Source organism: Ovis canadensis, chromosome 15, assembly GCF_042477335.2.
Source record: "Ovis canadensis isolate MfBH-ARS-UI-01 breed Bighorn chromosome 15, ARS-UI_OviCan_v2, whole genome shotgun sequence".
In the NCBI taxonomy this organism is placed as follows: domain Eukaryota; kingdom Metazoa; phylum Chordata; class Mammalia; order Artiodactyla; family Bovidae; genus Ovis; species Ovis canadensis.
Genome location: NC_091259.1, coordinates 88,768,476 through 88,840,564, shown reverse-complemented (window position 1 = coordinate 88,840,564; position 72,089 = coordinate 88,768,476). Strand labels below are relative to the sequence as shown.

Here is a 72,089-nt window from a genome sequence, read left to right as displayed (position 1 = left end):
TACTTTGCGCATGAAAGTGAAAGTGAAGTCGCTCAGTCGTGTCCAACTCTTTGTGACCCCATGGGCTGTAGCCTTCCAGGTTCCTCCGTCCATGGGATTTTCCAGGCAAGAGGACTGGAGTGGGTTCCATTCCTTCTCCAGGGAATCTTCCCCACCCAGGGATTGAGCCCGGGGCCCCCTCATTGTAGACAGACGCTTTACCGTCTGAGCCACCATATATATATATTGTATCGCTGGCTCAGTTGGTATAGAATCGGCCTGCAATGCAAGAGACCCAGTTTTAATCTCTGGGTTGGGAAGACGCCCTGGAGAAGGAAATGGCAACCCACTCCAGTATTCTAGCCTGGTATATCCCATGGACAGAGGAGCCTGGTGGGCTACAGTCCATGGGGTCACAAGAGTCAGACATGATTTAGTGACTAAACCACCACCACAGATATCATACATAGGTAGGCAGATATAAACTAGATCTAGATAGATAGATATTTATATGCAGAGACAGAGAAAATGGACACAGAGTCCGGAATAGCCCAGGGGAAATCTCAGAAAAATGTCCTTGTCTCCCAATTATCTGCTTTGAAGTGTTGTTCCACTCGTTAAGTGAAATAGTCATCATTTTTTATTTAAAATAAAATACGCGTTTAAACCATATGGACATGAGCAAAACACCTTCCATATAGCAGAGAAATGGAGCGGACTTTTCCTCAAAAGTTATGAGACCTCACTAACCAATAAGACAAATCTGAATTAGGGAAAGGACTGAATTGCCGAATTTCCATTTCATTAGCTACACATCAGCTCATAACTTGAACTAACTGCTAACGAGGAAGACTGCACAATCCAGCCGCTGATTACAGACCGCCTCCTGCCGCTGTTCCGTGGGCCTCAGGCCCCTTCCTCTCTACTAGACTTGAGGACCTGACTATGCCTTCATTTCCTTGAATTCTCTAAAATAGATTTACTCCAGAGGTGGGTACAGAATAAGATGACAATAAATGCTTGGTTTTTAAGAAATAAATTGAAATCCTTTTCAAATCACATCAATGCCATGTAAAGGAGACAAGCTAAGCTAAAGCACCAAAACAAGCAACAAAAAAAAAACAGTCAACTGTCTGTCTGAAATATTATCTTCTGGACTAGGCTAATCAGTCACATCTCTCTACAATGCCCATACTATCTTCTTAGCAGTAGAGGAAACATCGTCCTGAAGCAGTTGTCAAAATGAAGGAGCATCCGTCCTTTTACAGGTTTCTATTCAACTGAAAAATTGAGCATTCTTTAAAAAAAAAAACTCAGTTTTTATTGGCATTTAGCTGCTTTGCAATGTTGTGCCAGTTTCTGCTGTACAGCAAAGTGAGTCCGCCACACGGACACACGTGTGCCCTCCCTTAAGGATTTCCTTCCCACCACCAGCGTCACCACAGAGCATTGAAAACAGAACAAAAAAATCATTTTCAGTGCACGTGGAAGTCATGATTGCACCACACTTTACTCATGTTCGTCGTTTAGTTACTAAGTCACATCCGACCTTTGCAACCCCAGAGACCGTAGCCCACCAGGCTCCTTTGTCCGTGGGATTTCGCAGGCAAGAACAGTGGGCTGCTTTGCCATTTCCTTCTCCAGGGGATCTTCCCAAACCTGCAGTCTACAAAGCGTGATAGCACTGTGTCTAAAAATAGATATGCATTGAAAGAGTTCCCTGAGCTGTAAAGCAGGTTCTCGTTAGTCATGATGTTTATACATAGTGTCAACAGTGTACGGCGTCAGTCCCCGCCTCCCAATTCACCCCAAGCCCTCCTTTCCTCCTTGTTATCCACTCACTTGTTCTCTACATCTGTTCTCTGTTTTGCTTTGCAAATAAGATTGTCCACGCCATTTTTCTAGATTCCACTTATATGCCTTAATATAGGATATTTGCTTTTCTCTTTCTGACTTAATTCACCCTGCATGACAGTCTCTAGGTCCATCCACATCTTTACAAATGACCCAATTTTGTTCCTTTTTCTGGCTGAGTAATATTCCATTGTATGTATGTACCACATGAACATTCTTACGCAACCTTTCCTAAGCCAAAATGGCATACAGCAGAGAAGCAATTACTTCAGGACACATCTGGCTAACAGATGCACAAGTGAACTGGAATAAAGCAGAGATGCTCACAGACATGGTGTGAAGCTATGGCAGCCTGATGCTGAGCACAGTCCCCATGGAAGGAGCGTGGCGGGGGCCGTTCTCTCTGCTGGGTGTGCCCTGCCTCTGTACTGGCCACTGTAAGACACTCATTGGACACTAACTTTGCTTGTCACTCTTTTTTTGTAAACGTAAAGAGTCTCTTCGAATTTATTTTGGTTAGTGAGAACAAGTACTAATGTAGGTCTTCAGTCAAAGTGGCATAAAGCAAATTTTCAGAAAGCAGAGCACATATGTACAGGCACACCTCGGACGTTGTGGGTTCAGCCCCACACCACCACGATAAAGCAGCGATCACATTAAAGCAAGTCGCAGGCCCTCTGTCTTCAATGCACATGAGCGTCCTGCTCACGTCTTATTGTTTAGTCACTAAGTCATGTCTGACTCTTTTGCAGCCCCACAGACTGCAGCCTGTCAGGCTCCTTTGTCCACGGGATTTCCCAGGCAAGGATTCTGGAGTGGGTTGCCATTTCCTTCTCCAGGGCATCTTCCAGACTTAGAGATCGAACCTGCATCTCCCGCCTTGGCAGGTGGATTCTCTACCACTGAGCCACCAGGGAAGCCCATGCTGTAACCTACTAAGTGTTCAACAGCCCTGTGTCTAAAACAGATATACATCCCTTAATTTTAAGGCCCGTTATCACTGGAAAATGCTGGCCAGGATCTAAGCCTTCACTGAGTTACAGTCTTTTTGCTGCTGGAGGGTCTTGTCTTCATGTTGATGGCTCCGGTTGTTCAGGGTGGTAGCTGCTGACAGTTACAATGATTGTGGCCGTCTTTTAAACAAGACAGCAGTGAAGTCTGCCGCAGCAACTGACTCTTCTTTTCACCAGTGGTTTCCCTACAGCAGGCAATGCTGTTTCATAGCATTTCACCCACAGTCTAGCTTCTTTCAAAATCGGAGTCAGCCCCTACAAACTTGCTGCGACTTTATCAATTACATTTACGCAACATTCTAAATCCTTTGCTGTCATTTTAACAATCTCCACAGCCTCCTCACCAGGGGTAGTCTCCATCTCAAGAAACTGCCTTGTTTGCTCCGGCATTAAAGTTTCATCATGAAATTGCAGCCATTCCGTCACATCTTCAGGACCCACTTCTAACTCCAGTTCTTTCGCCATTTCCACCACATCTGCAGTTACTTCCTTCACTGAAATCTCGAATTCCTCAAAGTCATCCATGACTATTAGAATCAGCTTCTTCCCAGCTCCTATCAATGTTAACATGTTGACCTCTTCCCATGAATCACTAATGTTCTTGAAAGCATTTGGAATGATGAATCCTTACTTTGCCCAGATCCATCATAAGAGTCACTATCCATAGCCTTACAAAGTGTATTTCTTAAATAATAATTCTTGAAAGTTAAAATGACTCCCTGATCCATGGGCCGCAGAATGAATGTTGTATTAGCAGACATGAAAACATCATCAATCTCACACATCATCAGCACTCTTGGGTAATCAGGGGCTTTGTCAATGAACGGTGATATTTTGAAAAGAATCTTTTTTTTTTTTTCTGAGCAGTATGTCTCAACAATGGACTTAAACTATTCAGTAAACCATTTTATGGGGCTTCCCTGGTGGTGCAGATGGTAAAGAATCCACCTGCAATGCAGAAGACCCAGGTTTGATCCTTGAGTCAGGAAGATCCCCTGGAAGAGGGCATGGCAACCCACCCCAGTATTCTTGCCTGGAAAATCCCATGGACAGAGGGACTGTCACGAAAAGTTGGAACAAGACTGAGCAACCGAGCAGGCACACACAGGTGGCTTAAACAACAGAAATTTATTTCCTTGTGGTTATGGGAGCTGGAAGTGCCGACATAGTCATGGTCTGGCGACAGCTGTCTCTGGCTTAGACGGATCACCCTCTCGAGTGGGGAGAGAAAGCCCCCTGCTGTCTCCTCTTATAAGGACACTGATCACTCAGATCAGGGCCCCATCCTTCCCACCCACTTAACCTTACTACTTCCTTCCTCCAAATGCATTCTCGGGGTGGGGGGGATTATGGCTTCAGCATATGAATTTAGGGGAATGAGATTCAGCTCATAGCAGCATCCATCTTATCTATCTGGAAAAATGGAAATAGTAATATGATAAAATTTGAATTCTCCAGAGGATTTAGAGAGACTCACCCTTAGCTAGGCCTAAAACTAAGAAACTTAAAGTGAACCTTAAGTACAGAAAATGCTTTCCTCCTACATAAACATCAGCTCCAACTTTATGCTTTTACTGTACAATGTTGACTGTATAAGCTTGTGTTTGTTTTCCTGAGATGAATACTCATAGTTATCATCAAGTTATCAAAGTCTTGGTGCAAGAAACCCCTCTGAAAGTAAGAACCATGGGGATTCAAGATGAATATTTTATGTTGAGAATGAAAAGCTCTCTCTCAAGAAATCATCAGTGAATGTCTAAAGACAGACTCCTTCCGACTCAATAGGATCTCAGTAAATATGTATTCAGCGGAATCCCAAGAGTTGCATCCCACAGTTCCTTCAAGAAACAGGCCAGGATGTCACCGGCGCACAGAGGCTGGTAGCACTTCCCAGAGAAGGGCAGAAAAAGCAAATCGACCTTCATTCAGTTAATAGATACGTTAAGTGTTTTTACATCGTGCAGAGATTGTGTCAGCAGAAGAAAATCAGTCCAGGCGTGAGACAGACACATTGCTCACAAATACAGAGGAAGGTGGTACGGAGCAGGGTGGGGGAACGGATGGACCGTCATGGAGACACAGAGGGAGAAGGAAGCGATCAGTCTCGCTGAGCCCTGGAAGTCGGGGGTTCCAGTTCAGATGGCAGCGGAAGGAGACCGCGGAAGTGGGAAGGCAGGCCGTGGGAAGGCAGGCCGTGGGAAGGCAGGACCCCACAGACGCGGCAGATCGAAGGGGTCTCCTGAGTGGGCGGACTGGAGGCGGACGGCGCAGGATCCCGGCAGGGGAGGGTGAGAGAGAACGCGGCACATGAGGCTTCCTGGGGCAAGTGAGTGCTGGGCTCACGCGAGTGCTCAGAAAAGTTCCCTGAACAGAAAGACCGCCTTGAACAAGACACTGGACGATCGGAAGTGCCGAGTGCTCCTGGAGCCAGCGCATAGACTTTGGGGCTCCTTCCGGCGCCCCCCACTTCCCAGATCTGGAGCCCCTAATGTAACCCCCCCAGCGTGTTCACCAGTTGCCAGATGCCTCACCCGCTCCTGCCTCAGCAACCACGGATCTTTCTCTCCTAGGAGTACCCTGCGATCCGTGTTATTCGTGACGTTCCCCTAGCCAGCACTACCTCGTTAGTCAAAACCCTCCTGCGCTGGCAGGCGGATTCTTTACCACTGCGCCACCTGGCCGTGTACACACTGCTATATTTTACACGGAAAACCAGCGAGGACCAACATACAGCACAGGGCACTCTGCTCCGTGCTGCGCCGCGGTCTCGATGGGAGGGGAGTGTGCGGGAAATGGACACGTGTATATGTATGGCTGAGTCCTCTCACCTTTCACCTAAAACTATCACAACATTGTTAATGGGCTATACCAAAATATAAAATAAGTTCAAAAGAAAAAAAATGAAAAAGCCTTCCTGTTCTCTGTTTGGTTTGCTAAAGTCTTTCTTTTCCCTTTAGAGGCCATGTAAAAGAATCAACAGCTAAAACATTTTCTTTTTTTAATTAATGTTTTGGGCCATGCCATGTGGCTTGTAGAATCTTAGTTCCCTAATCAGGCATCAAAACTTGGCCCTCAGCAGTGAAAACGCAGAGTCCTAACCACTGGACCTCTGGGAAACTCCCGGTAGCTAAGTTTTATTCTTGTACGTAAAGATGTGTTGGCGAAGAATTTCATTCTCTCTTGAAAACTGGTGAATGTTAGCCAAGGTTCTTGTGGCTTGACTCAGAGGAGTGAGGACTTCTGTAAGAGTTTCAGGAACCATGACGTAGCAAATGGGACAAGCATTTGGATGTGGTGCCCCCAGATCGCAGCACTTAACACCAGTTTGGGCAAAGAGAAAGGTGTCAAAGACAAAAAGCGCTGGTTCCTTTTAAGGGCTCTAAGGGGAGAATCTGGCCCAGGTCTCTCCTTGTCTTGTGTATCATCCCCCTCTGAACCTTCATATTATCTTTTCTTTGTGCATGTCTCTCTCCACCCTAATTTCCCCCTTTAATGGGGACACCAGTCACGTTGGCTTGGGGCCCCCTCTAATGTTGTTGTTGTTCAGGGGCTAAGTCGTATCCGACTCTTTGAGACCCCAGGAACTGCAGCACACCAGGCTCCCCTGTCCTTCACTCTCTCCCAGGGTTTGCTCAAATGAGTCCATGATGTTACCTAACCGTCTCATCCTCTGTTGCCCCCCTTCTCCTCCTGCCCTCAATCTTTCCCAGCATCAGGTTTTTTTCCAGTGAATCGGCTCTTCGCATCAGGTGGCCAAAGTATTGGAGCTTCAGCTTCAGTCCTTCCAGTGAACACTCAGGGTGGATTTCCTTTAGGTTTGGTCTCCCTCTGATGACCTCACTTTGACTTGATTTTGTCTGTAAAGACCTTGTCTTCAAAAGTCACACTTTGAGGTACTGGGCGTCTGGACCTCAGCCTATGAAGTTGACAAGAGGCACAGTCCCACCAACACCGTGGGAATCGTAATTGCCCTTGAATCCACCCACACAGGTTCCCTATTGCCTGCGGTGGGCTGGGTTTCCCCAGAGTCAGACCCTGCGATGGGTCTGAGAGCACATGGTCCATGTGGGAGCTGACTGCAGGAGGTGCAGAGAGAGAAGTGGGAGGCGGGACCGAGAAAGGAAGGAGGCAGAGCCGCGCGTGTTCACGAGCGCTTCCTGATATTGTCAGATGAGGCTCAGGCCGGCCAGCTGCACAGACCACGCTGCAGACCGACCCTCTCCCACGCGGAGGAGTCTGGGAACTCACAGACACTGCCCCCCCTGACTGAGGACTGCCCCCCCTGACTTAGGACTGCCCCGAGAGCCTGCGCTCCCTGGCCTGCCCAGCGGCAGGGAGAGTGGTCAGAACAAGTGGCCAGTGTCTACAGTCGGAATCTCACATGGTCTGCACTGGAGCCCGCGGAGGGGCGCTGATAGCATCCCCCAAGATGCTGCAGGCAGCCATGGGGCGCACCCAGGCGGAGTCACGAACCCACACGGAAAGCCTGGACAGTCTGCCTCACTGAAAGCACCCCTCCTTTCAGGGGCGTCACTCTATCCCTGTCACTGCCCAGTGCTCCAGGAGGAAACCCTCCTCCAGGCCACAGGTGCCACGTGAAGGAAAGCCCTCTCCTCTCGACTCTGCATTTGGCCTGTATCCTAATAATGGATAATGCCGGTGTGATGAAATCATGTTGGTTGGGAAGCAGGAACAATCTCGGTTCCTTTTAGACTCTCTCGGCTTCATCACAGGATGGAAAATCCACAGCACTGATTATTTTTATGGCTAAGCCGAAACACTGCCACTTTATTAATGAATGAGGCAGCGTGCAGAAGACCTCGTGCCATCTCCAGGCCACTGCGCTGGGACCAGAGAGACCTCAAACTCTTAATTTTCTTTTTTGCACATCGGAGTCTCAGTCTGAAATCTTCCTTCCTCCACTCTCTCTCCCCTCCCTTCCCTTCCCTTCTTTCTCCCTTCCCCTCCTGGCCCTCCTGCCCTTCCATCTTCTCCTTCTTCTCTCTCTATTGCCACTTTAAATATTTCTTGTCTCTTTCAAAACTTGCTTACATAACTTCCACTCTATTATAACCAGCAATTAACATTTACAGCCATAAAATGAGAATGGGTCACACATAGACTAATTCCAGAGACCCTCTTCCTTCCATCAAATCTGTATTCGTCCTCCATCCCGTCTCCTCTTTCCGTGTGCTGAGTGATACTCTAGTGACACAGTGACGCCATGAATAATCCTTCACATCTACGTAGCTCAGGACAGCGCCAAGGGCACAAAAGCTTTGAAAGGTCATCTAAGCCGCTCTCTCTATATAATTCCCCTTCGATCCAAAACAAGAGTCACAAACTGATGAACCACAAGAGAAATCCAGTCATCAGATATATTTTGTTTGCTTCAGGAAGAGTTTTTTAAAATCAAGAAACTTTCTATTTAAAAAATTCAATTTCAGGACTTCCCTGGCATTCTAGAGATTAAGACTTTGCCTTCCAGGGCAGGGGTGTGGGTTCAATCCCTGCCTGGAGAGCTGAGATGTCATGTGCCTCACAGCTGAAAAACAGCAAAAGCAATATTGTAACAAATTCAGTAAAGACTTTAAAAATGGTCCACATCAAAAAAAATCATAAAAAATAAAATTTTGTTAAAAATAAAAAATTGGAGACTTCCCTGTCCAGTGGTTGGGAGTTTGCCTCCCAGTGCAGGGGACACGGGCTTGATCCCTGTCAGGGAAGATTCTACAGGCCAGCCACAGCGCAATTGAGCCTACGCACTCTGGAGCCCGTGCGCCACAGCTCAGACCCAGTGCAGCCTAAAATAAATAAATAATTAGCGGGTTGTTTTTTTTTTTAACTGTCTTCTGAAAAAATTTTTTAACAATCAATTTCAGCCTCCTCTGGAAAAACCAAAAACAATCTTGTTACAACACAGATTAACTCTTGGCTAGTGCAAAGGTGCTTGCTCTCTAGACGGGAGGCCTTCCCACTCACATTCCTGACCCCGCTTTGCTGGACCATCTTCAGCACTTACTGCACCATAGCTCCTTGGCTCTCGCTGTTTGACTCTTCCACAACAGTCCCCAAGAAGCCCATGGACATACGGAGCTCACGGGAGAGGAGCACTCTGTCTCCAGACTCAATCACGCCCCCTGGGAGCCGGGCGTGCCGAGGCGGGTCCTTAACCCGTGAGAGCCAAGCGTCGGCCGCTGGCCCCTGCTCTTCTCCTGAACTCTAGACAAAGGGAGGCTGCTCTTCTCATGAGTTTTCTTTAAAGCATGCAACCCCGGTTTCTTGTCTAACATGGCTCAGTTGTGTCCGACTCTTTGCAACCCCACGGACTGTAGCCCACCAGGCTCCTCCATCCATGGGATTCTCCAGGCAAGAGTACTAGAATGGGTTGCCATTTCCTTCTCTAGGAGATCTTCCTGACCCAGGGATCGAACCCGGGTCTCCTGACTGCAGGCAGACGCTTCACAGTCTGAGCCACCAGGGGAGCCTTTCATTTTCTTTGCCGTTTCCTGTCTAACATCTTGCTTGTTTATTTCCTGGCCTTGGACCACTCTGCTTTTATTCCTTCAAAGCGAAAACTCCAGGGCCTTCCCTGGTGCTCCAGGGGCTAAGACACCACGCTCTAGCGCAGGGGGCTCAGGTTCAATGCCCAGTCAAGGATCTAGGTCCCCCATACCACAACTAAGAATTTGCATGTCGCAACTAAAGATCCCGAGTGCCTCAGCTAAGACCCAACACAGCCAAATAGGTAAATAAGCAATTATTTTAAAATGAATTATAAAATCCAGAAATGAAAGGTTTCCTCCTAAGAGATAAATTCTAGAGATTTGTCTTCTCTAGAATTTCATTCATGTGCTCATTAAAGGGGGATTCCCAGGTGGCACTAGTGGTAAAGAACCCGCCCGCCAATGCAAGAGACTCGATAAGAGACGGGGATCCAATCCCTGGGTGGGGAAGATCCCCTGGAGGAGGAAATGGCAACCCACTCGTCTTCTTGCCTGGAGAATCCCATGGATAGAGGAGCCTGGCAGGCACAGTCCACGGGGTCGCAATGAGTTGGGCACGACTGAGGTGACTTAGCATGCATGCACACGCTCGTGAAAGGCTTCTTCACTAAACCCTTACCAGCTGTGAGGCGCTGTGCCAGGCCCTGGCATCACATTGACAGGCAGCAAAGCTCAGTGGCCGCCTTCCTGCCGCTCACATTCCAGCGGGGAGAGAGTGTTACTCTGCCTTCTCCCAGAGAAATGCAAACTTGTGCTGCGATGCATGCAGAAGAAATTCCAGATGAATCCAAGCATTTAGACCTGAGGAGAGAATACAGTGCTCACAAATCTAAAGGAAAGCATGGATGAATAACTTTATTTTCTTACAGAGGTCTTTCTAATCACAACAGGAAATCTCAGAGCTGAAAAGGAAAAAAAAATTGGATCACACTAACTACATCAAATTTTAACATTTTGGGAGGCTAAAAATACCATAAACAAACTCAAAAGAGAAACTAGGGAAAATATTTGCAACCCAAATGACAGGCAAAGGACTTATTTCCCCAATATACAAATTACTCTTACAAATCAATCGACAGAGCACATAAAACATTTATGAAATAAATATAAATGGTGCAAGCAGATGAGAAAGCTCTGAGCCTCATTAATAATGAAAGAAATACAAATTAAAATAGTGAGATATTTTCCGAGTAAATATTGGCCATGGTATTTGAAGACTGATCCTCCCTGGTGCTGTCCAAACGTAAGGAAGCTGGCATCCGCATTCACGGCTCATTGAAGCTACCCTTCGGCAGGGAATTCAGTGATGCACTGACTTTATATGGTCTTGTTCTGCGATTTTAATTGCTCCTAGTTTTATTCTCTCATCCAGCAAGCCCCCATCACATGGTGCCTTCCAGAACGAGCTCACACCTGCACCTCCCTGGATTCTAAGATAGGCCCTCTTTGTTCGACTCGATTTATAACTTCCGGTATTCAGAACTGCTCGCCTGGTCTGGAGGATTTCCACACAGGTTGTCTTGGTTGCCTTAGATCTCCTAGGAAGTGCAAGAGCAGTCTGGCTAACTTTGAGCTGTCCCTGCCAAGGCTCCTGGTAAAGGGAAAACCGCCCTGGAGCATCTTTCTACCCCAGCCTCCTCCCACACAGTTCATGATAATTCTACCTGGAAAAGGAGTATAATCACCCGGAGTTCCTAGTGAATGTCAATAACATCAGAACCAAGACAGCTGTGTTGATGCCCAGGGTAGTTCCATGCAAGGTAGAGAGATAGACACTGAGGACTTCCCTGGTGGTCCATGGTTAAGAATTCACCTTGCGACACAGGGGATACGGCTTCCATCCCTGGTCTTGGAGGATTCCACCTGCCCCCGAGCAACAGATCCCTGCTCCACACCTACTGGAGCCTGTGTGCCCAGAGCTCATGCTCCACAACGAGGGAAAGCCCAAGCACACCCATGAAGACCCAGCGCAACCAAAATAAACAAACAAACCTCAAAGGAAGAAATAGAAGCTAGACAGTATGTCACTACCATTATATCTAGAAGTGCCTTTCTCCCTTGAAAAGACCCCGATGCTGGGAAAGATTGAAGGGAGGAGGAGAAGCGGACGACAGAGGATGAGATGGTTGGATGGCATCACCGGCTCAGTGAACATGAGTTTGGGTAGGCTCCAGAGTTGGTGTTGGGCAGGGAGGCCTGGCATGCTGCGGTTCATGGGGTCACAAAGAGTTGGACACGACTGAGCGACTGAACTGAACTGAACTGAACTGCCTTTTCTCAACAAAGACTGCTTGTGTCCACATGGTTATAATGAGGTGATACCCACTAGATCTGTGTTCCCCAGTGTGCTCAGCTCACTCTCCTTGTCCGATGCTTGCACTTAAGTATCTGCGCAGCACCACAAGCCATAAGCAGGAATTTGACTTTATGCCTTTTGTGTTAAGAAAATAATATTCAGGCTGGAGACAGTTTTCACTCTCCTGCAGGGTGAATTTGCCCATTTTGAAGAATGTCCCCTTCCTCAAGTAAACTATGAAAGTGAATAACGCAACATCATCTTCTCAACAGAACTTTCAAGCCTAGTTGCTATTTTGCTGCAGTCCCTGGAATTATTTAAACTTTCCAGGTTGAATTTGCCCTGTTGACTAAAAGGAGTTACTGGTGCCCTGAAGATGAGTAACCAGCCCCTTCCCATCAAGCCTGTGACTCTTTATACCGCAGCTTCTCTCACGGCGCTACAATTTCAGCAAATGCTAGTTGAGTGCCTCTTTGGTGGTTCAGTCAGTAAAGAAACTTGCCTGCAACGCAGGAGACCTGGGTTTGATCTCTGGGTTGGGAAGATCCCCTGGAGAAGGGAATGGTTACCCACTCCAGTATTCTTGCCTGGAGAATTCCAAGGACAGAGGAACCTGGAGGGCTTCAGTCCGTGGGGTCACCAAGAGTCAGACCCAACTGAGCGATTTTCACTTTCCCATCAATCCTGTGATTTTTTTATACCGTATCTTCTCTCGTGGTGTTAGGCTTCAGTGAATGTTAATTACATGCCTCTTTTCAGTAAATGGTATTGGGAAACCGGATATCCACAGGCAAAAGTTAGATCTCCCCTTACCCCACCTACAAAAATGAACTCAAGATCAATCAAAGAGGTAAGCATAAGAGCTGAAGTTACAAGCCACGTAGAAACCCTGGGGGGAAAGCTTCGTGACACTGGATTTCCTGAAGACCTCTGGGCTTCCCTGGTGGCTCCGATGGTCAAGAATCTGCCTACATTGAGGGAGACCTGGGTTCAGTCCCTGGGTTTGGAAGATCCCCTGGGGAAGGGAATGGCAACCCACTCTAGCATTCTTGCCTGGAAAATTTCATGGACAGAGGAGCCTGGTGAGCTACAGTCCAGGGGGTCGCAAAGAGTCAGACACAAGTGAGCAACTTTCACTTTTACTTTGTTCAATAAAGGACTTATATCCAGGATATATAAAGAACTCATACAGCTTAACAACAGTAAATTTTTAGATGAGAAAAGGACTCGAACAGACATTTCTCCAAAGAAGATATATTATACGAATGGCCAATAAGCACATGAAACAATATTCAACATCGTTAACCATTAGAGCAATGAAATCAAGACCACAGTGAAATACCACTTTGCACTCACTAGGGTTGCTAGCAACAACAACAGAAGAAAAAAAAAAAAAAGAATATACAAACGGTGGTGAGGAAATGGAAAAATTAGGGCACTTGTGCATTGATGGTGGGAACATAAAAAATCTAAACACAGACGCCGTGTGACCTAGCAACTCGAATTCTAGGTATATGCCCAGATGTTCACAGCAGGGACATGAGCCTGTGTTTGTATGCCAACATTCGTAACAGCGTCATTCACAATAGCCAGGGTATGGAAACAGCCTCACGTCTTTCAGGAGATGAATGGGTAAAGAAAAATGGGGTATATTCATACAGGAAAGAACAATTGGAAATCCTGCCATTTGCTATGACATCGGATGACTGAAGGACATTATGCTAAGTGAGATCGGTCAGATTCAGAAGCACAAATCCTGCACAATTTCACTTACATGAAGTGTCTAAAATAGTCAAACTCTTAGCAACAGAGAATATAATCGTGGTTTCCAAGAGAGAAATACTAGTTACGTCCCAACACTTCATCCAGGATCTTGAACATAGGGAATTACTCACTGTTATAAAATCCATCTCATTTTCTCCATACCAGTTAACTATATCCAGTGTTCATTGTCTGTCTCCTCCATTAGGATATACTCTGTACAAGGACAGAGGTTTGTTTTTTACCAATTTTCTTCAGTGATAATCCTCCCAAACTGCTAGGAAAATGTCTAGCATAGTAGCTCCTCAATAAATAGTAAATTTATTAAATTAATAAATAAAATATTTTAGACGATGTCTATATTGAAAATATGAAGCAACAGGTGCTGTTGTTCAGTCGCCCAGTCGTGTCTGACTGTTTGCAACCCCGTGGATGGATTGCAGCACACCAGGCCTCCGTGTCCCTCACCATCTCCTGGACTTTGCCCAAGTTCATGTTCATTGTATCACTGATGCCATCTGACCATCTCATCCTCTGATGCCCTCTTCTCCTCTAGACAGGCTATTTTTTTAACTTTTTATTTTATATTGAAGTATAGTCGATTAACAATATTGTGATCATTTCAAGTGAACACGAAAGGGATGCAGCCACATACACAAATCCAATCTCCCCCAAACTCCCCTCCTATCCAGGGAGCCTTATCCCTCTTATCCACTTTAAATATAGTAACTGGAAAATCCCATGGATGGAGGAGCCTGGTAGGCTGCAATCCATGGGGTCGCTAGGAGTTGGACACGACTGAGCAACTTCACTTTCACTTTTCACTTTCACGCATTGGAGAAGGAAATGGCACCCACTCCAGTGTTCTTGCCTGGAGAATCCCAGGGACAGGGGAGCCTGGTGGGCTGCCATCTCTGGGGTCGCACAGAGTCAGACACAACTGAAGTGACTTAGCAGCAGCAGCAGCAGCAACCTGTACATGTCAACTCCCTAACTAACCCTTCCCCCATTATTACCCCACTGGAAATCAAACTCATTCTCTGAGTCTGTGTCTGTTTTGTAAATAAGTTCATTCCTGTCATTTTTTTTAGATCCTACATATCATGTTTGCAGCCCCCTGGACTGCAGCCCACCAGGCTCCTCTGTCCATGGGATTCTCCCGGCAAGAATACTGGAGTGGGCTGCCATCTCCTCCTTCAGGGGATCTTCCCCACCCAGGGGTCGAACCCACATCACCTGAGGCTCCTGCATTGGCAGGTGGATTCTTTACCACTTGAGCTACCTGGGAAGCCCAATTCTGCACATAAGGGATGTTTTATGATATTTCTCCTTCTCTAGACAGTCTAGTTTTATAATACTTTTTGGGGGGAAAACCCAAAAAAGTAAAATTTACTCAGGATAGAATTAGAAAAATTCAGATATTCATTTCATTACAGAGTCTAATGGAGGGAGGGGGCCCTTTTGTTATTGCTGTTGCTATCTTCTGTGTGTGTGTGTGTGTGTGAGAGAGTGTATGTGTGTGTGAGAGTATGTGTGTGTGTGAGTGTGTGTGAGTATGTGTGTGTGCTTGCAGGATAAAGATATGCTGAGATAAAGAAAACACACAATGTTCTTTTCAACAGTTTTTAGAACAGTTTGCAGTTTTTGAAGAAGAGATAAGTAGAAACAGCTGAAACCATGTTTCCCAATAGGATTAAAAGGATGAACTGTATAATGTCCATGAAGCATCTTGGTCTCCACGGAATAACCTGGCAGTTGAACCATAGGGAAGCAGGAAGCCTACCTTCCTTTCAACTTCTGTCAGCTTTTCCCAATTTCTTGGCCGATTTATCCTCTTCATACACTATATCTGAGTAAGATTCAGGGGAAAATGTTGCTTGAGGTTTGATTCAGCATCAAGCAAAATGAGATTCAGCACCTAGAGCTATCTCAGCTTCCTTGAATTCCATCACCTGTAACCAAAATGTTTCATTTTCTTTTTACCGGCTACCTGTCTTGCTGCCCAAAAGATACGGGAGGTACACGGGGGGTGGTGACGTTGGGGCGAAAGCAGCTCTGTTCTTGTGGTCATTTGCACATGGTCACGATGGCACTGGGCTTCCCTGGAGGCTCAGACAATAAGGAATCTGCCTGCAATGTGGGAGACCTGTGTTGAGAAGATCCCCTGGAGGGGGGCCTGCCAATGCAGGAGATGCAGGCTCCTGGGTCTGGAAAGATCCCCTGGAGAAGGGAATGGCAACCCACTCCAGTACTCTTGCCTGGAGAATTCCATGGATGGAGGAGCCTGGCGGGCTGCAGTCCATGGGGTCACAGAGTCAGACACGACTGAGAGACTAAGCATAGCAGAGCACACGATGGCATCGTCCCTTCCGGGAGTGTGTGTGTGTGTGTGTGTGTGTGTGTGTGCACGCTCAGTCATGTCTCACTCTTTGGTGACCCCATGGATTATAGCTCTCCAGGCTCCTCGGTCCATGGAATTTTCTCGTCAAGAACACTGGAGCAAAAAAAATAATAATAATCATACTGGAGCAAATCGCCATTTCCTCCCCCAGGGGATCTTCCCGACCCAGGGACTGAACCCACGTCTCTTGCATCTCTTGCATTCGCAGGCACGTTCTTTCCTAGCTGAGCCACCAGGAAGCCCGTCCCTTTCCTGTGGGTTAGAAACACAGGATGTGAGCGGGGATACAGAGAAAGAGATCTGAGGACTATTTCTGTCTGTCTCGTCTTGATCATCATGACAAAAAGTACTTTTTGTGGGTTTTGTTGACTCCATCTGAAGTGTTACGACTGGATGATATGCGTGGATGTTCTGGATATGGATGGTGTCCATCCCATACACATATGTGTAAACGTGTCAGTAAGTAAGCAAATATGTACCTATACACTGGACAAAAGACCCAAGGTTATGTGTTGTGTTGATTATACGCCATAATTCTGCCCTATACCCCGGCCCTTATGTGATCATCTAGGTAATCTGGCTTTACACCTACATTCATTCAAATTAGTACATGTGAAAAACGGAAATCACAAAGTATTGGTGATGTTATTTTTGCCAGCTTTATTGAGATAGAATTGATACATAGCAGTGCGTGAGTGTAAGGTATGCAAACATGATCTGATACGCCTATGCACTGTGGAAACGTTTACCACAATGAGTTTAACTTATCCTTCACCTTGCATAAGTACCACTGAACTGTAGCTGTTACAGTGACAACATTTAAGAATTACTCTCCGAGCAACATTCAAGTAAAGAATACAGTACTGTTAACTCTACCAGGCTGTACATTAGACCCAGACCTTGTTCATCTTAATAATGAGAAGCGTTTGTACCGCCCTTTGACCAACATCTCCTCATTTCCTCAACCTGCAGTCCCTGGGACTCGTCGACCTATTGGCTCGCTCTCTGCACGTATAAGCAATATCATGTGGGTTTCCTCTTTCTCCATCTGGCTCACTTCACTTGATGTGACGACGTCTGGGCCCGCCCATGTTGCTGCAGAAGGCATTTCGCTCTTTGCAGTGGCTGAGTAGTATTGCCCTGTGCCCGTGTACACGTCTTGGTCCGTTCGTCTGTCGGGGGCATCTACAGATGCTTCCGTATCTGACTATTGTGAGTAGTGCTGTGAAGAACAAGGGCGCAGATCTCCTTTCTAAGCTGACTTTTGCACGCATGCAGCCATGGAAGCCTGGGCTAGCTGCTGGTGCAGACAGGTGCTGGCTGCAAGCAGCTGTAAAGAGGTGGGAAGGACTCGGGTGGGTGGCCTCTGGGAACGTGAGCACCTGTGGGGTCAAAACAGTGAGATATGCCTGGGGCCCCCCGCGGTGGCGGAGCTGCCTGTTGGCTTCCTGGGTGGAGAAAGCTGTTGGCGTCATCTGCAGAGCAGGCCTCTGGGAACCATGGTTGCCCCCACTATGTGGCTGTCCTGAGAGCTTTGGCCCTGCGTCCCTATTCCTAGCCATCTCTTTAGTCTCAGCTTCGCCAGTCTCTGGGTTTGGTAAAACCAAAGTGGTTCCTCTGGGGACACTGGTCAGCCGCTTGGCTGTCCATTCTCAGGGAAGGGAAGTCTTTCCAGCCAGGGAGTTCCCTGCTGGCACAGAGACGTGCCAGCCTGGGGGTGACACGAGGCAGAAAAAATGAAGCTGTCCTTCCTTCCCTTCTAGGTGGTCATTCTCAGGCTTTTGTTCCACTGCGTTGACGTTTCAGAGGTGGACTCCTGAGCTCTCCCAGAGCTGTTTTTGATCGTGGACTGTTCATCTTTGTGAGGGGAGGAATCCTGGGGTCTCCCACACTGCCATCTTGGTGACATCATTTGGGGGGTTGTTCGAAACGATAAGAAACACACAGCACCTTGGCCCCTGGATGGGTTGAATTAAATGGGTCAGTTCAAAGTCTGAAAGTCTGCTCTTTGATCTTTCCTATATCATTTTTGGTAGACTGAGGCTAAAGTATTACAGCTGGAAACTTAAAATTTTGAAACATGATTCCTAAGAGGGATATATTTAGAAGTTGAAAGGGATTTAAAAAAGAGATTTCAATATTGCCAGCTGGATTTTGTTCCTCGGTGTTCTCCGGATACACAGAACGAATAGGACATATGTGTGTGCGATTTTTCTGCTTTAATTTCTACTGGAGCACAGTTGATCCTCAGTGTCACATTGGTTTCAGGCCCACAAGAAAGGGAGTGTTGCGTTGTGCGTACACACTGCTGCCGCTGTTTGGTCTCTAAGTCGTGTCTGACGCTTTTGCAGCCCCAAGGACTGTAGTCCACCAGGCCCCTTTGTCCATGGGATTTCCCAGGCAAGAATGCTGGAGTGGGCTGCCATCTCCTTCTCCAGGAGACCTTCCTGCCCCAGGGAGGGAACCCAGGTCTCCTGCATTGCAGGTGACTCTTTATCGCTGGGCATCATATCCGCTCGCTCTAAGATTCTTTTCACATATAGGCCATCTCAGAGTGTTGAGCAGCGTTCCCTGCGCTGCGCACTAGAACCTTGGTAGTTATCCATTGCATATATAGTAGCGCACATATGGCAGTCTATAGAGTTTTTTTCCTTAAGCCACTTGCATGAGGTATGATTGACATGCTGAAAACTGTACATACTCAGTATATACAACTTGATGAGTTCAGAGATAAGTGTGTACCCGCGAAACCATGGCTATAATCTCTATTGCACACTTGAAATTTGCTAAAAGAGTACACCTTACACTGTGTTCTTATCACACAATAATATCATCATAATAAATGAATAGTGCGGTAGGAAACTTTCGGAGGTGAGAGATCTGTTTATGGCCAAGAAGGCGCTTTCTCACAAGGAACTGGCCCACACAGTTCCTTTTATGGAAGTAAGAATTCCCACAGTCCAGGAGACCCAGGAAAGCAGGGGTGCAGTCCAGGGTTCAAACACCAAGTCCAAGTTCAGAAGAAAGTGTCCTCCGGTTCACGCAAGCCAGGAAGAGAAGAAGGCATGAGTGCCCCCGACCCCTGACCCCTGACCTCTGTCTGTGTTCCAGTCAAGCCCTCAGGACTGGAGGGCATCCACCACACTGGGGATGGTGACTTGCTTTACTGAGTCCACTGATTCAAACGCTTATCCCCTCTACCAACCTCCTCACAGACACACCCAGAATTAATGTTTAGCCAAATATCTGCACTCCCGACCCAAGGGGTAAAATTGACACATAAAGTCAACCAGGATGGGACCCAATTTTCCAAAAGATTGCGTGTAGTATCTATTTTGGCTTCCGAAGTGGCTTAGTGGTAAAGAACTGGCCTGCCAATGAAGGAGACACGGGTTCCATCCCTGGATCAGGAAGATCCCCTGGAGGAGGAAACAGCAACCCACTCCAGTATTCTTGCCTGAGCAATCCCACAGACAGAGGAGCCTGGCGGGCTACAGTCCATGGGGTTGAAAAAAGTCAGACATGACTTAGCTACTAAACAACAGCAGTGTCTATTTTAACAATGAGTCCTGCCAATGAGATAAGTGAAAATTCTTGGCCCAGAGCCTGATATACATTAGATAATATGGGGATGTTTTCATTCATTTATTAATATACTTAAGTGGAAATTTAACATAAATGCCATTTCCTCTAGTGCCTTATCTCATCACCAGAAGATGGGCCCCTAAAACACACTCAGACTTCATTTGCATTTCATTCACTTGGTGCACCCCTGAAGCAATTGCATATACATCAAATACTGTACATGCATCAAAGGGCATTCATGTATAGGCAAAGTTTGCTGCCACTCACCAAGATTTTCTAAATGAAATCAACCCTGAATATTCATTGGAAGGACTGATGCTGAAGCTCCAATCATTTGGCCACTGGACGCGAAGACCCAACTCGTTGGAAAAGACCCTGATGCTGGGAAAGACTGAAGGCGGGAGGAGAAGGGGACAACAGAGGATGAGATGGTTGGATGGCATCACCGACTCAATGGACACGAATCTGAGCAAACTCTGGGAGATGGTGAAGGACAAAGAAGCCTGGTGTGCTGCTGTTCATGGGGTCGCAAAGAGGAAGAACCACAGCACCAAACAGAAGTGGGGGAGAAGTCCGAGGCTGCTCTCGCCGCTGCTGAAATAGCACACTCACTGTCTAGCATTTTTCCCATTTATTTATGTTTTTAAGTGGAAAGCTTTTCCTGCCTTTAAGCATACGAGAACCCTCTAAGGGGTGATTTCTTCAGCCCACTGACGCAGTCTGGCATAGAGCAGGAATTACTGAACATGTGCTGCCCTCTGAAGAAAAAGCAGTTGTTGATCATTTTGATGAATGGACACCAGGTGCATATCTGATTATACCTTAGTTAGGTCCACAATTCAGAGAAGAAAAGGTATGCCACATAAAAAGTGGATGCCTCCAAAAGTATATTTCCCCAAATTCACCATCTTCCCAGAATCAGTCCTATACCAATAACATGGTCAGACACCCACGTGCTATCTTTCTCTGGCCTAATGTGTATTCTAGAACAAAGCAGACAGCACCGGAGGGCAATCAAGCACCTTTCCCTGGAATACACCATTTATCGTTACTTTGATGAAGCGGGTCTCTCCCTCCATCTCCACTACCTAAGACTGCCCCGCTTCCACCAGTCTCACTGCAGCCAAAGGGATCTCGTTAAATTTCAGATAAGATGATTTCATGCTTTGCTCTTCAAGTAAAGTCCACAAGTCCCTAAGTGAGCCTGCGAGGCTCTCCGTGACCTGGTTTCTCTTGGATTCAGCAGCTGCATCTCACACGAAGCCTCTCACCCACCAGGCTGCAGCCACTCTGGTTCCTCAGTTCCTCAAGGCATCCTTGCATTCGCAGCTCCTTCCATCTGCAGTGGTGACCCCGTCCTATGACTGTGACGTACTTACTCTTTAAGCCTCAGCTTAACGGTCAGCTCCTCAGGGGAGGCTTACCTGATCTCACCAAACTGGGTCAGAACCCTACCATACAGGGTAACAGTATCCTGTGATGCTTCCTCTCTTCCCCTTTCCAAAATCACATTAAAAAATTAATTAACTGGGTTCAGTTCAGTTCAGTCGATCAGTCTCAGTTCAGTCGCTCAGTCATGTCTGACTCTTTGTGACCCCATGAACCGCAGCATGCAAGGCCTCCCTGTCCATCACCAACTCCCGGAGTTCACTCAAACTCGTGTCCCTTGAGTCGTGATGCCAACCAGCCATCTCATCCTCTGTCATCCCCTTCTCTTCCCACCCTCAATCTTTCCCAGAATCAGGGTTTTTTCCAGTGAGTCAACTCTTCGCATCAGGTGGCCAAAGTATTGGAGTTTCAGCTTCAGCATCAGTCCTTGCAATGAATGTTCAGAATTGATTGCCTTTAGGATGGACTGGTTGGATCTCCTTGTTGTCCAAGGGACTCTCAAGAGTCTTCTCCAACACCACAGTTCAAAAGCATCAATTTTTTGGCTCTCAGCTTTCTTCACAGTCCAACTCTCACATCCACACATGACTACTGAAAAACCATAGCCTTGACTAGATGGACCTTTGTTGGCAAAGTAATGTCTCTGCTTTTGAATATGCTGTCTAGGTTGGTCATAACTTTTCTTCCAAGAAGCAAGTGTCTTTTAATTTCATGGCTGCAGTCACCATCTGCAGTGATTTTGGAGCCCCAAAAAATAAAGTCTCTCACTGTTTCAATTTTTTCCCCATCTATTTGCCATGAAGTGATGGGACCAGATGCCATGATCTTAGTTTTCTGAATGTTGAGTTTTAAGCCAACTTTTTCAACTGTGTAGTGGTTCAATATCTATACCCCCCGTTCTAATCTCCATGAAGGAAAAACAGTGTCTATCTTATTTACTATTATATTGCTGAACTTAGCGTTATTTCTCATATGTAGTTGATAATCTATAAATATTTGCTGAATTGATGAATCAGATTGTGGAATCTCCATGGAGACATTTCCCAAGTAATATTTCTAGTGGATGTGAAGGTCATTAAAAGGTGGCGGTCAGATTCATAGTCATCTGTCTGCGGATACTAAAGCAAATGTCCTATAGGAGATGGAAGTGCTGGTTTTCATTACTGGAGGACAGAAAATAGCTTGAGTGAACTGAGCCAGATGGTCCATGAACAATGCTTCAGAAATCAAACAGGGATCCTGACCTTTGGTGATCAAGAAATATTTCAAAAGTTACCCATCAGGCTCAGTTCAGCTTCACACCAAGACTGAACTGTCTTTAATAATTACTGTAAGTCACTACACCTTTCTCTGATTCTGCAGTGTCTTGGCCCTCCTCAGTGTCTCAGGAAACAAACTAACTTGAACGTTTTCCAGCTCACATCTTTTTCCCCCTTTCTTTCCTCTCTTTTTCTTCCCCTTAACTCTTTCATGACAAATACCTAAATTATACATGACTGAATGTTGAGGAAAGTTTCTTTGGTAACGTTGATTTCCACCCCACTACCGACAACCAAGGAAGATGACTACCCTCACTATGTGAGCAATAAGCTACTGTATTGTAAGTATTCAAGGTCCAAATGTTGGCTTGGTGGGAAAAAAGAAATTGTGTAGCTGAGAAAACAATCAGCAATATTCAGGATGGTTCAGAAAAATAGATTTCACATTTTATAGCATCTAATCACTTATAAAGTCCTTCAGCATTCAATTTCTCTTGAGACTGGCTTTAATCACAGCTAGGTAATTTTTACTGGTGTGATAACTGAGGCAGAGAATTTCTGGCTCAAGGTCACAGAGTTAATAGAGCAATTACTGGAACTTAAATCTACATTTTTTCTTTTTGCCTCCGTATGTCTTTGTAATTATCAGGTCTGGTTTCTCTATTACAAAGACAAGCTGAAAGCCCAAAGGATTATCTGCAGGAGCTTCTGAATCAGTGGAGCGCAAGTCTTACTCTACTGGGGAAACCTTCATCCTGCTGAGAGCTCTCTTCAGAGCCTCCTTCACTTCCTTGTTCCTCAGGCTGTAGATCACTGGGTTCAGCATCGGGATGACCACAGTGTAAAATACTGACACAACCTTGTCCTCCCCGAGAGATTTTCCCATGTTACCTTTCAGGTATATGAATATGAGCGTCCCAAAAAAAAGCGCCACTGCAGTTATGTGAGAAGCGCAGGTGGAGAAGGTCTTGACTTTGCCACCCGCTGAACGGATCTTCAGAATGGCCCGAATGATGAACAGATAGGATATGAGAATCGCTGACAGGCTGGTCGCAATGACCAAGAAAGCTAAAAGGTAGATCACCCGTTCTCGTGGCCTGGTCTCACTGCAGGCAAGCTTCAGCAGAGGTGGGAGGTCACAGAAGAAGAAATCCACGTGGTTCGACTTGCAGAAGGAGATGGAGAAGGCGCACCCGGTGCGGACCGCGGCGTTGACCGCGGCGCCACCGTAGGCCCCGGCCACCAGCCCCAGGCGCGTGCGGGGCGTCATGGCCGAGGCGTAGAGCAGAGGGCCACACACGGCCACGTAGCGGTCGTAGGCCATCACGGCCAGAAGGAGGCACTCAGTGCTGGCACAGAGGGTGAAGAAGAAGAACTGGGTGGCGCAGCGCTCGAAGCCGATGGCCCTCTTTTCGGTCCGCAAGGCCTCCAGCAGCTGCGGGACAATAACGGAGGAGTAGCAAACGTCCAGGAAGGAGAGGTGGCTGAGGAAGAAGTACATGGGCGTCCGGAGGCGAGGGTCACTCTGAATCAGCGCCATCACGCCCAGGTTGCCTCCCAGGGTGACGAGATAGAGGAGCAGAAACACGAAGAAGAGACCCGTCTGCAGCTCGGCCGACAGCCGGAACCCCAGCAGAACGAATTCTGTTACCACTGTGCCATTCTCTGCCATGAGTCCTAGGCTGCCCACTGAAATCGAAAAATAAACCCTCATTAAAGAGAAATTAAGATGAACACAGCTCGACATGACCACTTTCAGCAAATCACTTTCGCGTTTTGAGTAACGTCATTCATTTTCGGCCGTGCTGGGTCTTGGTTGCTGCGAGCGGGCTTCCCTGGGTGCGGCCAGCTGGGCCGCCCCTGGTTCCGGCCCGCGGACTTCCCGCCGCAGAGGCTTCCCTCGTGGAGCACCAGCTCCAGGGCGCGCAGGCTCAGCAGTGGCCGCTCCCAGGCTGGCGCGCAGGCTCAGTAGCTGCGGCGCGTGGGCTCAGTTGCTCTGTAGCGTGTGGGGCCTTCCCAGATCAGGGGTCAAACCCGTGTCTCCTGCATTGGCAGGCGGAGTCTTCACCACTGAGCCGCCAGGGAAGTCCTCACTGTACAGTTTCTACAAACACGTTTTCACTGGATCCTGCAGAGATCCTTGCAAGCACATATTTGTTCATCCTGCTTTTCGCGAGAAGAATATGAGGGTCGAAGCGGTAAGATGACTAGCTCGTGATTTCCTAGTAAAGAGGCAAAACCAGAGCTAGAACGCAGCTCCATAGGCGATTCCTCACTTCCTACAGGTTCCGAATTGGAAACAGTCATCGGCTTCACTGGAGAGTGAGGAGAAACCCTGGCGGTATAGCACTAAGGACGTGACCTTTGAAATCAGACCGTGGTTCCCATCTCTTGAGACCTTGGCCAAGTTAATTCAACTTCCTCAACCTTAGCATCCTTGTTGGTTGGGTGAGAATGTCAGTGCTAAAGTCATATTACCGTGAAGGACATAACTCTATCTAACACTTGGTCTGACTCACACGCTTGGAATTATTTTCTCTAAATTCTGCAACAATGTAACATGCTTCTAGGTTCACCTATATTCTGGAATCTTATCTCCAAGTCCACAGCCCCTTGGAGTTCTAATATCAACTCCATCTTTCTGCGTGGCTATTTTGATGCACATATGAACCCAATCGAGTTGGATGCAGGTGAGCTGTGAAGAGCAAGCACGGCCAGAACTCCTACAAGCTGTTGCCCGCCGAGTCTCTTCCTCCTCTCTGCTTCTGCCAGGCAACATACCCTGGTTTTCACGTTCTCTTACTCCAAAGGAACTGTCCCATTATTTTAAAATGCCAGATCACTTCAATTGGTGAGAATCATGAATCAAGCCATTCCAGAATTAGCCTGCAAAGCTCCTTAAGGGACAAAGCCATCACACTGAGTTTAGAATTCTCATAAAGGTCGATGGCTTGCCAAGTATTTAGACAATCTTGCTTCTGTGCCTTTTCTGCTCATCATCTGGGCTAACGGAAATACTGAATGCGGACTTCAGAGGTGATTCTTTTTGTCCTCCGTCCTTGAAGCAAAAACTGAATTTGAGAGAGCTCTCACAGGATTTTAGATAATTAAGAAAATAAAACTTTGGCCAGTGTTTGGCAAAAGCTGATCTAATGATGAAATAAATGTGGGTGTCTGTTTACCTCTCCCCCACTGAAGTCCCGCTCATGTAAATATTTAGTAGTTCTTTTCTTTCCTCAGGGCCCAGTATAATACTGACTCTCAACCAAAACAATGACTTGCTGCATTCTTGGAATTCACACAAATCATCTTGACCAAAAAGGGAAAAAAAGAGAGAGAGACTTATGTTCCTTTATTTATTCAGTAAGAATCTGCTGAGAATTTACAATGCATGAGGCACTCTTCTGGTTGCTGGGAAGAAAACACAGACAAAGATCTTTCCCTTGTGAGGTGGTCATTCTAGCTAAAGAGCTAGGCATCTACAAAATATTTTCTTTTAAAAATGAGCTATATTTTTTAGCAAGCTAGAAGATAAGTGCTGTGAAACACACACGCACACAGAGCTTTGGGAGACCCCAAGTATGGAGAGGAGTGTTAATAGGCTCATCAAGGAAGGCTCATTGAAAAGGGGACGTTTCTGCAGAAATGGTGGGATCAGGCAGCTACTCACGCTCATTTGCACACATCATTTATGCACGGAACGTAGGAAATGAAGACACCAGCAGCGGACCACTGCGCTTCCATTCCACAACACACAGAATTCTTCAGGTCCTTCTGAGACCTGAAGACCACTTTGTTCAGAAGTGCCAACCTCCTAACACAGAGAGAAACCCCTAAGGTATCAGAGGCTCGATAATCAGCCTAAGGTCACTCACTGCAAAGGCTGACCAGAACATAGCACAGCGGCTGAGAAAATGGGCCCAGAAGACAGAGCTTGTTCCATATTTGTGTGACCTTGGGCGAGGTGTTTGACCTCTAGACTCAGACACAATATCCTTGCAAAAGCAACAACAGCTCTGCTGTGCTGCTGGAGGCAAAAGAGATAATTCATGGAAATACACATGAGGTGCCTAGCACAGAGTAAGCACTCAATACATGTAATTGATTTTTCAGCCACTAGGTTGTTCCACCATGCAGAAATTGAATTTACCCCCGTTTTATTACTGAGTAAAATGAGGCTCAACTGGTTAAACCAAGCTTCCCAAGGCCACACCAGGCCCTCTGGCTCTAAATTCACTGTGCTTCCACCAACCGCCACATGACTCGTGACTCTGGCCCAGGAAGTGAGATGCTAGCCCAGCTCCGGCAGCCCCGGGGAAGGGGGAGACGGCAGCCCCGGGGAGGGGGGAGACATGAGTCAGTTCCACCTCTTCCCACCACTCCTCCTGAGAGACACTTCTAGACCTCCTCTGCGGGAGGAGCTGGTCACCTGGGGAGCGCAGCGTCACAGTGGGGAGGGGCCACTGATGGTGCTGAGCCAGCAAGAGTGCACAAGGGGAAGGTCGGAAGCGGCGTCCGGAGGCCTGCACAGATGCCCGCTGTCTGCCACTAAGTGGTAAGGAACTCAAGCAGCTCCCCTCCCATCTCTGGATCTGTGTCCTCATATGACCAGACGGGACTCCGTGACCTCGGCCGCTTCGTCCTGTGTTACAGTGTGAGGACCTCTCTTCTCTCTTAAAAGTCCCACGATAGAGGGAGAGGGCATGTACTAATAGCAGCGAGGAAGCACAGCATTAAGACAGCAGTCACTTTGAGTGAGATTCTGTCTAGGTGTTCTACATACACGGCCCCACTGACCTTTCACAACAGCCGACGCTGGAGACTACGACTGTCTTTACTTATAGACTGGGAAATAGAGGCTTGCAGAGATGAAGCAATTTGGTTCAGGTAAACCACCGGATACGCCTGCGGCTCAGTGGCAAAGAGTCCGCCTGCCATTGCGGGAGACGCAGGTTTGATCCCTGGGTCAGGAAGATCCTGGGGAAGGAAATGGTAACTCACTCCAGTGTTCTTGTCTGGGAAATCCCATGAGCAGAGGAGCCTGGGGCTACAGTCCAGGGGGCAGCAAAAGAGTCAGACACAACCCAGATACTAAACAACGACAAACCACCAGGCTGGGATTTGAACCAAGGTCTGCTGGACTTCAAGGTCATGCTGCCAACAGCTCACGAAGACGGTAATGAGTTACCGTCTAACGAGCACCTTTTCACCACAACCAGAACTTTCGGCTGGCTTTACAAGCATGACTCTCTACATTTGGGCAAAGAGGAGAGTAACACAAATTACATTAAAATTTTGGAAATTGACCACAGCTCTGAAAACGCTGTACACAGTCTCCTCTTTGTAGGATCATCCTTACTGGTCCTGCCTTGTCTGCAGGGTTGTGAGGCAGACCACGTGCCCAGGACTACCGTCAGAACTAAGCTCCAGTCAAGAACAGGCCGCCACCAGGAGCCGTCCCCTCCAGCACAGGCTTAAGTGGCGAGAGGAAGGTCCTGTGGCCAGCCTTGCTCCTGCCTCCTCACCAGTTCCTCCCTGTTCTTTCGCTTTGCCCAAGTCTCATTCCTCATTTTTTATTTATTATCCTGCTACACGTTATACATTTTTATAAGCCACTTTAAATGTCTTCTGGAAAGAGATATTGATGAATAAATAAATACAAAATAAAATCGCCTGTTTGCCAGAAGCCAAGATCATCCGAACAACAGCCTTCAGAGCAATAACAGTGCCGCCAGAGGCTGTTGCCAAATGGATTCTGGAAAGGCAGCGCAGGCACGGTGGTTCAGTCTAAATCAGACCCAAAGAAGGTGATGAAGAGAGGCAGACGGTCAGGGGAGCAGATGGGCAGCCCGGGGCGGGCTCCAGGGCTGTGTTACTGCAGTCTATTCCTGACATCTCCGTAACCCAAATTCCGGGACAGTGACCCAGGACTACATCCCCAAATTCCGGGACAGTGACCCAGGACTGCATCCCCCAATTCCGGGACAGTGACCGAGGACTACATCCCCAAATTCCAGGACAGTGACCCAGGACTACATCCCCCAATTCCGGGACAGTGACCCAGGACTGCATCCCCTAATTCCGGAACAGTGACCCAGGACTGCACCTTGAAACTGTGAAAAGCATGGCGGGCCTCCTAGTCCCTAACATACTCTATCTGTGTGTGTTTCTTTTTTTCAGCTTTTTATTTTATACTGGAGTATAGCTGATACTTTGGCCACCTCATGCAAAGAGTTGACTCATTGGAAAAGACTCTGATGCTGGGAGGGATTGGGGGCAGGAGGAGAAGGGGACGACAGAGGATGAGATGGCTGGATGGCATCACTGACTCGATGGACGCGAGTCTGAGTGAACTCCGGGAGTTGGTGATGGACAGGGAGGCCTGGTGTGCTGCGATTCATGGGGTCGCAAAGAGTCGGACACGACTGAACGGCTGGACTGAACTGATAGCTGATTAGCAATGTTGGGTGAGTCTCATATGTACCGCAAAGTGGGTCAGTTACACATCCACATGTACCTAATCTTCTAATTCTTCTCCCATTTAGGTTGTTACATAATATCACGCAGAGCTCCCTGCATTACACACGAGGTCATCCTGTTTACCCATTTTAAATATAGCCGTGTGTACCTATCACTTTAGCATCATCCTTCTGAGCATCAGGTACACCTACTTTTCAATGGGCGGGGGAAAATGTTAGAGAAAACCCAGGTGGTAAGTGTTTGCTGATCTTCAGAGGAGCTAGAAAGTGTGTTCTCTCCAGGACGAGTTCCACTTCTCCTTGTGATGCCTTGTCTAAACTCCTGAACTGGTCCAAAATGATTGATAATTCTAGACAGAGTAGCCAATTGATTTCCTAATGTTATGGTTGGAGAAAACCAACAGCAGCTGCACAAAATCTCTAGGCAAGGAGAAGAACCATGGATCGCTGCAGCCTCAGAGGAAAGTATTTGGTCCCAGGCAATTTAGATAAACTAAGCTTCTGGGGAAATATGAGTGGAACAGTGAAACAGCAGCTTCCTATTTTCAGAGCCCACAAAATAGCTGAAATTGCTAGGTTTTGAGGATGCACAGTAAGAGAAGGAATCCTCAACGTCATCATAAACCCACCACGCTCCATGGTACTGAGCCACGTCAGCACTGCATGCTCGCAGTGATCTGTCACCTATTTGCTGCTGGGCACAGACTATCTCACTTCCAGACACTTCCTGGGGGACCGCGAACTCTAGGGTATCTTTCCCCCACGTTACTCGTGTCTGCTCAAGACTCACAGCTTCATTTTTATATTGGCCAACACACCTGGGCTTCCCTAGTGGCTCAGTGGTAAGAGGATCTGCCTGCCAATGCTAGAGACGAAGGTTCAATCCCTGGGAGGGGACGATCCCCTGGAGAAGGAAATGGCAACCCATGCCAGTATCCCATGGAGAAGTATCCCTGGAGAAGGAAATGGCAACCTACTCCAGTATCCTTGCCCGAGAAATCCCATGGGCAGAGGAGCTTGGCTGCTACAGTCCATGGGGTTGCAAAAGAGTCGGACATGACTTAGCTACTGAACAACAGCAGCAGCGAGACACCCAGGTCATCTGATGCACACATTCCAAAGCTAGCGGAGAGAGACCTCCAGACTGATTGCTCTCTGGGATTATTAACCGCCCCCAAACCACCACAAACCGTCAGAACACTAGCAAGGGTTTCTGAAGCAAAGAACCCAGCAGATTTCAGTTTAATATACTGAACTAGGAGCCAAGAGGCTACTATGGGCTAATCGAGAAAATATATGGGAAGATGATTCTCAAAGTAAGAAGTCTGCACTTGGAAGGGATTGTTAGCAGGGCCCAGATGCCAGCTTGATAATAGCTCACACTGTGGAAAACATAGAGCCACGGATCTGAAGAGTATTTATATAGCTCAGCAAAACTAAACCACTTAGATCCTCCAAGTCAGGGTTAAAGTTGTTGTAAAATGGTAAGATAAAAAGGTTGTACAATGTGCCTAAATTTATGCAGTCATTTCTCTCAGCTGGAAATATGCAACTAAGGTTTCTAAAGGATCTTCCTTTGTATTCGATGCTAAGCAGTATGCTGTCTGCTGGGGTTGCAGTGATGAATATATGGAACTAAACAAATATTAGATGATAATGATCTTCCCTGGGCCCCTAGAATACAGCTGGCATCATCTGCTTGTGGTAACGTCATAAGAAAAATGAATAAAGGAATGAGGTACAAGGCCATTTGCCACTCAAGGCGTCAGGGCGGACTTGGGTCTTAAGGATGTTTAACTGGTGGGGGAAAAAGAAACTTAACTGCTTCTTACACTAACTCTCTGTGTTCAGGTAAAAAGTAGCTCAGTCTAGAGACGAAAAGAGACTATTTAAGAGCTCCCCTTCTCAGAAATTTGTTTGGAAGAAAACTTTAGTTGGCCATTTTCTAGTTGAATTTAAACTTATACATAGGAAAGTAATCTCCAGCAAGACTCACTGAAAAATAGGGCAGAACCAGCATGGTGTTGTGGAATTAGAATGCTTTGAAGTTCTATCACACTGGGGTCAAATCCCAGCCAGTCATGTAAATTATCTGAACTTCAGTTGTGTCGTGAATAAGGACAGGAATAACACCCAAGTCACAGGAGTGCTCGAGGATGCAAAGAAAAGGCATGCGTTCCCAACAAAGACGGGTTCTGCTGCAAGCCATGAAGGCATGAACGCCCCTTCCCCAGATGACAGACGACTCTCGTGATCCCTCACTTTAAAACCCTATCCTCCCATGATCCCATCTGATCGTCACATAGCCCATTCTGAAGTGAGGCAACTGGGACTTGGAGAGGTCGTCAGACTTTTGCAAAGGCCACGTAGCCAGGAAGAAAAGCAGCCGGACCTGAGAACCCCTCCACCTCACCTCCCAGCCCCTCAGGACGGCGGTCATAGGGGTACAGGCGCCCCCACCTGAAGGTGGGAGCTTGGGGGGCGTAGGTGGGAGATTTGGAAAGTGGAAACCTTTAGCTCTCCCTCACTCTGTGATCCTACGATCAACTTCTAGAGCGCCACATACATTCACTCCAAACACTGACCTCACATCTCTCACACTTCATCACTGCCTGCTCTCTCTGCCTCTTCTGCTCCCTGGGCAGAGAGTACAGGAGACTCTTGGAAATTACAGGAGTCTCTGATGGTCACGGCTCTGCCCTTTGGACTTCAGACAGATGCCGCCGAGATGAGGAAAAGAGGTCCGGAGATGAGGGGGTCTTGCCAAGAAGCGAACACCAGTGGAAAATGATGGGAGTGACAGGCCCCCTGCATGCAGCCTGGTGAGACCCTCTTCCTTCTGTCTGGACTGCGCCCCCTTTTCCAAACCTTAGCTTTTCTGTCCCAGAGCACCTCAAGCCCTCTGCCTACTGGAGAGTGATGAGGATAGATGAGCTGACCCCGGCAAAGGGGGCTGGGAGGGGAGAGGCGTTCTGATGACAGGGAACACCTGGGTAGGACCAGCCCTGCAAAGTGTCCACAGGTCTCTTTAGCCCTGGGTGGAGTTTTTCACCCTCTAACCTCCTTAGGGCTTCCCTGGGGGTTCAGATGGTAAAGAATCTGCCTGCAAAGCAGGAGACCCCAGGTTTGATCCCTGGGTCAGAAGATCCCCTGGAGAAGGGCATGGCTACCCACTGCAGTATTCTTGCCTGGAGAGTTCCATGGACAGAAGAGCCTGGAGGGCTTCAGTCCATGGGGTCACAAAGAGTTGGACATGACTGAGCAGCTAGCACTTTCACTTTCAACCTCCTTAGAGCTTCTCCCAAACTCAGCACCAGGTTGACCAGTCCTAAAAGAAAGACCTCAATTCTCTACGCTTTAGGTCAGGAAGATCCCCTGGAGAAGGGAATGACTACCCACTGCACTGTTCTTGCCTGGAGAATTCCATGGACAGAGGAGCCCCGAGGGCTACAGTCCAAGGGGTCACAAAAGGTCAGACACGAACGACTGAGCGACTCAGCAGTGAGCCCTGAAAGGAAGTAACTGCTCGGACTCCAGTCTGAAAGGACCAGACTTCCTTCTGCCCCACAGCAGAGCTCCCACACAGGGCATCTTGACGGCTGACCTTTGAGCTAACGGTGACCCTTTCCAACCAGTCTTTATGGAGCTGGAACGATTCCCACGATGGGGACATTCTTCTCCCACAAAGGAGCTCATTCTGTTTTAAAGCCTTCCTATCATTTCCAGCTCTCCTTATAATGTCAGTACCATCACATTCCAAGTACCTACCGGAGCTTTACAAGTTTCTTAGATATTCAACGAGAGATGCTCCCTGCTCTTTCCCTTTTCTCAGTAGCTGAAATCGCCTCCCTAGTCTTCCATATGGTCTCACCTACCTTGTCTCTGATTCTAAAAACAATCACTTGGAGGAGGTAGGAGATGCATTATCAGTCCCGCGACACAGACGAGGGGACTGAGGCCAAAGATGCCACATGTCTCGCATCCCTGCAAGAGAGAAGAAACACCACCAGCTCCCAGCACGTTGCGCTCTGCACAAACCACACTGGCTCTGACCCTGCTCTCCAAAGAAAAGAGAGATGACCCCTTTTCCAATGAGAGGAAACCAACATTCAAGCTTGTCAAGTATGTTTTGAATCTGGACTGTGGTTCATTTCCTCTCTGATCTAATTTGGCCGTACTTACCTTCGGCAGGACAAGGAGCTCCTTTCCTGGAAGATGAGGCTGGATGGGAGCGGAATGTGACGTAAGGTCCGAACGTGGCTTTTGGAGACAAGACGAGTAAACATCTTGAGCGCCTGCAGCTCGTAAGCTGCGTCATCCACAGAAGCACCCATTGATAGGTGCCTAGATGTCTGTCCTGTTCTGGGTGCTCCAGGAAGGCAATGAGAAAACCAGGTGTGGGAATTCGCCACTGATTGGGCGTCTCTAATGAGGCCCCAAGCTTCTAATTAGGCTTCTCTGAGCCCCGGAGGAGAGAAATCTTCAGGAAGTGGCCCCTGGAAAGCTAGCCTTCTCAGTTCCTCCCGAGGCGGACTGTATCTCATCTGGCAGCTCCAGCCACTGGGGGCATGGGAGAGGTATTTCCACGGCCCGAGACATTCCCAGCAACCCAAGAACACACCGGAACAATCTCATTTACGGGGCACGAGCGAAGTTAGTGATTATGTGAAGTCCCAGAACCCTGCCTGCTCTTTGACTCAACTAATATTAACAATCTGTCTTCACAAAGCAGACAGAGACACAGACTTGCGGAGCACACACATGGACCCCAGAGGGGGAAGGGGTAGGGGAGGAACCAGGAGACTGGGGTTCACACCCACGCTGCTGTGCATAAAACACGTAACTGACGAGATCCTACCGTAGAGCCCAGGGGACTCCACTCACCGCTCTGCGGTGACGCGATGGGAAGGAAACCCAACGAAGCGGGGATGAACGTATACACGTGGCTGATTCACTTTGCTGCGCAGCACGAACTGAAACGGCAATGTAAAGCAACGAAACTCCAATAAACATTAAATTAAAATTTTAAAAAATCTATATATAAAGTGCTTACAAAGTCCCTAGCACACCATATTAGTTTTATCCAAATTTAACCCATTGAGCCCTCACAGCAATTCTATGAGGTCGATACTATTATTATTCTGCTCTACCAACGAGGGAACAGGTGCTCGGAGAGGTGAAACACCCCCCGTGGTCACACAGGTAGTAAGGGGGAAAGCTGAGACTGGAATTAGGGGAGCTCGTCATAATACCTCCAGACGCTGTGCTTTTAACCATTCTTCTGGACTGCTTGATGTCAGCTGATCACAAATAACACTGTTCAGGACAGAAAATCTGGACAGTGTCCAAAAACCATAAATGAAGGCATTTTGGGGGTTGTTGTTTAGTCGTGAAGTCACGTCTAACTCTGGGACCCCGTGGACTCTGGCCCGCAAGCTCCTCTTTCCATGGGATTTCTCAGGCAAGAACGCTGGGGAAGGTTGCTATTTCCTTCTACAGGGGATCTTCCCAACCCAGGGATGGAAGCAGCATCTCCTACACCAGCAGGCAGATTCCTTACCACTGAGCCACCAGGCAAGCCTAATGAAAACATTTAAAGCACTGTAATCACACCATTCCAACAAGTACCGTTATAGCTGAGGGGAAAGGCACCAAGGCGTAGTTATTTAGCACAGAAACTCTGGCAGTGGACTGCATGGGTTCACATCCTCCTTCTCTGTGTTGGGAATTTAAAGAACTCATGTGACTTCCCTAAACCCACCTCCTGAGATGGACACGGAGGTTCCGTAGAACAAAGATGTTCCGTAGAAACAAAGATGGACAAAGATGTTCCGGAAAAACATACAGAACACTCACGCATCTTGAGTAGCAGCTTTTAGAAAGCACTTGTTTTCTATTTTCTATTAAGCTTTTTAAAATTTAATCTAAAAATATTTCAAACAGAGAGAGAAATGCGGAAAATAATGTACATGACCCCAGGTGCCTGCCGTTAGTACATTAACCTGTGAAAACACTGGTTTTCAGGTTGAAATACTAACGATGGGTCCTTCTCTTATTTGTTTTTTTTTAAAGGGCCAATAAGTATGTGGATAATACTAAAGAACATAGTGATAAAAAATTAATATCCTTCCAGATATCTTGGTACTATTAATATCCTTCCTGAATTTTTTATCTAGACATTTATTGCATGTTTTTAAAATTCGGGATCAAAATTCATACACTTTTTATGCTGTTCCACTGGGGTGAGTTAATATGAGAAACGTAGCTGTTATAAGCTACTCAAGTGGGAGGAACCTATAGCCCACTGCAATACCCTGGAAAATGGTGAGACCTCATGCAGCTCATGATGCTGGGGTCATCAATCAATATACCCCAAGATTCTATACCCTAAAAGTCTAAGCAACCCAGGAAAAGAAAAAACTAACTCCCAAACTTTTCACAATAGTTGGTGCTGCTATTGCCCTTGTCTGATACCTGATCACAAGGGTGGTCATGATAACCTGGCCGCAAAAGACATCCCCAGGTTTCTGGAATACAGAAACCCTCGAAATGCTCTGGTGAAGGAGAGACCCTATAAAGAAAAATACTTTAAAAATTTTAATATATATGTTTCTGAGATGTAATATCCTTCTACACTTGACAGAAGGGGAATTTAAATAGGTTTGTGTAATTTTGAAAACACTAATAAGGATTTGCTACACACAGGCACACACTTCTAAGCCTATACTAATCGATGAGATATGAGACCTCCCTTCCATCCAGTTAGTCCCTCACTAGCCCTTCAGTTTTCTCTTTCATTGTTCAGTTGATTACTGCTCATGTAGAGAAAATATAAAAAAGGCTTTTTTACTATTTTTTATTGAACTACGGTAAAGAATCTGCCTGCAATGCAGGAGACCTGGGTTAGATCCCTGGGTTGGGAAGATTCCCTGGAGGAGGGCATGGCAACCCACTCCAGTATTCTTGCCTAGAGAATTCCATGGACAGAGGAGCCTGGTGGCCTACAGTCCGTGGGGTTGCAAAGAGTCGGACATGACTGAGCCACTTTCACTTCACACTTCATAGTTGATTTACAGTGATTCAGGTACACAGCAAAACAATGCAGGTATACATATACGTTGATACACATTTTCAGATTCCTTTCCATTCCAGGTTTCTACAAGGTGCTGTATATAGCTCCCTGTACTCTACAGTAGGTAAGTGACCTGGTTTACATACAGCAGTGTGTGCTTGTTAATTCTCACTTTATCCCTCCCCCATTGCTCCCCTCTTGATAATCACAAGCTTGTTTTCTATATCTGAGGCTGCTTCTACTTGTAAATAAGTTCGTTTGCACCATTTTTTTAGATTCCACATGTAAGTGATATCGCAATATCTGTCAAGAAAGGCTACTGATAATTATTTATGTAGGTCCTTTTTGCCTGGAAAACTTCCTGAGCTCTAATAATTGCCAGTTCATTAGTTTGGGCTTTCAATCAAAATAAAAGCTTCGTGCATACTTTAAAAAAAGGTACATGGAATCTCTTATGCTCACATGTGATGGAGAAAATGTAAATCACAGACACTGTCGACCACTTGGCATTATATCCTGAGCCTTCTCCACCTCGGTGGTCAGATGAGGTCACACATACATTCATACTCCACCTCATCTCAGAATGTCCTAGAAAGTGAAACGTGAAAGTGAAAGTCACTCAGTTGTGTCCAACTCTTTGTGGACTCTATACAATCCACGGAATCCTCCAGGCCAGAATACTGGAGTGGGTAGCCTTTCCTTTCTACAGAGGCTCTTCGATCGAACCAGGGTGTCTTGCTTTGCAGGCGGATTCTTCACCAACTGAGCCATCCGGGAAGCCCCAGACCACTGCCCACTCCACAGAGCTGCGCTGGTGTCCGGCCACCATTCTGCACTCCCAGCCTGCTCCAGGGTTCCACCTGGATCAGGAAGGTCCCTGGGAGGAGGAAACAGCAGCCCACTCCAGCACGCTTGCCCGGGAAATCCCGCGGACAGAGGAGCCTGGTGGGCCCCAAGGCACGGGGTCCCAAAGCGTCGGACACAACTGAGCGAACTGAGCACAGCACACAGCCCGCTCCAGAGTTAGTGAGGCGGCGTCACAGCACGTGGAGCACGTGGGCTTCTGCCCCAGCGTGCTGAGCTCTCAAGTCACTCCCGCCCTCCGCTGCCACCCACCAACACAGCCGGATGGAGGCGACCTCTTCATTTGCGTCTTTGTACATCTGGCACCAACACCCGCCACCCACGCAGCCCCGCCCATCAGCGAGGCTCCGCCCTCAAGGCGGGTTCCTTGCATAGTTTACATTCCTGAGCCCCTCTCTGGAGGTCTCAGCTCGAATCCCTTATATCTAAGAGGAAATTCTGCGGCCTCCTGTGTAGATCACTGGCCCTACTCACCTCCACCAACCCAACATCCACGGACTAAAAGCAAGTGTGTACACTGGGAGGTGTTTACATTTGAACCCCAGGTCCCTCATCCAAAATATCCTATTATGCTAAATAAGTTCAGCCTCTTTGGTACTTTCAGCTTTCTATCATGAAGTAACATGACCACAGATTTCTACAGATGTTAATGCTCGCTTCCTTGGAATAACTTCTTAGAAGCAGAACTCTGGGGAGAAGGGCATTTTCATTTTCCAGGGTCTTCAGATAGGTTTGAGATTTTAACCATTTTTCATGTGTTATTTAGACACTTTTATTTGGAGAAGGAAATGGCAACCCACTCCAGTGTTCTTGCCTGGAGAATCCCAGGGACAGAAGAGCCTGATAGGCTGCTATCTCTGGGGTCGCACAGAGTCGGACACGACTGAAGCGACTTAGCAGCAGCAGCAGCAGCATACATTTCTTGTAAATTTAGCATTCGTTCTTTTTGCCTCTTTTTTCCAATGAGATGTTTGACTTCTCTAACTGAACCATAGAAACATTAAGGATAGCTCCTTCCATTTGAATTTATTTTTATTTTTTAATTTATTTATTTTGGCCATACCACATGGCATGTGAGATCTTAGTTCCATGCTCAGGGATTGAACCCACGCCCCCTGAAACGCAAGCACAGATTCTTAACCATTGGACCAGGGAAATCCCTCACCTTTGGTTTGTCTGAGTGATGTGAGGAGACTGATTAGATAAGACCCTGATGCTGGGAAAGATTGAAGGCAAAAGGAGAAGAGAACAGCAGAGGATGAGATGGTTAGATAGCATCACCAACTCAATGGACATGAATGTGAGCCAACTCCGGGAGACACTGAAGGGCAGGGAAGGGTGGCATGCTACGGTTCATGGGGCTGCAAAGAGCCAGACGCAACTTGGTGAATGAACAACAGCAACAGTTTACTGAGTGCCTGATGTATGCCAGCAACTGAGCGCTAAAGATGTGGTAATGAACAAAACAGATGAAATTCCTGCCCTTGTGGAGTTTACAGTCTAACAGGCAGAGACCCCCCGCCTCCAAAAAAAAAAATAGTGTCATAAAGACATAGAGCAGGGTGATGTGATGGTAACTGTCTGGTGTGGTAACAGAGAAAGAGGACTCCTGGAAGTCAAAGAATTTCTCTCTGAAGTGGCCTTTACACTGAATCTGCATGAAAAGAAGACACAAGAGCATCTTCTTATGTGAAAAACATGCCAGACGGCCAGAACCACAAGAGCAAAGGCCCTGGGGTGGGAATAAGCTGGGCTTTCAAGGAGCAGTTATGAAGGCAGGAGAGGGGCCACTCTCGTTGTCTGAGGCTGGGAGAGTCTGGAGGTGCTCTCACAGGTGGCCAGAGCCTCCGGTATTACTGCAAGATAATGCCAAGCAAGAGCCGGTCATTAACTTTTGACCCCTGCCCGAAGTGCCACTGCGCCCACCAAATGCAATTTGCGTAAGCCCTCCGGGCAGGAAGTGAGCTGGGAGAAAGTCCCTGGGCACCCGAGGGCATTTCCTGGGAGGGTTTTCTGCAGAATCTCCATTCCTGGAGCAGCCATATCCCACCTGCTCCTTCTTGGACCTGCCACTCACACCACTGGACGTCAAAAATGAAATGTTTTAGTAGAAACCAACACACTATTGTAAAGCAATCATCCTTCAATTAAACCTAAATAAATTTCTTAAAAATGAGAAGTTTCAGACTCACAGACATAGAGAACGAACTTATGGTTGCTGGGAGAAGGGCTGGGGGCAAGAATAGTTAGGGAGTTTGGGATGGACATGTACATGCTGCTGTATTTAAGAGAGAAAACCAACAGGGACCTATTCTATAGCGCAGGGAGCTCTGCTCAACGTTATGCGGCAGCCTGGATGGGAGAGGAGTTTCAAGAAGAATGGATCCATGGATATGTATGAACGAGTCCCTTCTCTGGGCACCTGAAACTATCAACATTGTTGATCAGTTCAGTCGCTCAGTCGTGTCTGACTGTGCGACCCCATGGCTGCAGCACGCCAGGCCCCCCTGTCCTTCACCAACTCCCGGAGCTTATTCAAACTCACGTGCATTGAGTCGGTGATGCCATCCAACCATCTCATCCTCTTTCATCCCCTTCTCCTCCCACCTTCATTCTTTCCCAGCATCAGGGTCTTTTCCAATGAGTCAGCTCTTCACATCAAGGGGCCAAAGTATTGGAGTATCAGCTTCAGCATCAGTCCTTCCAAAGACTATTTCCAAGGACTGATTTCCTTTAGGATTTACTGGTTGGATTTCCTTTAGGATTTACTGGTTGGATCTCCCGGACTGGTTGGTCCAGTCCAAGGGACTCTCAAGAGTCTTCAACACCACAGTTCAAAAGCATCAATTCTTCAGCGCTCAGCTTTCTTTATAGTCCACCTCTCACATCCATACATGACCACTGGAAAAACCATAGCTTTGACTAGGTGGACGTTTGTCGGTAAAATAATGTCTCTGCTTTTTAATATGCTGTCTAGGTTGGTCATAGCTTTTCTTCCAAGGAGCAAGCATCTTTTAACTTCATGGCTGCAGTCACCGTCTACAGTGATTTGGGAGCCCAGAAAAATAGAGTTTGTCACTGTTTTCATTGTTTCCCCATCTATTTGCCATGAAGTGATGGGACCAGATGACATGATCTTAGTTTTCTGAATGTTGAGCTTTAAGCCAATTTTTTCAGTCTCCTCTTTCACTTTCATCAAGAAGCTCTTTAGTTTCTCTTCACTTTCTGCCATAAGGGTGGTGTCATCTGCATATCTGAGGTTATTGATATTTCTCCCGGCAATCTTGATTCCAGCTTGTGCTTCATCCAGCCCAGTGTTTCTCATGATGTAGTCTGCATATAAGCTAAATAAGCAGGGTGACAATATACAGCCTTGATGTACTCCTTTCCTGATTTGGAACCAGTCTTTTGTTCCACGTCCAGTTCTAACTGTTGCTTCTTGACCTGCATGCAGATTTCTCAGGAGGCAGGTCAGGTGGTCTGGTATTCCCATCTCTCTCAGAATTTTCCACAGTTTATTGTGATCCACACAAAGGCTTTTCTGTAGTCAATAAAGCAGAATTAGATGTTTTCTGGAACTCTCTTGCTTTTTCAATGATCCAATGGATGTCGGCAATTTGATCTCTGGTTCCTCTGCCTTTTCTAAATCCAGCTTGGACATCTGGAAGTTCACGGTTCACATATTGCTGAAGACTGGCTTGGAGAATTTTGAGCATTGCTTTACTAGTGTGTGCGATGAGGGTAATTGTGCGGTAGTTTGAGCATTCTTTGGCATTGCCTTTCTTTGGGAATGGAATGAAAACTGACCTTTTCCAGTCCTGTGGCCACTGCTGAGTTTTCCAAATTTGCTAGCATATTGAGTGCAGGACTTTCACAGCATCGTCTTTTAGGATTTGAAATAGCTCAACTAGAATTCCATCACTTCCACTAGCTTTATTTGTAGTGATGCTTCCTAAGGCCCACTTGACTTCACATTCCAGAATGTCTGGCTCTAGGTGAGTGAGCACATCATCGTGGTTATCTGGGTCATGAAGATCTTTTTTGTACAGTTCTTCTGTGTGTTCTTGCCACCTCTTCTTAATCTCTTCTGCTTCTTTTAGGTCCATACAATTTCTGTCCTTTATTGAGCCCATCTTTGTATGAAATGTTCCCTTGGTATCTCTAATTTTCTTGAAGAGATCTCTGGTCTTTCCCATTCTATGTTTTCCTCTATTTCTTTGCATTGATCACTGAGGAAGGCTCTCATCTCTCCTTGCTATTCTTTGTAACTCTGCATTCAGATGGGTATGTCTTTCCTTTTCTCCTTTGCCTTTAGCTTCTCTTCTTTTCTCAGCTATTTGTAAGGCCTCCTCAGACAACAGTTTTGCCTTTTTGCATTTCTTTCCCATGGGGATGGTCTTGATCCCTGTCTCCTGTACAATGTCACGAACCTCCGTCCATAGTTCTTCAGGCATTCTGTCTATCAGATCTAATCCCTTGAATCTATTTCTCATTTCCACTGTATAATCATTAAGGGATTTGATTTAAGTCATACTTGAATGGTCTAGTGGTTTTCCCTACTTTTTTTCCATTTAAGTCTGAATTTTGCAATAAGAAGTTCATGATCTGAGCCACAGTCAGCTCCCGGTCTTGTTTTTGTGACTATATAGAGCTTCTCCATCTTTGGCTGCAAGGAATATAATCAGTCTGATTTCTGTATTGACCATCTGGTGATGTCCATGTGTAGAGTCTTCTCTTGTGTGCAACCATTGACAGGAGAATGTTGGATCCCACCAAAAAAGATACCCTACGTCCAAGGGCAAAGGAGAAGCCCAAGCAAGGTAAGAGGGGCGAAATGGTGTTTTGAATCAAACCCGACAGCCACCAGAGCTGCTAGGAAGGTTCAAACAAAACTTGTGTGCACCAGGACCCAGAGACCCCACAGAGCCTGAGCCAGAACTGTGTCTGAGTGTCTCCTGCAGAGGCCCGGGTCAGCAGTGGCCTGCCGCAGGGGCAGGGCTCTGGGTGCAACAGACCCAGGTGTGCCATGAGCCCTCTTGGAGGAGGTCAGCATTAACCTACCACAGAGCCGCCGGAAGTCAGAGGAGGGCAAATGCTGTCTGACATCACTTACACACGGCTTCTACAAAAGCCTCCTCCTCTGTTCTCTCCCATTGGCCTGTGCCACTGTTTTTATGCCAGTACCACACTGTTTTGCTCTGAGTGTGGACTGCTAATGGCTCCTAGGTGCAGCCTTCTCTGGGGTATTGCCCTCAACCAAGGGATCCACTTGGGGGGTGGGGGGCAGGTGTCACATGCCGATCTCCTGGGAGCACCCCTCGGTCAACGGATAGTTAATATGGCCTGCAGAAGGCCCAAACCCCTGCCAGAGACAGAACTGAGCCCATAGTGTAGTTCACACTCGAGAGGTCCCTTGAGGATCCAGCTGAAGCTTGACTCCAGCTGAAATGATATCATTGCATCCAGAGTTAATGAGGCAGCCCGCAGTAAATGGGCTTTACTGTGGCAGAGTTTTGAGTGTGCAGAAAACACCCAGCCATCCCACTCCTATATTTTCTACTCCCTCAATGAAACACTGGCCCCAAAATCCATGGCTCAACTCTTTTGTTAAAGAACCCAATCTAAGGCACATCTCTTTCCAAAAGTACAGACAAAAGCTCTATGCTTAATATTAATAATGGAACAACAGTAACATTTGTGTGATACATCAGGCGCTTCAGATCCTCCCCGTATGTCACAAGGAGATGAAAGCAATAATTACCCTACTCTTTTGCAAGTTCCCAAAGGGATGTTTGGACTTCCCTGGTGGCTCAAATGGTAAAGAATCCGCCTGCAGTGAAGGAGACCAGGGTTTGCTCCCTGGGTCTGGAAGATCTCCTGGAGAAGGGAATGGCAACCTGTTCCAGTATTCCTGCCAGGAGAACTCTGTGGACAGAGGAACCGGGCAGATGGCAGTCCACAGAGTCCCAAAGCGCAGACACAACTGAGCAGGGTCAGGGGCGGGGCGGGAGAGGGGAGGGGGTGTTTAATGGAATACTATCATTACGGGCTTATTCTCCCTCTTTTTCTCTCTATTTTGTCCCAACAGCCACTGTACCCTCTAGAGCATTCCAGGAAGCATTCACAATACAGCGCACATACTTTCATTGTTTCACTAAGTTGTGGCCACTTCTTTTGTGACCCCATGGACTGTAGCCCGCCAGCTTCCTTTGTCCTCGGGATGAAGAATGTTTAGCACACCTCGCCTCATTTCCTCCGGAATCAATAAACATCCCTCCTAAAAAATTCGGAGCGGGTGCTGTGCCTAGGTTTCAGATCCTGAGATGAAACTTGACATCAGGTTTAAGATTTAAGGACGGACGGATGCAGGATGGACGCAGCGTATGAAACTTCACCCGGAGCTCTCGGAGTGGAGCTCTGCTCCTGGCACCGCCACCAACGGGACAGCTGGACACGGGGCCAGTGGCGAAGAGGAACCAAATTCAGTCCTCAGAGAAGCTGCGGATGAGCTTTGAGACTAATGAGACTCGGGAGTTGCCACGAAATCCCACAAGATTTGTTTTCGTCCTCTCTGATGTGGGAGATGAGATAATGAGCACCTTCAGAAGAGAGTTTCCCCTGACAGAGCTGCCTTTCCCAGGGAGCCCCGGGGGCTGCCCAGGTGCAGAGTCAACGAGTCAGGGACCGTTTTCACACTCACTGCATCCTTCTACAAAACCATCCCCAGAAGTATTTTTAAAGAGCCTCTGTTTCGCTGAGTAAGAAGAAAACCTAAAATCTGTCAGCTCTATACATCCATTTGCATAATCTGAGCTGCTTCTTCAAAATTCTTAAATGACTTTTGATTAGTTTGATTCCAAAATTAAGATGAATCCAACCGGATTATTCCACCAGGTAAGTGAGATGTCATCGAGACCTTGATAACACTGATAGGGTCCTGGCTCTGAAGGAAGGGCCACACAGACTAGGCAAGGTGAAACTGAGCAGGGATTCTGGCCATAGCATCAGAACGTGTCGCCTGATGGGACCACGTCCAGACTGGGATTTCAGCTCTTACATGAAATACGCGAAGAAGACTGGCTCATTTTTTTTTTTTCTTGAAAACCTACAGCTGCGATCTTTTCAGGCTTATGTGTGTGTCAGTAGGCACTATTTAGAAAATGTAGGTAGTTTTCCCAGACGGAGTCGGGGGGAGGTATTATACTGCCTGGCTTAGACCAGAGAATTCACCATAAAGTACTGGATGTCTGTAATTATGCCGTAGGTGGGATTGCTCCTTTGTACCACAGCTTTGGCTTTGAAACACGGCAGACCTGAGTTAGAATCGGGACTTTTCAACCGGCTAGTCATGTGACTTTGAACAAGTTAATTAACTATTCAGAGCCTCAGTTCCCTCCAGGACAAAATGATACTTTTATCATAGGATCATTGTGAGGATTGTATGAGATAATGTATGTAGAATGTTTAATAACCTGGCTGGCACTCTTAGGAAGGGCTCACAAGAAGAGAATAACAAAATCAGAAAAAAAATGATTTATCGAGACAACATGGATAAATCAAAAAGATATACTGTATGTGGAAAAAGACACAAAAAAGATCATGTTTGTAAACTTTACAGTTAAAATAAGTATTTTTTAAATATACACATATTTTTAAATATGTATAAATATAAAAGCAATATACACAGGGGTATATATAGTTCACATATGCTGGAATGTATCCCTGTAAGGGGTTGGGAAACAACTGAGGGTGGACAGAAGGGTAATAAAATAATATGAAGGATCTCACCCTGCTCAGTAATGGTTTACCAGGAACTTGGGAATATGATTAATTTTGGATGCAAGATTTCATAATATGATGTTTAAGTAAACACGCCCTAGAGAAGGAAGTGACGACCCACTCCAGTATTCCTGCCTGGGAAATCCCCTGGACAGAGGAGCCTGGTGGGCTGCAGTCCTCGGGGTCACAAAAGAGTCAGACCCGACTTACTAAACGAGAAAACAAACTACCGCTCGCCTGAAATAGAGCTGCTGGTCTAAGTACTGAGCAAGTCACAGCCAGAGCACACAGAGGGCACCGCACACACGCTGAGGGAGTCCTCTGCAGAGCCTCATTTAGCCCACGCATCTAGACACACAGACCATGGACTGTGAGAGCGAAGGGACGTCCATGATCATGTCATCTAGCCCTGTCATGTTTCAGCACAGAAAGTAAAGCCCAAGGAGAGGAAGAGAACTTCTGAAGATTATTCAGCTGGCTAGTGTCTACTAGAGATGGCAGCAGTGGATCCCGACAATACCAAGAGGGCTTCCCGAAGAGCACACTTCACTCCATAACCAGGCTGCTGGAGTGGGGTGCAGGGAACAGCTCAAGGAGGCTGTGTTTTCCGTGATAAGCCAGTGGCTCCCTCCCACTAGTGACCCTTGGTCCCAGCCAGAGGACACCTCCAACCCAAGAATAACGTGGTAAAAATTAAAGTGGAGAAAGGTCTTTCAGTTATAATTTTTATTATGACTGAGATATAATTGGTATATAATAGTGTGTAAGTTGTACAATGTGCTGCCTTGATACACACATATTGCAGTATGATCACCACCATAACATATCTTCCACCATGTCCCATAAGTGTCCTATCTTTGTGGTGAGAACAGTCAAGAACTGGTCTTCAGCAACTTTGAAGTTTAAAATACAATATTTTGACGACTATCACTCTGCTGTGCACTAAACCTTCAGAACTTATCTATTACTTGCTAGTTTGGACCCATAAACATCATCTTTTAATATCATCTAACTAACCTATTATTGACCAGAGGTTGAATTAGATAATAATTGGGTCATCTGTAGTGATGCGACCCCATACATGGCAGCCCACCAGGCTCCCCCGTCCCTGGGATTCTCCAGGCAAGAACACTGGAGTGGGTTGCCATTGCCTTCTACAATGCAAGAAAGTAAAAAGTGAAAGTGAAGTCGCTCAGTCGTGTCCAAGTCTTAGTGACCCCATGGACTGTAGCCCACCAGGCTCCTCCATCCATGGGATTTTCCAGGCAAGAGTACTGGAGTAGGGTGCCATCGCCTTCTCCACATACAGAGTGAAGTAAGTCACAAAGAGAAAAACAAATCTATATGAATGCATGTATGTGTAATTCAGGAAAAGGATACAGATGAACCTACTTCCAGGGCAGGGATAGAGGTGCAAACATAGAGAATGGGCGTGTGGACACAGGAGGGAAGGGGGAGAGTGGGATGGAGGGAGACTGGCATGGACACACACGGGCCACCACGTGTGAGCTAGATGGCGAGCGGGAAGCAGCTACTGATACACGGCTCAGGGTGCTCAGCTTGGTGATCTGTGGTGACCTAGAGAGGTGGAAGTGGGCTGGGGCGGCTCAAGAGGGGTGCGATATAAGTACACGTGTAGCTGACTCACTTTGGTGTACAGCAGAAACCAGCTTAGCAAGGGAAAGCAATCATCGTCCAGTGAGGGCAAAAAGAAGGAAGGAAAGAAAGCTATAAGGATATAGCGTACAGCATAGGGAGGGCGGCCAGCACCTTATGATGACTATAAACGGAGCGCAACTTTCAAAACTGAGAGTCACTGTATATATACCTGTAACTTCTGCAGCAACTGCACCTCAATGAAAGAGTAAAACTGCAAAGTAAAATATATATATATATATTATATATACACACATATATATTAATGGGTAAATGAGGGCATAGTCCACAGAAAGCGTAGATTTATCATCTTCCAACCTCCGAAATGCTTTCCTGACAAGAAGGGTTTAAACTCATTATGTCTGGAAGAGGTGAAACTAAAGCCAATGTGTGGAAGAAAAAGAGAGAGAATCTAGAACCAGAAACAGAATGAGCAGGTAGAACTGTCCACAGATAGAAGCTCACAGGGCAACCAGAGGAACACATGGAATGGTGTTCAGTAGAGGACACTCCAGTGTCTAGTGGGTATTAGAGCAGATGCAACCTAGATAATTTCCAAATCTCAGTCTATGTGTCTCTTCTCTTCACAGAAATTTCCAAATGTAGACCACAGTTAATTTAATTTAGAAGCACCAGCTCATGGCTCAGCTCCCAAAAATGCAGGATGTCCGAGAAGAGTCAGCCAGGTACAAGATTTCTCAAAAACAACTTCTATACGTTTGCCCAGAAAGATAAACCTAACTTCGACCAGAGAGACAACATCTGTTCTTCAATTCTGAGGTTTATGTTTTCCCATTTCATTCTCAACCTCAGATCTCCAGTCTATGTGGATTCATGGCCAAGAATAATCTCACCATAGTAACTGAGTTCATCCTCATGGCCTTTCCTGACTATCCTGAGTTGGAGATCCCCCTCTTCGTGGCGTTTCTGAGTTTCTATCTGGTCACCCTTCTGGGGAACCTGGGCATGATCATTCTGATTCAGGAGGATGTCCGGCTCCACACCCCAATGTACTTCTTCCTGAGCCACCTCTCCCTGCTGGACACCTGCTACACCTCGGTCATCACCCCTCAGGCCCTGGCCACCCTGGCCGCAGGCAGGACAGTCATCTCCTATGGGCAGTGTGCAGCCCAGTTCTTCTTCTTCACCATCTTTGCAGGCACGGAGTGTTTCCTGCTGTCGGTGATGGCCCTCGATCGCTACGTGGCTGTCAGCAGCCCGCTGCTCTACACTGAGGCCATGCCTCCCAGGATCTGCTGGGCGCTGGTGCTCGGAGCCTACGTCTGTGGGCTAACAGGGTCCATCCTGCGTACCTCCTGCACATTCACCCTCTCCTTCTGTGACGACAATCAGATCAACTTCTTCTTCTGTGACCTCCCACCCCTGCTGAAGCTGGCGTGCAGTGACACAAAAGATGCAGAGATTGTCATTGTCTTTTTTGGCAACTTTGTGATTTTGGTCAATGCCCTGGTCATCCTGATTTCCTACCTGCTTATCATCAAGGCCGTTTTGAAGGTCAGCTCTTCAGGGGGCAGGGCTAAGGCTTTCTCCACGTGTGCCTCTCACCTCACTGCTGTGGCTCTGTTCTTCGGGACCCTTGCCTTCATGTATCTGCGGAGTGCTTCAGGCACATCCCTAGAGGAAGACAAGGCGGTGTCTGTCGTCTACACTGTGGTCATCCCCATGCTGAACCCTCTGATCTACAGCCTGAGAAACGCAGATGTGAGAGCAGCCTTCAGAAAGGTCGCTGGCAGGTTCCAGGTGTCCCAGAGCATGTAGACCTGGGTGAAAGGCTCTCTCGGTCCATTTTGTTCCCCATATCAACCTGTCCTAACAGGCACCAGAAATATATGCAAACTGCCTCCTCAGAGAGACAGTAATTACACAGGCACACGTGAAAAACTGCAAATCAGCAGCAACACGGATGGACCCGGAGATTATCATCCTCAGTGAATTAAGTCAGAAAAAGAAAGACAAACACCATGCTATTTCACCTGTTCAGTGCAGTTCAGTCGCTCAGTCGTGTCCTACTCTTTGCAGCCTCGTGGTCTGCAGCTCACCAGGCTTCCCTGTCCTTCACCAACTCCCGGGGCTCACTCAAACTCAAGTCCATTGAGTCAGTGATGCCATCCAACCGTCTCATCCTCTGTCGTCCCCTTCTCCTCCTGCCCTCAATCTTTCCCAATATCAGAGTCTTTTCAAATGAGTCAGTTCTTCACATCAGGTGGCCAAAGTATTGGAGTTTCAGCTTTATCATCAATCCTTCCAATGAATATTCAGGACCAATCTCCTTTAGGATGGACCAGTTGGATCTCCTTGCAGTCCAAAGACTCTCAAGAATCTTCTCCAACACCACAGTTCAAAAGCGTCAGTTCTTTGGTGCTCAGCTTTCCTTATGGTCCAACTCTCACATCCATACATGACTACCGGAAAAACCACAGCTTTGACTAGATGGACTTTTGTTGGCAGAGTAATGTCTCTGCTTTTTAATATGCTGTCTAGTTTGGTTATAGCTTTTCTGCCAAGGAGCAAGCATCTTAATTTCATGGCTGCAGTCACCACCTGCAGTGACTTTGGAGCCCAAAAATATAAAGTCTCTCACTGTTTCCATTATTTCCCCATCTATTTGCCATGAAGTGATGGGACCGGATGCCATGATCTGAGGAGAGTTTGGGGGATAATTGATACACGTATACGTAGGACTGAATCCCTGCATCATTCAGCTAAAACCATCACAACACTGTTAATCGGCTATACTCCAATACAAAATAAAAAGTTTTTTTTTTAAAAAAGCTAGCCTTTTTTTAATGCAGAAGTGACTGATTCCCTCAGTAAGTGGGGAGTGTTGTGTAAGACAAACTGAGTCTCTGCCCAGACTTGCAGAACGCCATGTGGATACCGAGAGGGAAGGTGAAATGGATCGGGGGATTGAGGTCGGCATACGGGCACTACTGATATTGTGCATAAAATACGTAGCTAATGAGGACCAAGCGTGCAGCAGTGACAGCTCTACGCAATGCTCTGCTCTGCAGGGACCTAAACGGGAAGGATGTAGCCGATTCACCTTGCGGTACAGCAGAAACCAACACTTTATTGTAAAGCAACTATACCTCAGCATTTAAAAAGTGAGTCTCTAAATGGTCACGGGAAGGGAGTGGTTAAGAAACGAGCCTTCCTCCTCACATCCTAGATTCTCAACTCTTCGAGGGTCTCTCCTCCTGGTTCACACCAGAACAATGGAGTTTGCAAACCTGCAAACCGCCTTCCCACTTAATCCCTCAGTCTGTTTCCTGCTTTAACGTTACTGCGATGCCTTCAAGATGAATTGAGCCTCTGGGAGTGTTTCCTCAAGGACCAGGTCCTTCGTTTCTGAAGGATATGGAGCATGGCCTCCCCTCCCGACTCACATTGCCCGCCTCATACACGGTTCTCCCCACCACGCATCCCGTTTCCAGGAAGAGCAAGGTCAGAGAGCAAAGGAAAAGGCTGCATCGCATATTATCTTCTCTAGCAAAAGATCTGGTAAGAGGGGAAAGCTACTGTAAGTCCTCCACAAGACTGAGAAACCCGTCAGGGCAGAGCCTGTTTTCTGCAGGCTGAACTCGTCCCCAAGTCCAGAGCTTGAACCAGAGGAGTGCTCAGTAATTGCCTTTGAACCCGTTTTTAGGGACATGCATGGTCTCATCTGAGCCTCATGGAAGTGGCAAATACAGAAGCCACGGTTACACAGAAGATCCCCACTTTGCAGTTAAGAAAGCACTCTCTCACAGTCCCTTTGGGCCTTTGCTCAAAGTCCTTTTGTTCAGTTTATATCCATAGACGAAGGCGTGACTCTCAGAAGCAGGCTTGTATTCGGATTCCAGCTCTACCCCTAACTCACTGTGACAACTGGGATAAGTGCTTTAATGTCTCAAATCCTAAATTTCCTCGAGTCTAAAACAAATGTAACAACTTTTAACTCAAGAGCATATTGCAAAAATTAAATAAAGTGATGAAAAAGAAATCCAGCACCAATCAGTTGCTCAGTATATACTGTTCTCTTCCCTTCTCTTTCGTTCACTTTCTGATGTCAACCCTGGCCCTTGCCACAGTTCCACAGCCACGAGCAAATATTAAATAGATCATGAGCAAATGAAAAGGCAAGACAATGAACACAGAAAGATGAATAACATTCCTTTTCAACTAAGAAGTAAATGAATATGGATGTTTAATTTGAGGGTGGGGTAGGAGCAGTGAGTGTGTTTATTTGCATCCCACATACTCAAGGGCAACCCAAGGATGTCCTTTTTATTGAATGTATTGCTGTGTGCCGGATGAATCCCTCTAACCAGTCTGGACTTTATGAGAAGTTGATCCTCCGTGCTCCTCCACATGGGAACAGCTGTTTTATTGAGATGGGCTGCCCCCCTGCCTGCAGCTGTTCTGTTCAGGTCAGCACCTGACATGGATAGAAACTTTTCACTGGGCGTCGTGAAGCTCAGCATACGGGTGATCAAGCGTAGGAGACCAGACTGACCCAATGTAGAGAAGTTAAGGGGGGAGCGACGACGAAGCAGTTATTCCAAGAGAATCCACATTTAGGTCACCGCAGAGCATTAAGTAAGTTCCCTTTTCTGTACGATCTCATTAGTTATCTGTTTTACGTCACTGTCGTTTAGTCACTGAGTCATGTCTGACTCTTTGTGACCCCATGGACTGTAGACCGCCAGGCTCCTCTGTCCATGGGATTTTCCAGGCAAGAATACTGGAGTGGGTTTCCATTTCCTCCTCCAGGGATGTATTTTATATATAGTACCAGTATGTATATATGTCAATCCCAGTCTCCTAATTCAGCCCATCCCCGTCTTTCCCCTTGGTAGGTATCCATACATTTGTTCTGTATGTCTGGGAAGGAAATCAAAAAAGAGAGGGCATATATGCACATATAAAGTGTGTGTGTGTGTGTGTGTGTGTATATATATATAGCTGATTCACTTTGCTCTATAGCAGAAACTAACGCAACATTCATGCATTGGAGAAGGAAATGGCAACCCACTCCAGTGTTCTTCTTGCCTGGAGAATCCCAGGGACAGCGGAGCCTGGTGGGCTGCCATCTCTGGGATAACACAGAGTCGGACACAACTGAAGCGACTTAGCAGCAGCAGCAACCGCAACACAACATTGTAAAGCAACTACACCCCAATAAAAAAAAATTTTTTTAAAGACCCTGTAACAAAAGACTAAGGAAGCGCCGGGACAGCTCCCGTTCCCTACTTTCCTTGCCCTGAAGCCAGCCACAGTCATGTTCTTGCTTCCTCAGGACACAGCGGGTTCCTGCAACAAACTCCCCTTTGGGGACTAGAGCGTGGTCATCAGGATCCACGGGCGCCATCCTCCCAGAACGCTAACAGAAAGCAGCTCTTCCGCGTGTTGCAGCAGGGTTGCCCTCGTTGACACTCATTTCATCCACACTCTTTGAATAAACAAAGGACTGAGTCTCAGCGTGAGACTGAGTGTGAGGGAATAGTGTAAACGAAGAGCGTGTCTATACTTCCGTCATTCCCCCACTACAGGAGAAACCGCCCTACTCGTCGCCGTCTGCTTAGGTAACTCCGGTTCTGGCGCTTGACTTTGCCCTTCCGGTGATCAGACTAAACCAGCCCCTGGCGCAGATTTCATCAGTCCGTGAACAGAGTGGAGGACCGTGAGGTGCTCTAGACTCGTACAATGGTGATTACTAAGCAGGGGCAATAAACGTCTCTCCGCCTTGAGGATTTAAACTGAAAAATACGGGGAAAGACTACGTTAGCTACGAAATGAGACTCACAGATGATGATAAGATACGGAGAGAAGGGCTGAGTCAGGCTTACGGGCAGATGGAGAGGAAATGAGCAAATGTCAGATGCTGAGAAAGCAGCCAGAGAGACCAGTCCCTGGTGCTACCTGAGATCTTTCCGAGTCCCGAATTGTGTTCCAGACTGAGTTCTAGCATCGCCAGTAACTCCCTCAAGAAATCCTTGTCTCCCTCCTGGAGCATAAACATCTTAACCATAGACCCTTATTCTATAGAAAATCTGAGTGGTCTCTTTTACAATCTAAATAACCTAATAACTCATTGTCCTGACTCCTAATAAAATATTAAATTATTACAGCTAAGAGTTATGCCTATTATATGCAAAACACAAGTCTAAAAACTTTTAGATGTCTTTAACAACCCTGTGACGCCTTAGCAGCCCTACAATGTCAGTGCAGTTATTATCCCCACAGAGGGGTGAGGCACACGCTAGTAAAGTAATGCTCACAATTCTCCAAGCCAAAAAAAAAAAAAAAAATTCTCCAAGCCAGGCTTCAGCAATGCGTGAACTGTGAACTCCCTGAAGTTCAACCTGGTTTTAGAAAAGGCAGAGGAACCAGAGATCAAATTGCCAACATCCGTTGGATCATGGAAAAAGCAAGAGAGGTCCAAAAAAACATCTATTTCTGCTTTATTGACGATGCCAAAGCCTTTGACTGTGTGGATCACAATAAACTCTGGAAAATTCTGAAAGAGATGGGAATACCAGACCACCTAACCTGCCTCTTGAGAAATCTGTATGCAGGTCAGGAAGCAACAGTTAGAACTGGACATGGAACAACAGACTGGTTCCAAATAGGAAAAGGAGTACGTCAAGGCTGTATATTGTCACCCTGCTTATTTAACTTATATGCAGAGTACATCATGAGAAACGCTGGGCTAGAGGAAGCACAAGCTGGAATCAAGATTGCCAGGAGAAATATCAGTAACCTCAGATATGCAGATGACACCACCCTTATGGCAGAAAGTGAAGAGGAGCTAAAGAGCCTCTTGATGAAAGTGAAAGAGGAGAGTGAAAAAGTTGGCTTCAACCTCAACATTCAGAAAACGAAGATCATGGCATCTGGTCCCATCACTTCATGGCAAATAGATGGGGAAACAGTGGAAACAGTGTCACACTTTATTTTTTTTTTTGAGCCCCAAAATCACTGCAGATGGTGACTGCAGCCATGAAATTAAAAGACGCTTACTCCTTGGAAGGAAAGTTATGACCAAACTAGATAGCATATTCAAAAGCAGAGATATTACTTTGCCAACAAAGGTCCGTCTAGTGAAGGCTATGGTTTTTCCTGTGGTCATGTATGGATGTGAGAGTTGGACCGTGAAGAAAGCTAAGTGCTGAAGAATTGATGCTTTTGAACTGTGGTGTTGGAGAAGACTCTTGAGAGTCCCTTGGACTGCAAGGAGATCCAACCAGTCCATTCTGAAGGAGATCAGTCCTGGGTGTTCATTGGAGGCACTGATGCTAAAGCTGAAACTCCAATATTTTGGCCACCTCAGGCAAAGAGTTGACTCATTGGAAAAGACCCTGATGCTGGGAGGGATTAGGGGCTGGAGGAGAAGGGGACAACAGAGGATGAGATGGCTGGATGGCATCACTGACTTGATGGACGTGAGTTTGAGTGAACTCTGGGAGTCGGTGATGGACAGGGAGGCCTGGCGTGCTGTGATTCACGGGGTCTCAAAGAGTCGGACCCGACTGAGCAACTGAACTGAACTGAATTGAGGGGTGAGGTGGGCTTCCCTGATAGCTCAGTTGGTAAAGAATCGGCCTGCAATGCAGGAGACCCCAGTTCGATTCCTGGGTTGGGAAGACCCCCTGGAAAAGGGAAAGGCTACCCAAGCTAGTATTCTGGCCTGGAGAATTCCATGGACTACAGCCCATGGGGTTGCAAAGAGTCGGACACGACTGAGTGACTTTCACTTTCACTTTTCCTAGGGGTGAGGAAACTAAGACATCGAGAAGTTAAGCTGTCCAAGGTCACAGAAGCAAGGTTCTTGATTTGAGCTCAGAGGATCTGGCTCCAGAAACTTGGCTCTTATTTACCAGTTTATGTCACCTTTGTACAACAATTTATGAACAATTGTGCCTTCTCTGGTGCAGAATCACTTAAGGGAAAGTAGCCCACAAGTCACTTTGCAGTACCCCCGAAACTAGCACAACACTGTGAGTCACTGACGCGTGTGCTCAGTAACGTCCAGCTTTCTGCAACCCCAGGGACTGCAGCCCACAACGCTTCTCTGTCCATGGGATTTCCCAGGCAGAAGTGCTGGAGTGGGTTACCATTTCCTTCTCCGAGGGATCTCCCCAACCCAGAGGTCAAGGTTGCACCTTCTGCGTTGGCAGGTGGATTCTTTACCACTGAGCCAGCTGGGAAACCCAATGATACTCCAATACAAAATAAAAATTAAATTAAAAATAATAAATAAATTTCTCCCAACAACAACAAAAAGGACTTACTCATTAGGCTCTTTCTCCAAGAATCATAGAAGATGGTTTTCCTGCTTGGGAACTTGGGAGTCATCTAAAGGGCCATTCAAAAGTCAGTCAGGGACAATCCAAAGGTCAACAGGTCAGAGAAGATAAGATAAATAAAATTTTAAAATGTATTTAACAAGGAGAGAAACTTACTTAGCCTAAATGCCTATACACCTGCAAGTTCTTGGCTAAACAGCTGGGTAGAAAATGAAAGAGATTGTATAGAAGAGTCATTCAACAAAAAATTTATTCAGTGCCTACACTGACACTATTATCCGTGATGGCGAAGATGGGACCAGGGCACTTAAGTCAGCTTCAGCTGGAAGTCTTGTCCCAGACAAGACAGCTCTGCTGATGCTTGAGAGGCTGAAAGCAACAGCGATTTCTCAGATCCACCAATCCACTGAGCTGTGTCCAAGCTCCCTACATTCAATCCCCCTGGAATGAAAGGAGCGAGAGAATGCTTCCTTCCCAACGTTTCCTGCAGACCTCCGAGAAGAAATGGTCTGCACAAGCCTTCTCACCAGCCCACCTCCCCATTATCATTCCACAAGACTATTCATTGCCCTCACTCAGGTCTCTGCTGGAATGTTGCCTCATTTGAGAGAAAGCCATCTTGACCACGATATTAGAACAAGAGCTCCCTTGCTGCGCTCTCTCCCCCCTGCCCTGCTACTTTACTCTTCAGGACACGACAAGGCCTGCTCTCTATTTGCCTGCTTGTTTTTCACCCCCACCTCCGGTAGAATGTAAGTTCCATGGAAGCGAGAACTATCCATTATTTTTAGTGAGCTTCCTGAATCACAGTAGGTGCTCAATAAAGACTTATGGAAAAGCAGAAAGATTTAAATGAATAGGATTTCCATTTCTGGCAAGACGGTGGCCTAGGATTTTCTGACCAAACCGGCCTTGAAACATGTAAAGAGATGAAACAAAGGCACCTAGAAAGATAAACAAGTGAAAGAAACTAAGAAACCAAGGGCTAAACATCCAAGGCAAAAAAAAAGAACCACAAGAAGTAAGCAGAGTACTGAAGCTCTGTTTGCCATCTGTAGCATCTCCCCATGAGGATGTGTTAGTTGTCTATTATTGTTAAGTTGGCAGCTTAAAGCTGCAAACGTTTCCTGTCTCCATTTTTATAGGGTCAGGAATCCAGGCACCAGTTGGTTGGGACTCTCCCTCAGGGTCTCTCACAAAGCAGTGATTAGCGTGTTGGCCTCAGGGTCTCTCGTAAAGCAGTGATTAGCATGTTGGCCTCGGGGTCTCTTGCAAAGCAGTGATTAATACCTCGGCCAGGGCTGCAGGTTAAGGCAGGGCTGTTGGCGAGACTGGCATCCTTCCCCACTGGTAGCCAAACATGCCAGTTCCTTGCAACATGGACCTCCCCATGGGGCAGCTCATGACATGACAGCTGACTTCTCAGAGAGAATAGCTCGAAACAGGCACCCGCATTTTTTTGAAACTTAATAATCTCAAAAGTAACGCCCCATCACACTTTATTTACTGAGTGAGTGAGTCACTAAATCCAGGCCATTCTCAAAAGAGTAAATCACTCAAAGACATGCATACCAGATGGCAGGGATCACCGGGGGCCACTTTGGGGGTTGCTTACCTCATCGCGCCCTCTGACCCCCAGATTCATGTTATCCAGCTAGGACTGGTGAAGCAATTAGCCTCTTAGCCAGCCTCCTTTGCAGCTAAGTATGGACACGCAGCTTAGCCAATAGAATGTTTGAATAAATGGTGCAGACCATCCCAGCAAGCCCTGCTTCCTGCCATCCTGCTAGCCTGAGGCCAGTGAAGACTGTGACCTGGGAAGCCGCCAGCTGAAGGTCAAAGAGCCACAGGATGACTCACTACTTGAAGGCTTTTTATTCTTCTGATCCAACACAACATTGAAAAAACAACTATACTCCGATATAAATTTTTTTAATGTTTTAAATTAAATAAGTTGAAGAACTGAACACTTCTCCCACAGAATATTTTAGAAGGCAGATGTTTAAACTTAAGAAGGTCTAATGCTCAGAACTCGACTACAATAGCGAATGGGAAAATAACCCAGGTGTGGCTCACTGAGACCTGAGAACATCCATATGGGGTTTAGCCAGCTTTCCCAGAGGTGGTAAGACTCCAGCTGGGTCTCAAAGGAAGCAGAATCCCTGAGCAGAACAGACTGACGGGCGAGACCACCCTGATCGAGTGCAGCGCGGTTTCGGTGGTCCTAGGCGCCTCCCCCGCCTTAGCTACCTCGGTGATCATTTCCGATCAGCCTTCACAGCCCTCAGCAGGCAGCTGAGAAGCCGTGCGGCCGCAGATGAGACATGCCCCCTCCCCGACCGGGTCTGCTTCCTCATCTGCGGCGCGTCAGAGCAGGCCTGGGTCGACTCCGTTTCCTGCCAGCCCCGGCGGACGTGGCTCGGAGGTGACATTGCTCTTTCCCTGAAGGGCTCACGGAGGAAGGAGCATGCGAAACGGTGGCATCCAAGACTGCTCTGCTGCTTACCCTCCTGAGCTTTGAATCCTTAGCCCCATGGTTTTCTTACCCACGGAGAGAAAGAGGAGGCTATAATGACATCCGTGAGTCAGCGCCGACTCAAGGGAGCTGACTTCTCCTGGAAACACGGAGCCCTGCCCCGCTCGTTTTGTGATTTGCAGTCAAGTCTCGGCCCATGCAACCCCCGCTGAAGGCAGGCAACTTATCACAGTGAATCGTATAGAAAAAAGAACCCCGTTTACATTTAGCACCATCTTAGGTGACACCCAGGGGCTCCCCGGGTGGCGCTAGTGGTAAAGAACCCGCCCCCCCAGTGCAGGGGCAGTAAGAGGTGTGGCTCAGCCCCTGGAGGTGGGCATGGCACCCACTCCAGGACTCTTGCCTGGAGAACCCCACGGACAGAGGAGCCTGGAGGGCTACAGCCCATGGGGTTGCAAAGAGTCAGACAGGACTAAAGCGACTTACACACACACACACACACACGCACACACACACGCACGTGATACCTATAAGGGGTTAAAACCACCAAAGAATTCAGTAGGATCAGAAAACTCAATGATTCAGAAACAAGACCATCTGAACTGGGTTGTCTGAGCAAGAAAGCAAAACAGTCAGACACCGGGAAGGCCTGGGGGTTGCAAGCTTTGAATGTTGCCCAGGAACTCTGGATAAAACTGGGCTCACAGCCTGGTCTTGCTACCTGCTGGGAGTGTATTCAAAAGCGGGTTTCGGCAAAATGTAATATCAGCCCGAGGAAGATTAGGTAATTGCATTTTCTGTGACTTTCAGATCACCACAGCAGCAGTCTCTTTGGATCTGCTCAGAAAACAGGAAATATCACAGTGCTTCATAGAATTCCCTCACAAAAGCAAAAGGACGAGCTCTTTCCCCATGAGGCAGGGTAAATCCTGCACCTATGTTGGGAGATGAGATATATTCCAGAGAATGTTAAGTATCCAAATGTTTGAAAACAATTTAAATTTTTCTGTGACCTCTCAGACAGGTTATCTTGTCAAGGCTTAATTCTATCTCCTGTGAAGCAGACACAGGATTACATTCTTTACTGATGGCTGCAGCAGTTGGCACCAAGTATGTCCAGCGCAGGGAACAATAGTTGGCATAGAGATATTATTACTCCCCTAACACCCACATGGTTGAATAACTAGGTATTCAGAGCACGTACCAAGGCTAGGTCCCATCCCTTTGAGGAGGCTGTTTCAGCTGGTGAGGTCAGAAAGACCTTCTTTCAGGAGAAGCTTTTGAAAAGATCATGTAGAACCGGTCAGAACGGCTGACCAAAACCAAATAGCCTACAAACAATAAATGCTGGAGAGAAGGTGCAGAAAAAGGAACACTCTTACACCATTGGTGGGAATACAAACTGCTACAACCACTATGGAGAACAGTGTGGAGATTCCCTGAAAAAATTAGGAATAAAACTACCATGCTACCCAGAAATCCCACTGCTGGGCATACACCCAGAGGAAACCAAAATTGAAAAAGACACGTGTGCCCCAATGTCCATGCAGCACTGTTTACAACAGCTAGGACATGGAAGCCACCTAGGTGTCCACTGGCAGATGAGTGGATACGGAAGCTGTGGAACATACACACAACGTAATATTACTCAGCCATGAAAAGGGACACACTGAGTCAGTTCTAATGCGGGGAAGAACCTAGAGCCTGTTATACAGAGTGAAGGAAGTCAGAAAGAGAATGACAGATACTGTGTATTAACACATATATATGGGATCTCGAAGGATGGTTGTGATGGTCCCAAGTGCAAGGCAGCAAGGGAGACACAGACATAAAGAACAGACTTTTGGGCTCAGCGGGAGGAGGCGAGGGCGGGGTGACTGGGAAGAATGGCATTGGGACATTCACATTGCCATAAGTCAAACAGAGCCAGTGGGGGCTGATGGCTGACACAGGGAACCCGGAGCCAGTGCTGTGACGAGCTGGGGGGGGCGGATGGGGAGGTGGGGGGAGGCGGGTTCAGGAGGGGGAGACACACGCATGCCTGTGGCTGATTCACACTGATGTGGGGCCAAAACCATCACAAAATTGTAAAGGAATCATCCCCCAATTAAAAACAAAAAAAGGTGATGTGGAAATGGATGTTTCAGAGAGGGAGGCAACCACTGGGGAACCTCGAGACCTGGCCTCTGAGGGTCCCCACTCTGCTGTCGCAATCCTCCCAGCCCTGGGGCTCCAGCCCGGACCTGCCAGCTCCGGTTTGCTGTCTCACGACCCAGTGGCCTGTCCTGAGGCGCCACCTAAGATGCCCCACCGAGACCAGCTTGGGAGGAAATGTTTTCCAGCACGCCAGGGAAAGGTTACTTCTTGTCTGAGCTTCAGTGTTCTCTTCTGCCAAATGAGAAGAACATAGTGGAGCAGAGGGTCATCTTTCTTTAACGTCAGAACCCCCTTTCCAAACAAAATGAAATAAAGTACCTGTTTACCAACGTGACAAGAAACGCCACTTTGTTTGAACCTTACCCGCTCAGCCTCCTGCTTACTTCCCCGGCTGTGTCCCGCGCGGCTTCCCCACAAAGACCGAGGCCTCTGAGGAGCAGAGGGGGGACATCACAGAACCGCGTGCCAAGGTCCTTTCTGACTCCAGCATCTGTGTGTTTATAAAGTCCAGGAGTTCTGCTAAGGGTCATGGTTACTCCCACCAACTGCAGAAGAGCATGTAAGCCCACCCTGATGGCCATGGGCACAGAGACCCCCAAACCCTGGAGAGAAAGAGAAACCAGTCACCCAGACACTCTCCCAACACAAGGTCACATACAAATATCAGACATCGGACAGACGTGGACCCAGAAACCGGAAGTCGACTGCTGATAGCTGCGTTTCAAGGGAAGTTCTCTCTGTCACGTTTCCCAGTGGAGACGACGTCTTGGACAGATGCAAGTTTTAGCTACCACCCTCCAAAGAACATTGCCAGATGAACGTTTCTCTTTAGGTCAATGAGGGCCTACTGAAGGCACCAATGAAGGTGCCTGTTCTCAGGCTGTGTTAACTAAGTTATTCAAATGCTGTGGGACGCAACAAGCGCTGGACGGAAAGGTTCTGCTGGCTGCGTGTTCACTGGGTGTCTGACTCTTTGCAACACTGGGCTGTAGCCCTCCAGGCTCCTCTGTCCATAGGATTTTCCAGGCAAGACTACTGGAGCAGGTTGCCATTTTCTTCTCCAGGGCATCTTCCCAGCATAGGGATCGAACCCTTGCCTCTTGCATCTCCTGCATTGCAGGCAGCTACTTTACCAATGAGCCACCTGGGAAGCCAAAAGATTATGCCCACTCTGGAAAAAAGATGGTGGACTAGCCAGTCCAAATCCGACTAAGCAGTGGGCTATTGCTGTGTCTACAAAGCATGTGATTGTTTAGAAATCTGAATTTGCTAGCTATTTAGTCCAAATACTGAAATTTTCAAAGTAATCTTTTAAATGCTTCAAAGAAACTTACATTTCTAATCTTATGATTCAGAGACAAGCGTAGCGAAAAGAGTTGGAGGACATTTAGTTAAGCGTGTCCTAAAGCATGGGTTCCATGTCTTTAAACTTTCATCTCTATGGAAAGAAGGAGAAAAGGGGTGTGTGGCTAAATAAGGATAAAGAATGCTGCTTTGGAATAAGGATTTATAGAGTCTTGGAACAGAATAATAGATGTGAGTGCAAACTCAGGATGTCTATACCAATAAGTTCCAAGCTGAGTTTTCAAGACTTGGGTCTCAAAAAGATACCAAAATGCCAGCATCTTCCACAATCCAGGTGAAGGCATGAAGCTCTATTTTGTACCACATAACTGACCCTTTGGACACAACAGACAGTTAACATGTAGGCTGGCTATATGATTTCAACTTTTTAACTTTTGGACTGGCTCTCAAAAAGGCAGCTGGATACATCAAATTCTCTTTTTAAAGTATTTGAACTAAAAAAAAAAAAAAAGCCATGAAAAAAAATTTTCAGTTTTTCAATAAGATGATGGACCTCCAGGGGGTGAATAGCCACACCCACGTGTAAGTTATGAGGAGTAAAAAAGAGAAAAGTGATGTGAAACACTCCACAGAAGGACAGAAATAAACAGAAGATAGGAACACAGAAAAATCACAGTAGTAGCAGTGCTCTGGAGGAAAGGCACTTACGATCGATACTCAAGCTTACTGCCAATCAACAGATTTGATACGGTAATTACCAGAAACTTGGAGGGCCTGGCAGTCTGAGATACTAGGAATTTGACTTTGCCTTAGGAGCCTTGAAATTCTCAGGATCAAAACTGGCAGACAGCCCAAAATGTTTTATGGAAGTTCTTTGGCTGGTGAGAACCCCTAGTTCACAAACAAGTCTTCAACCCTGACTCCAACCAGCCTCCCGCTGAGTCTCCGGGTGATGGAGAAGCCTCCACCCCCACCCCCCTAGAGGCTTCATTCCAGAGTGCAGAGCCTGAAACAATGAGTACTAACAAAGAACCCATTTTCACCCCTAGAAAGTGAAGAATCAACCTGACTTCTATTAACCCCCTTCCTGTGAGCTACCTCTAGACTACAGAAGCTAAAGATTAAAGGAGACGGATGGTGGTTAAGAAGGACCAGTGTAGGTAATGAAAGAAGCAGTGCCCTGGGGTCGTGACACCATAGCTTAAGCTCCGGCTTCGCACTTGCAATTTATCCTTTGACAAGCCACTTTAACTTTCTGACCCTCAGCCTACACATTTCAAGAGGGAAAATTCATAACGGCTATTTCAGGATTATTGAGAGAAATCAGTCAATTAATGTGGAAACGTCCAACACAGAATGAGAGCCTCATAAATCTAATGATTTTCACAGAATTGCTTTCTCTCAAGGCCCCTCCCAAAAGAGATCCGAGACAGATGATAACCGTGTTCATAGCAGAACAAAAATAAATTATGAAAGGGCTCACCGGGAATTGCTGAAATGACTGGAAATGTTTGACTTGAAGAATAAGAGACGAGATAAGAGTGGGCATGATCGCTCCGTCTTGGGAGAGAGGGGGCTTGCTCAACATGCAGAATCAAGCGTAATACTAATGTGGAAAACTTAACCTTAAACTCAGTCGCTCAGTCGTGTCTAGCTCTTTGCAACCTGGTGGACTGTAGCCTGCCAGGCTTCTCTGTCCATGGGGTCTCCCGGGCAAGAATACTGGAGGGGGTTGCCTTTCCTCCTCCAGGGGATCTTCCGGACCCAGGGATCAAACCTGCATCTCCTGCATCGGCAGATTATCACCCCTGTGCCAGCTGGGAAACCCAGTACTAATGTGTAGAAGATGCAGAAAGGGCAATGCGGCCTTCCCAACAGGAAGAATTTTCCGAAGGTAGGCTGCCCAGAAAGTCCCCATCTGGCAACAGAGGGCCCTGCGTCTGACCACAGAGGACTCGGCGCCTGGCCACCCTGGAGGCACCTTTCTCATCACAGTCTACGTCCTGCTGGGAGTTGTCAGGGCCCAACTCTGGAATCCAGGTAAGGCGCCCTGGTGCACACCTGGGCTGCGTGACAGTCTGCTGGGGATGTCCTAGGAAAGGCTGGGCTGCGCGACAGTCTGCTGGGGATAGTCTAGGAAAGGGAGACTCCAGACTGGCCCCTCCAGTCTTGATAGTCTAGGGCTCTCTGGTCTTAGACAGACAACAAGCAAGTGTTGTCTTAGACCTTAGACAGCAAGCAAGTGAACCTGAGGAAATGCCTACCCCAAGTCCATTTTCCAGAAGGATGCACAGGTAGGTAAGCACGCTCCATAGTAACCGCCAGCTGTAGATTCTTTTGTTGCTATTAGTTATTTTTATTTATCCCTCCACTGGGTGCACCAGGTCTTTGCTACAGAACGCGGAATCTTCGATCTTTCGTGGCATGCAGAATCTTTAGTTGCACCATGTGAGAAATAGTTTCCTGGCCAGGGATTGAACCCAGGCCCCCTGCACTGGAAGCTCGGAGTCTCAGCCACTGGACCACTGGGGCAGTGCCTGCGGAGTCTTTAAATCATAACATTCTTTTCTCTCTCTGAGCAGAAGAACATAAGATTTTCATCTAACCCCTGACACGAAAGAAGACACAGGCCTGCAGGTCTGGAATCTCTAATTCCATTTTCCTTCTGAGGCCACCCAGCTGCATGGAACCTGTGGCCGAAGAGATCTCACCACAGCAACAGAGTTCATTCTGTGGGTTCACAGACCACCCCGAACTGACCATTCAGCCCTTCCTGATGTTTCGCAGTTTCTATCTAGTCACCCTTCTGGGCAATGTGGAGATGTTTATTCTAACCCCCAGGGACACCCAACTCTGCACCCCACGGACTTCTTCCTGGGCCTTCTTTCCCTGCTGGATGCCTGCTATGTCTTGGTCATCGCCCCTCCGATCCTGGCCACGCTGACCACAAGCCAAATGGTCATCTCCTATGGCCGATGTGCAGCCCAGTTCTTTTTCTTCACCGACTTTACCATCAGCTTCACCGTCCATTCACTCTCCCTGCTCACTGGGATGGCCTATGGCCGCTTTGTTGCCGTTAGTGATCCACTGAGCTAGGATGGGGCGATGTCCCTGATGCCTGTGTCTGGGGGTCATCGAGGGCCATCCTGCGTGCCGTGTGCGCCTGTACCCTCCGCTTTTGTGACAACAATCAGATCCACCTCTCCTGCCTTCTCCCACCCCTGCTAAAGCTTGTGGGACTGTCACCCTCTTTTCTGCCAAACTCACCTTCCCGGCCAGTGGCGTGATCGTCCTGGTCTCCTGCCCGCTCATCATCAGAACGATTCTGAGGGTGACGTCTGCTGGCGGGAAAGCCAAGACCTTCTCCACCTGCACCTCCCACCTCACTGCTTTTGTTCTCTGCGACACTTGCCTTCATGTGCCAGAGAAGTAACTCAGACAAAATCCCCAGAGAGCAAGACCGTGTCTTTTACACTGCAGTCTTCCCTGTGCTGGATCCTTTGACCCACAGTCTGAGGAACAAACACATAGAAGGCGCAATCAGAAGTCATTTGTATAATTCAGTTCCCAAGGGATGTAGCTTAGATAAGGGTCCTTCATCCTCACCCACAGTCTCCCCAGAGAGATAAGCATCAATAGCATCAATGCCATATGAAGCTTACCCTAAAGAATGAACACTTTCACTAGCACCTCGGAAGTGGGCAAGAACTACCAGCTCTTCAAGAAAAGCTGCAAGCTTGGTGAAATTTGTTCCTTCTGCCTCTCTTTTCTTTCCCTCTTCCTCTTTAGTCCAGCCCCCAAATTCTCAGAGTTCTAGGGCAACTCTCTGATATCACAGAGCTAAACGATAGCGTAATCCTAGTAAATTGGTCACCACATCCAACCTCCCATTCCCCAACGCAACCACGCTTGAGTCTCCGGTTACCCTTTCTTTACCCTTTTGACGCCATGCTCATTAATATCGACTTTTACTCTTTATGAACGAATTATAGCTGGGGATGATGCTAATGGGAGAATAAGGGATTTTTTTTAATGATATGGATAGCCTGCTGTTTGCTCTTTTTTTCTATTTTTTAACATTTATTTCTTTAATTGGAGGATAATTACTTTACAATATTATGATGGCTTATGCCATACATCAGTATGAATCAGCCACAGGCATTTGTGCCATATGCTCTTTATAGGGGACACTCTTTAAAGATATGGCATAGATTGGTTGAAGGCAAAAGAATGAAAAATTGTATGTCATGGAAACACTAAGATAAAGAAGCTAGGATGTCTATGTGATTATTGAACCTGAGACTTTAAGGAAAAGAACACAAGCAGAGATAAAGAAAAACAGGAATTTTTCAGAAGGACGTAACAATCATACATCTTTATGCACCCAATAACACAGCTTCAAAATACGTGAAGAAAATACATAGGTGGATATGCTAATCCTTCTCTTCAGTAATATGTAGAAAAAGTAGGTCAAAGTCAGTAAGGGCAGACAGCTGAATACCACTAACCAAATTGATCTAATTGATATACATGGAATGCCAAACATCCAAAGCCAGAAGAATCCAAATTCTGTTCAAGTTTATGTGGAACATCCACCAAAGTGGATTATATGCTGGTCAGGTCTCAGTAAATCACAAAGAAATGAAGTCAAGACAGACAAGTTCTCTTTCCACAATGAAGTAAACGAATAATGCTAATGGCGGCTGAGTCGCTAAGTCATTTGCAACACTTGAGACCCCCTGGACTGCAGCCCGCCGGGCTCCTCCGTCCACGGGATTCTCCGTCCACGGGACTCTCCAGGCCACAGGACTGGGGTGGGTTGTCATTCCCTCCTCCAGGGGATCCTCCCAACCCAGGAGTCGCACCCAGTCTCCTGCACTGCAGGCAGATTCTTTACCAACTGGGCTACAAGGGAAGCCCAATAATGTTAGAAATTAATGATTGAACGAAATTAAAGAATACACTCCTAAATAACCTGTGCAGGAAAAATAAATTAAAATGGAAATAAGCAAATATTTTAAACTGAGCACTAATAAAATAAATATGAAAATTTGGGATGGGGATGATATTAAAGCAGTGCTTAGAGTTCTAAATGGCTATACTAAGGGGGAAATGTCTTGAATCAATTATCTAAGCTTCCACTTCAAGAAGCTAGAAAAAAGAAGATCAAATTAAACCCAAAGAAAATAGAATAAAAGAAGCAGTAAAGATGAGAGAAAGATCCATGACATAAAAAATAGATGAGTGTCAATTATACCTCAACAAAGCTGTTAATAAAAATAGATTTTTAAAAACTCAACAAGAACTCAAACTTTGCTTCCTTGAAAAGATTAATAGAAGTCCCAAGTACCAGTAATATAAATTTTTAAAGGGCATTACTACAGATCCTATAGGTATCATAAAATAGAATAAGGAGATAGTATAACCAAGATTATGCCAATAAATTTGATAACAGAAAATACACAAATTCCCTAATAAACATAAGCTTCACAAACTAAAATAATAATAAAATCTGAATTATCCTACATTTGTTGAAGGAATTGGATACGTTTTAAACAACTGCCAAGACATTCCCACCTGCAATGTGGGAACTCCTGTGGCAAGAACTCCAATCTCTCCATGTGCTTTCTGACCCTTGGTACGATCAGTATAAAATTATAAGACTCCGGAGAATCATTCTCCAGTTTCTTACACCGTTAAAGATACATCTACCCTGTGTCCCAGTCATCCCTTCTCCTTGGTATGGACTCATGAGAATAAATGCCTATGTTCACCCAAAACAACTTTTATAGCAACGTCCACTGCAGCTTTATTCATAGCAACCCGACACTGAAAACAACCCGAATGTGTACAGAAGGATGGATAAATGAATTGTAGTCTATTCACACTCAGCAGTTTTTAAAGAAATGAACAATTGATGATGCACACAACAACATGGACAATCTCAAAAGAGGAAAGTTATGGTGAAGGAAAGAAGCCAGACAGAAAGGGTTCAGTTCTACGAAGTTCAGGTAGAGACACTGACCTATGCAAACGGAAAACAGCTGGTGGCTGCCTCTGGAGGAGGAGGGAAGAATGACGGTCTGGGAAGGAGCAGGGAGGATTTCCTGGGCTACGGAAGTCTGCTATAGCTTGATCTGTGCGGTGGCTGTGTGTGATCATGCCTGCTGTCAAGACCCATTGATCTGCACACTTAAAGTGCAACACTTAATGTATTTTGCTGTTGTTCAGTGGCTGCGTGTGCTTTGCTTCATTGCTCAGTCGTGTCCGACTCTTCGTGACCCCATGGACTGCAGCCCTCCAAGCTCCTCTGCCCGTGGGGATTCTCCAAGCAAAAACACTGGAGTGGGTTGCCATGCCCTTCTCCAGGGGATCTTCCCAACCCAGGGATCGAACCCAGGTCTCCGCATTGCAGGCGGATGCCTTCCCATCTGAGCCGCCAGGGGAGCCCTGTTCACTCACTGTCATGTCAGTTACTGTGTTCATATTAGACCTCAACAAAGTGCCGCTGGCGTGAAACCATAAACCTGTATTTAGCATCAGTTACCTTGAAGGAGGGAAAGGCTTTAATGCTTCAAGAAGAAAAAGAGAAAGGCAGGAAAGAAAAAGAAGAAAGGTGAAGGAAGGAAGGAGGCAGGGAGGGAGGTGGGGAGCAGGGAAGGAGGAGACGAAGGAAAAGCACATTTACAACCAAGAGGCTTCCCCGGGCGGCGGTCTTTGTTGATACCTGTCGTCCTGGCATCCTAGCCAGTGGAGCATTTGTCCCAGACGTTCCACTTTTTAACTGACAGCTTGACAGACTTCCATTTTTGAACTTCTACCTTCTACTGTGGTCAGTCTAATAGTGCGGGGAACACGTTCACAGTGAGCAGGGCTATCGCGCTGATATGTGCTTAAATCTGAAAGGCTAATCAGCCAAGTCTCGTCTCTCTTTATTTGATTCTTTCCAGAATGAAATCTCTTGTCCGAGGACAGCAAGCAAGGTGCCCCCTGCTTAAAAAAAATTTTTTTAAAAGAAAAAAGAAATCACCCAGACATAGGATCTAGAGACAGCTCATTTCTTAGGTCTAGGATGGTGTTGAGAGAAATATTCAAATCTGCTGCTCCTGGCAGCCACTGGTGTACTAGCCAACTATACTGTGGTCCATGACTCAGCACGTGATGCCAAGGTTGCCCACTAGGCTGACTCCTGGGTATAAATGACCTCCTGCTATACTGCATTAGAGAGTAGTCTGAAAGCTTTTGCCACAGCACTTTGGTCCATTTTTGTACAAGGCCAAAGTCAGGCCAATATATATTATTGTTTGGTATCATTTTCATATTTTGCAGCGAGCACTTTTGGTGGAAAAAAAACAGAAGTGCATGTTACCCAAGACAGTTAGTGATGAACATATGTTTTGCACAAAATGTTTGCCATCATTTATCAGCCACTGCAGATGTCTCAGTTCTGTCCGTGAGGATTTGAACAGTAGAAGGTGCAAATCACCTGAAGATGCATCGCCCCTTGTTTTCAAAGCCTGTGCCCGATGACAACAATTCAAATAGCAGGTGTGTCTACATTTCACTCCGCACAGCACGACTTTTCAAACTCATCGAAACTAACTTAGCTCATTTCTTTAATTTCAATGTTTTGTGTACAGAGAGAAAATAAAACAATACTTGGCAATGTCTTGTCTCCAATAGAAAATTATAATTTCACACAGTGAAATGACAATGGTTTTATGTCAGCGTCATTAAAAACTTCAAACAGAAAATCTACTCCAATAATTTGATTTTTTCCCCAATTCCTCAAAGCAAAGCTATTGAGTTATTCTGACAGATATGAAATAGCTGACAGTGCTGTGAACGCTGCTGCAAATTCCACATGAAATGTCAAGCTTGAAAACAACCCTTCCTTGTTTATGTGCTGGTAAGACAAATACAAGTTTTACTGAAGCACGAAATCATGAAAAAAAGAAAAGGATGTTCTTATTGAATTATGAAACCTATGGCACAGACTTATATTTGAAGTCAACTGTGGCGCACATAATTTAGAATCACATCCAAATGAGTTATGATGGTTTTCCCATCAAAATAGGAGCTATAGTTTTTAGCATTTACAAGTATTTTCATAGCAATACAGTTTAAAAGGGAGTACAAAATGTTTTGATCAAGATGGGATTAAATAACAAAAACAAAAACTCTCTGGCATGGCAGCTCAACATTTCTTTCCTGCTTCTTATCCACAGCATCATAGAAGTATGTAAGCCTTTGAAATGCTCCTCTTTAATCAACCTGAGTGATCTACAATAATATTGAGCTCCTTTGTTTAAATGTTCCCAAAATTTGAATTGTATTTATTTAAAATCAGTTAGAAATCTTGATCTTTAATCAAAAAATGTAAGGAATGGAGCACAAGAACCTTCAACTTTTGAAGGTTTTAGCAAGTTCCAAGCATTGAAAGCAAGTCTTGCAAACTAGAAGGCATTGAAATTGAAATTTATCCATTCCACTGAAAAGGAAAAACTAAACAAACACACAAATCAATGTACAAGATTTAATTCTGAATTTACATAATTGTGGCTTGGATTACATCGACTTGTGACAAGACTCTTTTTGGTGAAGTCCCTGATTGACTTGGAGAAATTTCTCTTCTGAACTGGAATGAAATAATAAAGTCAATCATTTTTCATTCAACATTTAAATTTGATGAAACATTCAAAAGATCATAATTTTATGATTTTTGTCTTAAGAGAAATTATCAACGAAAAGTAGGTGTTCTAACTAAAGGTCAAAAAATGCACGTGTGTACTTATTTTCACTGAAACATACAGTTCAATGTGAAAAAATAGAATTAAGAATATTCTCCATTCAGCAAAATTTTCTTAAAGCATACTAGACACCTCTATGAAGAAACAGTAGTGATTCCCTCAAAATGATTATAGTTTGCTGCAACAGCTGGATGAATCTCAGTAGTATAATGTTGAATGAAAGGAGTCAGACACAAATGACTATATACTATATGATTCCAGATACATGAAGGACAGAGGCAAACAAAGCAATCAGTGCTACTAGACCTGGGTCAGGAGGAATGATTGGAATGGCCCACAGAAGGACTTCAGGGGTTAGTGATGTCTTTGGTTTCCATCCGGTGCTGGTAACTCAGGTCTGTTCAGACTGAAAATTCATGTATGCCGTTAATTTTCCTGAGTGTTTGTTACACTTCAATGATCTTTTTTAAATACTATGGATATTACGGATATTCTTCTACATGACTATGATATTATAATACTACTGTTACCGAGTCCAAGTTCGCTCTGCTTGTCCCATGGCAGGTCAGTGAATCGGAGACCAGGTACTGAGGCAAGGAATACTTTATTTGCAAAGCCAGCAGTCGGAGAAGATGGCCGACTAATGTTTCAAAGCGGCATCTTATGAGGTCTGAATGCCAGGTTCTTTTACAGGTCAAAGATTGGGAGAGGTAAAGAAACAAAGTAAAAAGGCCACTAATCTTGCAAATATCTCCCAGAACAGCAAGCAAAAAAGGACCCTACTGGCAGCTGTCCTAACCCAGGGGTTAGTTCTTTCTCCACCGCTCTGTTCTCCATGGCACCCTCTTCCAGAGTTGTGAGAGAGCTAGTGGACCTCCCACCAGGGGCAGAGGGACAGGGGATGTGTTAATCTCTTCCTTCTGACCATTCACAGGTGGACAGGGTCCAGGGACCATTCACAGAGGGTCAGGGTTCTTTGATATAAGTTCCCTTCTGTATGATTATAATAACAAAGGCAACGAAAAGCAAGTCAAAGAAACAGTTCCAACATGGAGTTGGATTTGGTTCTTCCCTGCGATACTATCACACCTAAGAAAATGACCGATTATCCCATCACAATATTTAATGTCTTGTTCTCATTCATATTCTCCTTATTTACCCAAGAATGGGTTTTGCACTTTTTATTAGTTTTAATCCAGGTCCAATCTAAATTAAAGCCCTGCATTTGACTGCCTCATTTTCTGCCTTCTTTTAATCTCATACAGTCCTCCTTCCTTTTCCCTTGTTCCGAGACACATTGCTGTGTTATAAATATTCTACATTCTAGATTTGTCTGAGTGGTTGGAGTGGGCGGAATTCCACAATCCCCTCTCCTAGGATGAGGGCAGCCCCTGAGATACGAAGGGATAGCACTTCTGTTATGAGAGTACCAGATTTTTAAGATGTAAGAGGGTCCCCAATTAGTTGACTCTGAGTTCATCCAAACAGGCAGTTAGCCTGACCGGGTCTGACCTGATGGAGTAAGCCTCAAAGAGAAAGTGAAGTCGCTCAGTCATGTCTGACTCTTTGCGACCCAATGGACTGTAGCCCACCAGGCTCCTCTGTCCACAGAATTTCCCAGGCAAGAGTACTGGAGTAGGTTGCCATTTCCTTCTCCAGGGGATCTTCTCAACCCAGGAATTGAACCCAGATCTCCCACATTGTAGGCAGACGCTTTACCATGTGAGCCACCAGGGAAGAAGCCTCAAAGAAAAATTCAAAACAGTAGAGACATCGTCTTACGCGCCTTGTAGAAGCAAGCTTCCACTCAGTGAGAGGGGGCCAAGAGGCAAGGGTGGGCTTGAAACCAGCTCCTGCCTGGCCTGCAGCTACCAAGGAAATGGGCACCACAGTCCTAAACTCACAAAGCAATGAATTCTGCCAACAACCTGAAGGGACTCAAAGAGAACTTTGAGGATCAGGTGAAATTATTATCCCACCCAGTGGTTACATTTCAGCCTTAGGAGACCCTGAGCAGAAGACACGGATAACTCAAGACCTGATGGCCATCTCATGGACAGTGCTGCTGCTGCTGAGTCGCTTCAGTCGTGTCCGACTCTGTGGACCCCATAGACGGCAGCCCACCAGGCTTCTCCATCCCTGGGACTCTCCAGGCAAGAACACTGGAGTGGGGTGCCATCTCCTTCTCCACTCATGGACATTATGAGGTAATAAATACGTGTCATTTTGTAACATGGAAGAACAACTCTGCCTCCATATTAGATTAGATGTGTTTCTTTCACTTCAGCCTTTGTAGTCTATGCTTTTGTTTAGAGTTAAGAATGTTGCCTATAGCCTGAAATACATAAGATAGTCAGTACTCAAGGTTCTGACCTTTAAGAGTATAAGGGTTTTCCATTCATACAGAGACAAAAAGTGGCAGAACTGAGAATGACATTGTCTTTATTGGAGGTTTATAGGAACATCCAGAGAAGGCAATGGCACCCCACTCCAGTACTCTTGCCTGGAAAATCCCGTGGATGGAAGAGCCTGGTGGGCTGCAGTCCATGGGGTCGCTAAGAGTTGGACACGACTGAGCGACTTCACTTTCACTTTTCACTTTCATGCATTGAAGGAAATGGCAACCCACTCCAGTGTTCTTGCCTGGAGAATCCCAGGGACGGAGGAGCCTGGTGGGCTGCCGTCTATGGGGTCCACAGAGTCAGACACGACTGAAGCGACTCAGCAGCAGCAGCAGGAGCAACATAGGAACATCATGACCCGACCTATTCGGACTAAGGATTCCCGCACCAAGAAGCTTGAACAACCAACTTCACCCCTCCCTAACCTTGCCATCAACTACCGAAACTACCCAGCAATCCCCCTACTGGGCACATAGCCTGAGAACACCATAATTCAAAAACGCACCTGTGCTCTGCTGTCCACTGCAGCTCTATTTTCAACAGCCAAGACACAGAAGCACCTAAATGTCCATCAACAGATGAGGAGCTTAAAATAAGATGCTGTGCAGATATACAAAAGAACATTAGTCAAAAAAAAAAAGAAAAAGAAACAAGATTGGGTCATTTGTAGTGATGTGGGTGAAACTAGAGTCTGTAATATAGAGTGAAGTAAGTCAGAAAGAGCGAAACGAATACTGAATACAACTCACATATATATATATATGAAACCTGGAAAACCGGTACAGATGGACATCCTT

At 46.5% G+C, this 72,089-nt stretch overlaps 2 protein-coding genes and 1 pseudogene across 2 annotated transcripts; 2 read left to right on the top strand and 1 right to left on the bottom strand.

The window, feature by feature from the left end:
* Nucleotides 1-22,773: 22,773 nt before the first annotated feature.
* LOC138420249 (olfactory receptor 9I1-like) lies at nt 22,774-23,715 on the bottom strand. Its single transcript, XM_069553362.1, has one exon. The coding sequence runs from the start codon at nt 23,713-23,715 to the stop codon at nt 22,774-22,776; it is 942 nt and encodes a 313-aa protein (XP_069409463.1).
* Nucleotides 23,716-46,727: 23,012 nt separating this feature from the next.
* LOC138420641 (olfactory receptor 9I1-like) lies at nt 46,728-47,672 on the top strand. The gene has a single exon (XM_069553958.1). It carries the CDS (start codon nt 46,728-46,730, stop codon nt 47,670-47,672), a length of 945 nt encoding a protein of 314 aa, XP_069410059.1.
* Nucleotides 47,673-61,986: 14,314 nt separating this feature from the next.
* On the top strand, nt 61,987-63,573 carry LOC138420248 (olfactory receptor 9I1-like; annotated as a pseudogene).
* The last annotated feature ends 8,516 nt before the right edge of the window (nt 63,574-72,089 follow it).

Excerpts from the sequence above, each read along its gene's own strand:
- LOC138420249 (XM_069553362.1), bottom strand. The coding sequence starts at position 23,715 with ATGGCAGAGAATGGCACAGTGGTAACAGAATTCGTTCTGCTGGGGTTC.
- LOC138420641 (XM_069553958.1), top strand. The coding sequence starts at position 46,728 with ATGGCCAAGAATAATCTCACCATAGTAACTGAGTTCATCCTCATGGCC.